Genomic DNA, 66,936 nt, shown 5'->3' on the forward strand with positions numbered 1-66,936 from the left:
GTGTGTGTGTCTGTGTGTGTGAGTGTGTGTCTGTGCATGTGTGAGTGTGTGTGTGTCTCTGTGTGTGTGTGAGTGTGTGTGTCTGTGTGTCTGTGCATGTGTGAGTGTGTGTCTGTGTGTGTGTCTGTGAATGTGTGAGTGTGTGTGTCTGTGTGTGTCTGTGCATGTGTGAGTGTGTCTGTCTGTGTGTGAGTGTGTGTGTGTGAGTGTGAGTGTGTGTGTCTGTGCATGTGTGAGTGTCTGTGTGTCTGTGCATATGTGAGTGTGTGTGTGTCTGTGTGTGTCTGTGTGAGTCTGTGTGTCTGTGCATGTGTGTGTGTGTCTGTGTGTGCATGTGTGAGTGTATGTGTCTGTGTCTGTGTGTGTATCTGTGTGTGTGTCTGTGTGTGTGTGTCTGTGTGTGTGTCTGTGTGTGTGTGTCTCTGTGTGTGTGTCTGTATCTGTGTGTGTGTGTCTGTGTGTGTCTGTGTCTGTGTGTGTCTGTGTTTGGGTGTGTGTCTGTGTCTGTGTGTGGGTCTGTGTATGGGTGTACCTGTATCTGTGTGTGGGTCTGTGGGGGGGGTGTCTGTGTCTGTGTGTGTCTGTGTCTGTATGGGTTTGTGTGTCTGTGTGTGTGTGTGTCTGTATCTGTGTGTGTGTGTCTGTGTTTGGGTGTGTGTCTGTATCTGTGTGTGTGTGTCTGTGTGTGTGTGTATCTGTGTGTGTGTGTGTGTCTGTGTCTGTATCTGTCTGTGTCTCTGTGTGTGTGTGTGTGTGTGTGTGTGTGTGTGTGGGTCTGTGTATGGGTGTGCCTGTATCTGTGTCTGTGTTTGTGTCTGTGTGGGGGGTGTCTGTGTCTGTGTGTGTGAGTGGGGGTCTGTGTATGGATGTGCCTGTATCTGTGTGTGTGTCTGCATGGGGGGGTGTCTGTGTGTGTCTGTGTGGGTGTGTATCTGTGTGTCTCTGTGTGTGTGTCTGTGTGCACAGTGTGTTGGGGCGGTGGCTGGTGTGGGGCAGTTGCAGTGGCAGGCCAGCTGGCCATGTGAGGGTGGACGGGGCAGGGCGGGGGTCTCAGCCTGTGTCTTGGGCCTTCTGTGAGATGGGTGCAACCACCATGCCCTCCAGGGAGGACCAGGGGGTGCAGGGTGGCTCTACCCAGAGGGTCCTCCCAGACCCTCCAGAAAGGCGGGGGGGGGGACACACAGCTCACAGGCAGAGCTTCCAACTCCAGGAAACCCTGGGCTTGGGCCCCCACTGGCCTTGGGAGTGTGGCTGTGGGGGGTTAGGGGGGTTAGGGGCCTGGGGGCTGTGTGTGGGGTTAGGGATACGGGGCCTGAGGGCTGTGTGGGTGTTAGGGGCCTGGGGGCTGTGTGTGGGTTAGGGATACAGGGCCTGGGGGCTGTGTGTGGGTGTTAGGGGCCTGGGGGCTGTGTGTGTGGGTTAGGGATACAGGGCCTGGGGGCTGTGTGTGGGGGTTAGGGATATGGGGTCTGGGGCTGTGTGTGGGTTAGGTATACGGGGCCTGGGGGCTGTGTGTGTGGGTTAGGGATATGGGGTCTGGGGGCTGTGTGTGGGTTAGGTATACGGGGCCTGGGGGCTGTGTGTGTGGGTTAGGGATATGGGGTCTGGGGGCTGTGTGTGGGGGTAAGGAGTACGGGGTCTGGGGGATGTGTGTGTGGGTTAGGGATATGGGGTCTGGGGGCTGTGTGTGGGGGTTAGGAGTACGGGGTCTGGGGATTGTGTGTGGGTTAGGGATATGGGGTCTGGGGGCTGTGTGTGGGGGTTAGGAGTACGGGGTCTGGGGCTGTGTGTGTGGGTTAGGGATACGGGGTCTGGGGGCTTGTGTGGGGGTTAGGCGTACGGGGTCTGGGGGCTGTGTGTTTGGGTTAGGGATACGGGGTCTGGGGGCTGTGTGTGTGGGTTAGGGGTACAGGGTCTGGGGGCTGTGTGTTTGTAGGGATTCAGGGCCTGGTGGCTGTGTGTGTGGGGTTTAGGGATACAGGGCCTGGGGTCTGTGTGTGGAGGGTTGTAGGGAAACTGGTGGGGTGGAGTCTGCATGGTGGTGGTTAGTAACTGGGGCTGGGGGTCCGTGTAGCAATTAGGGAAACAGGTACAGGGTTTCGTCAGAGCCTGGAACCCCATCTTCCACGGTATCCAAAGGTCCTGGCTGTTGGGAGAGGGGCTGAGGGAGAGGGTGAGGTACGTTGCGGATGAGTGAGAGAATCCGTGATGGGGGTGTGTGAGGGGTGGGGGATGAGTGTATGTGACTGGGTGTCCCTGCCCCCCTGCCCCCTGTTCTGCCTCCTCCCCCCTGAAGCCCCCTAGCCTGCTCTCGGGACCCTGGCCCCCGCCTGGCTCTGGGTCACAGAAGCCAGACAGCAGAGGTGGCCACTGACATAGGGGCTGCACAATGACAGCTGGGGCCTAGTGGCCACCTCCCCGCACCCTGCACCCTGCACCCTGCACTCTGCACTCTGCACCCTACACAGGCCCCTTGCTGAGCCCCACCCCTGCTGCCCTGTTCCTCCTTTTGCCAAATATGGGTGCTCCACACGGGGCCTGCCACTCCTGGGCCAGGAAGTGGCCCTTGCGGGCACTGGGGCCAGGACACTCCAGGGACAGCCTTGTGGGGACAGTGGGGACTACCTGTCTACTCGTGGTGGCTGCCCAGCACCCAGGCACCTCCACCTGGGGGGGGGGGGGCTTGGCTCAGGGAGACTCCCAGGAGGGGTGGGGGCAGGTCACGAAGAGGTCACACAGAGGCGCCCCACCCTGTCTCTGGGCCCGCAGGGTGCCGTCCTGTGCTGGGTAGGGCTGGGGTGCGTTCCCCTCTGGGGTGCGTTCCCCTCTGGGCCCACAGGGTGCCATCCTATGCTGGGTAGGGCTGGGGTGCATCCCCTCTGGGAGCCCTGCCTTGGTTTCCCCGCATGGATGTTGGGGTCTGTCTGGGTCCCGGGGTGACACTTCCCAGACTGGGGGCAGTGTGGGGAGAGGGTGCTTGGCGGGCCCTCTGGCCTGTGCCTCGAGCAGCGGAGAGCGTTGTCTCCCCCTCATCACCAGGCTTTGAGGGGTCCCAGCTGTAGGGGACCCAGGAGCAGGGCTGCGCCTGCCCCCACAGCATGAACGGGAACCCCCTCCCCTTGGCCTGGGGAGAGTTCTGCTTTTTGTGGGAACTGGGTTTTGACACCTCAGGTCTGGCTGTCATGGCAGGGCTGGGAACCCCAGGCTCTGGGGCAGAGGTCAGCTGGGGCCGGGAAAGCATGGGCCCTCCCGCTCTGGGTGCCGGTCCTGGGGGCTGCCACCGCACCGTCTGCCCTGGGAGCCTCCCAGGACACGGCAGCCCAAGTTGGGTCAGCGACCCAGGGACGGCCACTCAGCCGGGCCAACATGGGGGCAGCAGGTGTGGCTGGAGGAACAGGTCGTGGGGACACCACCCCAGTCAGGGCCCAGCCTACTCGGGAGTGAGTGAGCCTGTGAGCGAGTATGCATGAGAGAGAGAGAGAGAGTGTGTGTGTGTGTGTGTGTGTGTGTGTGTGTGTGTGTGTGCCTGTGAGTGTGTGTGTGCCTCTGAGTGTATGTGACTGTGTGTGTGTGTGAGTGTGTGTGACTGTGTGTGTGCCTGTGAGTGTGTGTGTGTGACTGTGTGTGTGAGAGTGTGTGTGTGTGACTGTGTGTGTGCCTGTGAGTATGTGACTGTGTGTGTGCCTGTGAGTGTGTGTGCCTCTGAGTGTGTGTGACTGTGTGTGTGTGAGTGTGTGTGTGCCTGTGAGTGTGTGTGACTGTGTGTGTGACTGTGTGTGTGACTGTGTGTGTGCCTGTGAGTGTGTGTGACTGTGTGTGTATGCCTGTGTGTGTGACTGTGTGTGAGTGACTGTGTGTGTGCCTGTGAGTGTGTGTGTGCCTCTGAGTGTATGTGACTGTGTGTGTGTGTGAGTGTGTGTGACTGTGTGTGTGTGCCTGTGAGTGTGTGTGTGAGTGTGTGTGTGTGACTGTGTGTGTGAGAGTGTGTGTGTGTGACTGTGTGTGTGCCTGTGAGTATGTGACTGTGTGTGTGCCTGTGAGTGTGTGTGCCTCTGAGTGTGTGTGTGACTGTGAGTGTGTGAGTGTGTGTGCCTGTGAGTGTGTGTGACTGTGTGTGTGACTGTGTGTGTGACTGTGTGTGTGCCTGTGAGTGTGTGACTGTGTGTGTATGCCTGTGTGTGTGACTGTGTGTGAGTGACTGTGTGTGTGCCTGTGAGTGTGTGTGAGAGAGTGTGTGTGTGACTGTGTGTGTAACTGTGTGTGTGTGAGTGTGTGTGACTGTGTGTGTGAGCCTGTGTGTGTGTGACTGTGTGTGAGTGACTGTGTGTGTGTGCCTGTGAGTGTGTGTGTGAGAGTGTGTGTGACTGTGTGTGTAACTGTGTGTGTGTGAGTGTGTGTGAGTGTGTGTGCCTGTGTGTGTGAGCCTGTGTGTGAGTGTGTGTGTAAGTGTGTGTGTATGCGTGTGAGTGTGTGTGTATGCGTGTGAGTGTGTGTGTGAGTGTATGTGAGCCTCTGTGTGAGTGTGTGAGCCTGTGAGTGTATGTGTGTGTGTGTGTGTGTGTGTGTGCCTGTGAGCCTGTGTGTGTGCCTGTGTGTGAACCTCTGTGTGTGTGAGTGTGTGTGCAGATGGTGTGTGTGTGAGCATGTGTGTACACCTGTGTGTGCACCTGTCTCTGGCCAGGCAGGCCCCCCTGAAGCCACAGCCTCATTTTCCACCAGCCCCTCCTTGGGGACAGTGTGAAACCCCCCCAGGGCACAGGCCTTGGGGTCACCCAGCCTGCTCCCTACAGGCCACCCTGCACCCCTACCTCCTGCTGCGCCTCCTACTGACTCTGCTCTCCCTGCGGCCCGGTAAGTCCCAGCAGCTCCCCACACCCATCCCCTCAGCAGCGCTGTGCCCCTCAGCCCCTCCACCCGGCCCCTCCCGTGCCCCCTCAGCCCCGTCCTCCCCTCCTCGCAGCCCCCCCCCCCGTCTTTCCTCACGCCCCCTCAGTCCTCCCCCAGGAGTGCACCAAGTACAAAGTGAGCACCTGCAGAGACTGTGTGGAGTCAGGGCCAGGCTGTGCCTGGTGTCAGCAGCTGGTGAGCCCCACACACCCGCAACGCCCCTAGCCTGCCCCACCCCACCCCTGCTCTGTCCGGGCTTTGGGGGGCGGCGGGGGACCCTCGAGGACCGGGCCCTCGGCCCTCGGCGGCCACCCACCCAGCTGCCTCATCTGCCCAGAACTTCACGGGGCGCGGGGAGCCCGACTCAGTGCGCTGCGACTCGCGGGTTCAGCTGCTGCTCAAAGGCTGCCCTGCTGACGACATCGTGGACCCCAGGAGCCAGGCTGACAGCCGCCGGGACCCAGGAGGCCGGGAACAGCTGTCCCCCCGGCATGTGACTCTGTCCCTGCGGCCGGGTAGGGACAGGACAGTGGTGGGGAACAGCTGGGGGGGGGGGCTCTCCTCAAGCCCGTCACCAGCATCCCGTCCCCACCATCCCCTGTCCCCACCGTCCAGTCCCCACTGTCCCCCCACCATCTCCCATCCTCACCATCCCCCGTCCCCACCATCCCTGTCCCACCATCCACCATCCATAATGTCTCTGTCCCCACCATCCCCCATCCGTAATGTCTCTGTCCCATCATCCCTCATCCATAATGTCTCTGTCCCCATCATCCCCCATCCATAATGTCTCTGTCCCCATCATCCCCCATCCATAATGTCTCTGTCCCCATCATCCCCCATCCATAATGTCTCTGTCCCCATCATCCCCCATCCATAATGTCTCTGTCCCCATCATCCCCCATCCATATTGTCTCTGTCCCCATCATCCCCCATCCATAATGTCTCTGTCCCACCATCCCCCATCCATAATGTCTCTGTCCCACCATCCCCCATCCATAATGTCTCTGTCCCACCATCCCCCATCCATAATGTCTCTGTCCCCACCATCCCCCATCCATAATGTCTCTGTCCCACCATCCCCCATCCATAATGTCTCTGTCCCACCATCCCCCATCCATAATGTCTCTGTCCCACCATCCCCCATCCATAATGTCTCTGTCCCCATCATCCCCCATCCATAATGTCTCTGTCCCACCATCCCCCATCCATAATGTCTCTGTCCCACCATCCCCCATCCATAATGTCTCTGTCCCCACCATCCCCCATCCATAATGTCTCTGTCCCATCATCCCCCATCCATAATGTCTCTGTCCCATCATCCCCCATCCATAATGTCTCTGTCCCCATCATCCCCCATCCATAATGTCTCTGTCCCCATCATCCCGCATCCATAATGTCTCTGTCCCCACCATCCCCCATCCATAATGTCTCTGTCCCCATCATCCCCCATCCATAATGTCTCTGTCCCCATTATCCCCCATCCATAATGTCTCTGTCCCCACCATCCCCATCCATAATGTCTCCGTCCCCATCATCCCCCATCCATAATGTCTCTGTCCCCATCATCCCCCATCCATAATGTCCCTGTCCCCATCATCCCCCATCCATAATGTCTCTGTCCCCATCATCCCCCATCCATAATGTCTCTGTCCCCATCATCCCCCATCCATAATGTCTCTGTCCCACCATCCCCCATCCATAATGTCTCTGTCCCACCATCCCCCATCCATAATGTCTCTGTCCCACCATCCCCCATCCATAATGTCTCTGTCCCCACCATCCCCCATCCATAATGTCTCTGTCCCCACCATCCCCCATCCATAATGTCTCTGTCCCATCATCCCCCATCCATAATGTCTCTGTCCCATCATCCCCCATCCATAATGTCTCTGTCCCCATCATCCCGCATCCATAATGTCTCTGTCCCCACCATCCCCCATCCATAATGTCTCTGTCCCCATCATCCCCCATCCATAATGTCTCTGTCCCCATCATCCCCCATCCATAATGTCTCTGTCCCCACCATCCCCATCCATAATGTCTCCGTCCCCATCATCCCCCATCCATAATGTCTCTGTCCCCATCATCCCCCATCCATAATGTCCCTGTCCCCATCATCCCCCATCCATAATGTCTCTGTCCCCACCATCCCCCATCCATAATGTCTCTGTCCCCATCATCCCCCATCCATAATGTCTCTGTCCCACCGTCCCCATCCCCAGGCCAGGCGGCCGTCTTCAACGTGACATTCCGGCGGGCCAAGGGCTACCCCATCGACCTGTACTATCTCATGGACCTGTCCTACTCCATGCTGGACGACCTCAGGAACGTGCAGAAGCTGGGCGGGGACCTGCTGCGGGCACTCAACGGCATCACAGAGTCGGGGCGCGTGGGTGAGCCCGCCCTGCCCAGGCCGCTGTGTCCCACGGGCCCATCTCCTTTCTCCACGTCCTCGTGTCCCTGTGCTCCGGAGCCCTGTGTCCCCTCTGCCGACCCTGTCCCTGTGTCCTGTGCCCGTGTCCCTATATCCAACACCTTTGCTCTCGTGTTCCTGTGTCCCCTTTGCCCTGTATTTTCAGGTTCGCGTACCCCCCGACCCTGTGTCCCCATCCCCCATGACCCCGTAACCCCCTCCCCTGACCCCGTGCCCCATCCCACATGACTCTGTAACCCCATCCCCTGACCCCGTGCCCCCATCCCCCATGACCCTGTAGCCCCTTCCCTGACCCCGTAACACCCTCCCCGGACTCTGTGCCCTGTCCCCCATGACCACGTAACCCCCTCCCGACCCCGTGTCCCCATCCCCCATTACCCTGTAACCCCCTCCCCTGACCCTTTGCCCATCCCACATGACCCCGTAACCCCCACCCCCCATGGCCCCGTAACCCCCACCCCCATGACCCCTTAACCCCCATCCCCCATGACCCCGTAACCCCCTCCCCTGACCCTGTAACCCCCTCCCCGGACCCCGTGTCCCAGGCTTTGGGTCCTTTGTGGACAAAACGGTGCTCCCGTTTGTGAACACACACCCCGAGAAGCTGCGGAACCCGTGCCCCAAGCGGGAGGAGCGCTGCCAGCCGCCCTTCTCCTTCCGCCACGTGCTCAGCCTCACCAGCAACTCGGAGCAGTTCCGCACAGAGGTGGGCAAGCAGAGCATCTCAGGCAACCTGGACGCACCCGAGGGCGGGCTGGACGCCATCATGCAGGTGGCCGCCTGCCCGGTGAGCCGTGGGCAGATGGACAGATGGACGGACTGAGGCTGGTGTTGGGGGTGCAGGCTGGGGCTGGAGTGGGGGGCAGGTGGGATGCAGGGCTGGGGCGGGGGGCAGGTGGGATGCAGGGCTGGAGCAGGGGGCAGGTGGGATGCAGGGCTGGGGCGGGGGGCAGGTGGAATGCAGGGCTGGGGTGGGGGGCAGGTGGGATGCAGAGCTGGGATGGGGGTGCAGGCTGGGGCTGGAGTGGGGGGCAGGTGGGATGCAGGGCTGGAGCGGATGGGCTCCTCTGAGGCGATGGTTTGGGGGGCTGGAGCGGGAGGGTCCCTCGCCCCCAGAATCAGGCAAGGTGGTGGGCAGCCGGCAGGCCTTGGCCCCAGAACCAGGGGATACGATGCCCACCCCCCACCCCCACCCCCAGGACGAGATTGGCTGGCGCAACGTCACGCGGCTGCTGGTCTTTGCCACGGACGATGGCTTCCACTTTGCGGGAGACGGGAAACTGGGCGCCATCCTCACGCCCAACGACGGGCACTGTCACCTGGAGGGCGGCGTGTACAAACGGAGCAATGAGTTTGTGAGTGGCCGCAGCCGGGCTCTGGGGGTCAGGGCATCAGCTCTGGGGGTCAGTCCCACCCGGGGACCCTCCTCAGCGTCAGCTCTGGGGGTCAGTCCCACCCGGGGACCCTCCTCAGCGTCAGCTCTGGGGGTCAGTCCCACCCGGGGACCCTCCTCAGCGTCAGCTCTGGGGGTCAGTCCCACCCGGGGACCCTCCTCAGCGTCAGCTCTGGGGGTCAGTCCCACCCGGGGACCCTCCTCAGCGTCAGCTCTGGGGGTCAGTCCCACCCGGGGACCCTCCTCAGCGTCAGCTCTGGGGGGTCAGTCCCACCCGGGGACCCTCCTCAGCGTCAGCTCTGGGGGTCAGTCCCACCCGGGGACCCTCCTCAGCGTCAGCTCTGGGGGTCAGTCCCACGCGGGGTCCCTCCTCAGCGTCAGCTCTGGGAGGTCAGTCCCACCCGGGGACCCCCCTCAGCGTCAGCTCTGGGGGGTCAGTCCCACCCGGGGACCCTCCTCAGCGTCAGCTCTGGGGGGGGGTCAGTCCCACCCGGGGACCCTCCTCAGCGTCAGCTCCGCAAGCCAGGGCCTGGGTCCCCCACAGGCAGCCTCAGAGCCACCCTCCCTGAAGGGGCAGCTGAGCCCCACCCTCCACAGGAAGCGTGTCCCCCACGCCCCGGAGCCCGCCCTGGGGTGCCCACCCCTGCCCTGCCTTCTCGGGCACCGACTCAGATGCCCTCGTCAGCCACCCACGGAGCTGCGGGCACAGAGGGCGCCGGGGTGCCCTCTACTCCGGGGTGCGTCCCAGGCCCCTTTGTCGGCGGAGGGTGGGGCCCCGGCCGGCCGCTCACTGCCCGCCTCGCAGGACTACCCCTCGGTGGGCCAGCTGGCGCACAAGCTGGCCGAAAGCAACATCCAGCCCATCTTCGCCGTGACCAAGAAGATGGTGAAGACCTACGAGGTGAGTGGCGCCGAGCCCGCGTCCTGGTGCCGTCCCGCCCCGTCCGGCGCCCGCGGTCCCCTAGAGCAGGCGAGGCCCGGAGACACAGGGACGACGGTTCCGGTGCCCCTGACGGGAGGGTGTGTGCGCCGGCGGGCGGGCTGCGGCCTGGGCTTCTCTTGGCCGCTCTCATCGGGTTTTATTCACTTTTGCCTCCAGGGTTCTCGCCGGGGCTCGGTGCCGGCGCTAGGAATCCACGGCTCCTGGTGGCCAGTGTGTCCATTTTAGTGGACGGGACAGAGATGGAGGGGGAGATAGAGAGAGAGAGAGAGAGAGAGAGACACCTGCAGCCCTGCTTCACCACTTGTGAAGCTTCTCCCCTGCAGGTGGGGATGGGGGTTCGAACCTGGGTCCTTGTGCTTTGTACTGTGTGCTTATCTCGGGCACCACTGAATGAAAAAATCAGACCAGGAATGGGGAAATTGCCCACACTGGAGTGTGAAGCCCCAGCTCTGCACACACACGCGCGCACACACACACACACACACACACACACATTCACACATACACTCACACACACTCGCTCACACACACGCTCACACACACGCTCACACACACACACACAGTCACACACACACTCACACAGTCACACACACGCTCACACACACTCACACACACACACTCACACAGTCACACACACGCTCACACACACTCACACACAGTCACACAACTCACACACTCACACACACTCACACAAAGACTCATACACACACACTCACACACACACTCACACACACACTCATACACAGACACACTCACACACACTCACACACAGACACACACACTCACTCACACACACACACTCATACACACACACACACAGACACACACACTCACACGCACTCACACACAGACACACACTCACACACGCACACACACGCACTCACACACACTCACACACACACTCACACACACACACACGCACACTCACACACACACTCACACACTCACACACACTCACACACACACGCACACACACGCACTCACACACACACGCACACACACGCACTCACACACACTCACACACACACTCACACACACACACTCACACACTCTCACACACTCACACACACACACACTCACACACTCACACACACACTCACACACACACACACTCACACACACACACTCACACACACTCACACACACACGCACACACACGCACTCACACACACTCACACACACACACTCACACACACTCACACACGTGCGCGCACACACGCACTCACACACACACTCACACACACTCACACTCATACACACTCACACACTCACACACACACACACACACTCACACACACACACACACTCACACACACTCACACACACTCACACTCATACACACTCACACACACTCACACACACTCACACACACACTCACACACACGCGCACACACACGCACTCACACACACTCATACACACACACACTCACACACACACGCACTCACACACACACACTCACACACACACGCACTCACACACACACACTCACACACACACGCACTCACACACACACTCACACACACACGCACTCACACACACTCATACACACACACACACACACACTCACACTCACACACACACACACACACACACACACACACCCAGATGCCAGCCCCCAGTGGCCTGCCCTCCCCTCTCCCCTGTGCCCTGGGGGCTCTGTGGTGCCGTGTGCACAGCTGGGATGTTCTCTGGTGATACCTGTCTGCGTGAAGGCGGCAGCTCGAGGTCCCCAGCTGAGGTGTGTCCCCCAGGCCCCTCCACATGCCGCCCCTGCGGGCTCCGACCTCACCGAGGGCCTGGGACCAGGTTCCCCGGGGGCCACAGGAGCAGGGAGACGCAGAGGTGTGGGGCCCCGGGGCGGGCGGCCCTGACGGGGCTCTTCCTGCCCACAGAAACTCACGGAGATCATCCCCAAGTCGGAGGTGGGCGAGCTGTCTGAGGACTCCAGCAACGTGGTCCAGCTCATCAAGAACGCCTACAACGTGCGTGCGGGGCCTCCTCCGCGGTGGGGCGGTCTCTCCCCTGGGGTCACGGCAGGGGCGTGTGGCGGCGGGGAGACATCTTGCCAGGGGCCTTGAGCGCGGGGAGGGAGCCCACGCCCCCAGCTGGGCTAGCGGGCAGCCGGGCTCCTGCTCAGACGTCACCCCCGCCCCAGGAGGGCAGTCGGGACACGGGTGGGAGTCGGGCCAGGGGAGGGGAGGCTCTGTCTGCCCACCCGTCCGCCCGGGAGTGGCCCCGGCTCACCCACCCCTGCGTGGGGCGCCCCCGTGGAGCCGCCGTGACTACCCAGGGGGCTGCGTCCCTCTCCGTCCTCCGGCAGCTGAGTCTCGTTCCCTGACGGGCACACACGGGGGTCGGCTGAGCCTGCCTCGGGGGCTGCCGTCTGCGCCCATGCGTCCTGTCCCGTCTCCCCGTCTCTCTCATCTCTCTCTCCACGCGCGCGGCGGGCTCGGGGCCATGTGGGGAGGGGCAGGCGAGCAGGGCCCGCAGCCTGCAGTCTCCCTCACCGTCTCCCTCACCGGCCCCTCTGCCTGCAGAAGCTCTCCTCCAGGGTCTTCCTGGACCACAGCGGTCTCCCCAGCACCCTGAAGGTCTCCTACGACTCCTTCTGCAGCAAGGGGGAGCCCAAGCTGGACCAGCCCCGCGGCGACTGTGACGGCGTCCAGATCAACGTCCCGGTGAGCCCGCCCGCCCGCCTCTGGCGCGTCCTGTGGCGGGGAGCTGGGGGGCAGACAGGCCCTGCGTGCAGAGGGTAGCGAAGGCCGTGGCCCTGCGTCCGTCCGGGTGAAGTCTGGCGGCAGGGGGAGGCTGAGGTCCGGGGGCCCGCGGGCTGCGCTGAGGCTCCGTTCCCCCTACCCCATAAGCAGAGCCTCTTAAAGCAGGCGGCCAACCTCTCCAGCGTGGGGGTGTCAGGGGCCAGTGTGAGCCCCCCTCCCCCGGCTGTGGGGACAGGCGAGGGCCGGCCCCAGCCCGAGGAGCCTGCCCGGCTGAGCCTGTGCCCGCAGGTCACGTTCCAGGTGAAGGTGACGGCCAGCGAGTGTGTCCAGGAGCAGTCCTTCACCATCCGGGCGCTGGGCTTCACGGACACGGTGACGGTGCGGGTGTCGCCTCTGTGCGAGTGCCAGTGTGGCCGGGAGCAGCGGGGCCAGGGCCTGTGCAGCGGCAAGGGCGCCATGGAGTGCGGTGTCTGCAGGTGGGGGGTGTCGGGGGCAGGTGTGTGTCGGGGGTGGTGTTCCCCTGCAGGTGTGGCAGTGGCAGGTGCGTGGGGACAGGTGTGTTGGGAACAGCTGTGCCCAGGGCAGATGCGTGGGAACAGGAGTGTGAGGACAGGGGGACTGGGACTGGCGTGTCCTGAGCAGGTATGTGGGAGGCAGGTGCACGGGGCCAGGTGTGTAGGGGCCGGGTGTGTAGGGGACAGGTGTGTAGGGGCCAGGTGTACTCGGGGCTGAAGCTGGGGACAGGTGTGTAGGGCCAGGTGTGCTCGGGGCTGAGGCTGGGGACAGGTGTGTAGGTGCCAGGTGTACTCGGGCTGAGGCTTGGTGCCAGGTGTGTAGGGCCAGGTGTGCTCCGGGCTGGGGCTGGGGCTGGGGCCAGGTGTGTAGGGCCAAGTGTGCTCGGGACTGGGGCTGGGGCCAGGTGTGTAGGGCCAGGTGTACTCGGGCTGAGGCTTGGTGCCAGATGTGTAGGGCCAGGTGTGCTCGGGGCTGGGGCTGGGGCCAGGTGTGTAGGGGCCAGGTGACTCGCTTGGTGCCAGGGGTGTAGGGCCAGGTGTGCTCGGGGCTGGGGCTGGGGCCAGGTGTGTAGGGGCCAGGTGTGCTCGGGGCTGGGGCTGGGGCCAGGTGTGTAGGGGCCAGGTGTGCTCGGGGCTGGGGCTGGGGCCAGGTGTGTAGGGGCCAGGTGTGCTCGGGGCTGGGGCTGGGGCCAGGTGTGTAGGGGCCAGGTGTGCTCGGGGCTGGGGCTGGGGCCAGGTGAGGGGCGTGACAGGTGTGGCAGGAGGCCGGGCCGCCCGCAGGTGCGACGCGGGCTACATCGGCAAGGCGTGCGAGTGCGGGACGCAGGGCCGCAGCAGCCAGGACCTGGAGGGCAGCTGCCGCCGCGACAACAACTCGGTGGTGTGCTCGGGGCTGGGCGACTGCGTGTGCGGACAGTGCGTGTGCCACGCCAGCGACGTGCCCAGCCGCCAGATCTACGGCCGCTACTGCGAGTGCGACAACTTCAACTGCGAGCGCTTCGACGGCCGCGTCTGCGGGGGCGAGGGTGAGGGGCGGGGCCTGCGGGGCGAGGGGCGGGGTCTGCGGGGCGGGGCGGGGCCTGCGGGGTGAGGGGCGGGGCGTGTTTGGCGGGGTGAGGGGGCGGGGCGTGTTTGGCGGGGTGAGGGGGCGGGGCGGAGTCTTCGGGGCGAGGTGCGGGGCCAGTGGGGTGAGGGCGAAGGGGCAGAAGGGGCGGGGCCTGAGGGGTTGGGGCGGGGCCTGGGGCGGGGCGGGGTTTGTGCCTGCGGGGGCGGGGTGAGGGGCGGAGTCCCGGGTGCGCGGCGTCTGGGGTCCAGGCGGCCTGGTCTCCGCGGCCGACCCGCCCCCGCCCCGCCCCGTCCCCGCCCCCGTCCCCGCAGAGCGCGGGCTGTGCTACTGCGGCCAGTGCAAGTGCCGGCCGGGGTTCGAGGGCTCGGCCTGCCAGTGCGCCACGTCCACGGCCGGCTGCCTGACGCGCCAGGGCTCCGAGTGCAGCGGGCGCGGCCGGTGTCGCTGCAGCGCCTGCCAGTGTGAGCGCGGCTACCAGCCGCCGCTGTGCGAGGACTGTCCGGGCTGCCCGTCGCCCTGCGGCCCCTACGCGTGAGTGCCCCGCCCGCCCGGACTCTGCCCCCAACACTCCGCCCTGGCTCCGCCCCACCTGTGCCCCCCCCCCCCCGCCCACATGACTCCTCCCCGGGCCCTCCCCGCCTCCTCCCGGTTCCGCCCCTACCCGACCTGGCCCCGCCCGACACCGGCCCCGCCTCCTCCAGGCCCCGCCCCCGGCCCAGGCCCCGCCCCTTCCCTCGGCACACTGGCACCCCACTCTGGTCCCCGGGACTCATCCCCCACCCTGGACCTCCGGACGCCCTACACCCCAGGAGCACCCTGGCCCTCAGGCCCCCACCCTGGCTCCCCGGACCCCCACCCTGGCCCCCTGGGACCCCACCCTGGCCCTCAGGACCCCACCCTGGCTCCCCAGACCCCCACCCTGGCCCCCCGGGACCACCACCCTGGCCCTCAGGACCCCCACCCTGGCCCTCAGGACCCCACCCTGGCTCCCCGGGACCCCACCCACCCTGGCCCTCAGGACCCCACCCTGGCTCCCCGGGACCCCACCCACCCTGGCCCTCAGGACCCCACCCTGGCTCCCCGGGACCCCACCCACCCTGGCCCTCAGGACCCCACCCTGGCTCCCCGGGACCCCACCATGGCCCTCAGGACCCCACCCTGGCTCCCCGGGACCCCACCCACCCTGGCCCTCAGGACCCCACCCTGGCTCCCCGGGACCCCACCCTGGCCCTCAGGACCCCACCCTGGCTCCCCGGGACCCCACCATGGCCCTCAGGACCCCACCCTGGCTCCCCGGGACCCCACCCACCCTGGCCCTCAGGACTCCCACCCTGGCTCCCCGGGACCCCACCCTGGCCCTCAGGACCCCACCCTGGCTCCCCGGGACCCCACCCTGGCCCTCAGGACCCCACCCTGGCTCCTCGGACCCCCACCCTGGCTCCCAGGATCCCCCCACTCTGCATCCCTGGACCCCCAATCTGGGATCCCCATTCTGGACTTCTGACCCGTCTCTGCACTCTTGATCCACTGCTGGACCCTGAGACCCCCACCCAGACCCCAGACACTTCCCTGATCACCTCCACGCCCCCCCTGGACCCTTCCCCTGCACCCCCCCAGCACCCCGGCCCCAAGCCCAGGTCACCCTCCGGAGCCCCCACCCCTGCACTCGCTAAGCGCTCTCCCCCACTCCCAGCCTCTGTGCCGAGTGCCTCCGCTTCCAGAAGGGTCCCTTCGCCCAGAACTGCTCTCAGGCGTGCGGGGGGCTGCAGCTGCAGCTCAGTGCTCGGACCCAGGGCCGCAGGTGCAAGGAGCAGGACTCAGAGGGATGCTGGATGACATACTGGCTACAACAGCGCAATGGCTGGGACCGCTACTCCCTGCACGTGGACGGAGACAGGGGTGAGGGCCCCCCCCCCCCGACAGGGGTGAGGGGGTGGGGCAGCTACTCCCTGCACTTGGACAGAGACAGGGGTGAGGGTGGCGGGGGCAGGAGGCAGGGATGAGGGTGGCGGGGGCAGGAGGCAGGGATGAGGGTGGCGGGGGCAGGAGGCAGGGGTGAGGGGCCACCCCGAGGCCTCTCCCCGCTCCTTTGGGGGTGGCGAGCGCCCAGGTCCCCCTGAGCCGGGCCTGGGGTCCGGTTGGTTCTGGGGTGGCACGTGCCCGGGAGGCCTGGTTGCGCCGGGAGGCTGACGGCTGCTGCTCCGCAGAGTGCGTGGAGGGCCCCAACGTGGGCGCCATCGTGGGGGGCACCGTGGCGGGCGTGGTCCTCATCGGGGTCCTGTTGCTGGCCACCTGGAAGGCGCTCACGCACCTGAGTGACCTGCGGGAGTACCGGCGGTTTGAGAAGGAGAAGCTGAGGTCTCAGTGGAACAACGTGAGTGTCGCTGGTTCATCTGGGGCCTCACCTGGGGCCTCACACCTGGGGGCTCACACCTGGAGGCTCACACCTGGGGCCTCACACCTGGGGGCTTCCCACCTGGGGCCTCACCTGGGGGCTTCCCACCTGGGGGCTCACCTGGGGGCTTCCCACCTGGGGGCTCACCTGGGAGCTTCCCACCTGGGGTCTCATCTGGGGGCTTCCCACCTGGGGTCTCACCTGGGGGCTTCCCACCTGGGGCCTCACACCTGGGGCCTCACAACTGGGGCCTCATCTGGAGGCTTCCCACCTGGGGTCCCACCTGGGGGCTTCACACCTGGGGTCTCACCTGGGGGCTTCCCACCTGGGGTCTCATCTGGGGCCTCACACCTGGGGTCTCACCTGGGGGCTTCCCACCTGGGGTCTCATCTGGGGCCTCACACCTGGGGTCTCACCTGGGGGCTTCCCATCTGGGGTCTCATCTGGGGGCCTCACACCTGGGGTCTTTCCTGGGGGGCTTCCCACCTGGAGTCTCACCTGGGGGCTTCCCACATGGGGTCTCACCTGGGTGCTTCACACCTGGGGTCTCACCTGTGTGCTTCCTACCTGGTGTCTCATGTGGGGGCTTCCCACCCGGGGCTTCATCTGGAGCCTCACACCTGGGGTCTCACCTGGGGGCTTCCCACCTGGGGTCTCACCTGGGGGCTTCCCACCTGGGGTCTCACCTGGGGGATTCCCACCTGGGGTCTCACCTGGGAGCTTCCCACCTGGGGTCTCACCTGGGTGCTCCCTACCTGGTGTCTCATGTGGGGGCTTCCCACCTGGGGCCTCATCTGGAGCCTCACACCTGGGGTCTCACCTGGGGGCTTCCCACCTGGGGTCTCACCTGGGGGCTTCCCACCTGGGGTCTCACCTGGGGGATTCCCACCTGGGGTCTTACCTGGGAGCTTCCCACCTGGGGTCTCACCTGGGGGCTTCCCACCTGGGGGCATCCCACCTGGGGTCCCACCTGGGGGCCTCACACCTGGGGCCTCATCTGGGGGCTTTCCACCTGGGGTCTCACCTGGGGCTTCCCACCTGGGGGCTTCCCACTTGGCATCTCATCTGGGGGCTTTCCACCTGGGGTCTCACCTGGGGGCTTCCCACCTGGGGGCTTCCCACTTGGCATCTCATCTGGGGGCTTCCCACCTGGGGGCTTCCCACCTGGGGTCTCACCTGGGGGCTTCACACCTGGGGGCTTCCCACTTGGCATCTCATCTGGGGGCTTCCCACCTGGGGTCTCATCTGGGGGCATCCCACCTGGGGCCTCATCTGGAGCCTCACACCTGGGGTCTCACCTGGGGGCTTCACACCTGGGGTCTCACCTGGGGGCTTCCCACCTGGGGTCTCACCTGGGTGGCTTCCCACCCGCTAGGACCTCATCTGTGTTCAAGCCACACACACCCCAGGCCTCACGTGAGGGTCAGATGAGCTCCTTAGAGGCGCCCCATCATTAGCCTCGTGTGGGGAGTGGGGGCCATGGGGGAAGGGTGCCCGACGCCACCTTCCTCTGGAAACACTGAGGTTCTCTCTTAACCTCACCTGGGGGCAGAGAGCCAGTGGGGGGGCGCTCACCCCACCCCCAGCCCACTGGGACCCCACTGAGGGCCTCGCTCCCTCCCTCGGTCCTGGTGGAGCGCATCCCGCATCCCAGCGCGGGACCCTGGCTGTCACGTGGGGATGTTCCCGGGGTGTCGGGGACTCCTCGGGGGCAGACCCCGCTCCTGCTGACGCCTCACGCCTCTCCGCCAGGACAATCCCCTCTTCAAGAGCGCCACCACGACCGTCATGAACCCCAAGTTTGCTGAGGGCTAGGCTGCGGGAGGCCCCGAGTCACAGCCCACGGGGAGCGCCCCAGACCCGGCTCCAGACACCCGCCCACTCCCCACAGCGACGGGCCACGGCGGACTGTGCCCCACCACGTGGCCGCTGTTCTGTTCCCAGGACCACGGTGCCCACTGCTGCGTCCCTCCCGATGGCCTAGAGCTGTGGCCGGTCCCCAAATGTCCACAAAGAGAATAAACGGCTCTGCGGGTCCACCCACTGTGCACGCGTGTCGCGGCTGGGCCACCCTCGTGCCCTCGAGGGCCCCCACTCTGGCGCCCGGACACACGGAGCCTCAGCCCTGGGCACGCTCCCCGCCTGGCCCCACGAACACGGGGGGAGGGGTCCTTGCACGCTGCAGGAGGAGAGAGACAGGGACTGGGAGACGGGGAGAGAGAGCCAGCAGGGTTCCACCATCAATGGAGCTCCCAGGTGTTGCCGGCCTCGGACCCAGGGCCGCAGCTGAAAGGCAGCTGCTCTGTCAGAACCGGTTCCTGCCCCCTCCTCCCTATCTAGGCTGGGAACCTGCTTGGGGGCCCACCATATGGGCGGGTGGGTGAGTGCAGGGATGAGGCCACGCGGAGGGAGGGGCCTGCCTGGGGGGAAGCCCACCAATCCTCCAGCCCAGTCCTGCACGGTGGCCTCGAGGAGACCCCTGGGGTGACCACTGGACTGGCCGGAGCCCTGGGGTGACCGCTCTTCCTGGCGGGTGGGAGGGGGGCTCAGGGACGGCGGTCCCAACAGCCGGCGGTCAGGCGCCAACTGCAGGGCAGCTCTGGGCGAGCGTCCTCCAGGCCCCACGGCCCTCTCAGGGCCCCGCAACACCCAGCCTCCCCAGCGTTCTCCAGCCTTGCTAGGCCCCCGGTCAGCCTAGGGTCCCCCAGTCCCACACACAGCCCCAAGGGACCCCCAGTCCCTCTACTAGGCCCCCTGATCCCCAGGGTCCACCACTCCCAGACACAATCCCAAGGGCATCCCAGGGCCCCCTAGCCGCAGCTAGCCCCCCCCCCCCCCGCTCCCTAGGTTCCCCAGTCCCAGATACAACCTCAGGGGCCCCTAGACCCCCCAGCCACCTGCAGGGCCCACAGGCCCCCCCCAGAATCCTCTAGCCCTGCTGGATATGCCCACTCACCCCTAGGGCCCACCAGTCTGAGACACAATTCCAAGGGCCCCCTAGCATCCCCAAAGGCCCCCAGCCTCCCAGCCCCTGCTAGACCCCCCAGCAACGGGTGTCAGGCTGTAGCGCAGCGGGTTAAGCGAAGGTGGCGCAAAGCACAAGGACCGGCGGAAGGATCCATGTTCGAGACCCCGGCTCCCCACCTGCAGGGGAGTCGCTTCACAGGCGGTGAAGCAGGTCTGCAGGTGTCTGTCTTTCTCTCCCCCTCTCTGTCTTCCCCTCCTCTCTCCATTTCTCTCTGTTCTATCCAACAAGGACATCAATAACTATAACAACAAAACAACAAAGGCAACTAAAGAGAATACATAAATATTTTTTAAAAGACCCCCTAGCACCTCTAGGGCCCCCAGTCCCCCTAGGGCCCCCCAACCCCCCAAGGGCTCCCCAGCCCCTGATAGGTCCTCCTAGGGCCCCCCAGTACCCTATAGGGCCTCCCAACCCCAGCTAGGGTCCTCTAGTCTCAAACACAGCCCTTAGGGCTCCCCAGCCCCCAAGGGCCCCTAGCCACTGCTAGGCCTCCTCCAGCCCCACCTCGGGTTCCCCAGTCCCAGACTCAGGCCCCAGGATCCCCTGTTCCCTCTAGGCCTCCCCCAGCCCCCCTAGGCCCCCAGTCCCAGACTCAGGCCCCAGGATCCCCTGTTCACTCTAGGCCTCCCCAGGGCCCCCCAGTCCCAGACTCAGGCCCCAGGATCCCCTGTTCCCTCTAGGGCCCCCAGCCCCTGCTAGGCCTCCCCCAGCCCCCTAGCCCCCCAGTCCCAGACTCATGCCCCAGGTCCCTCCCAGTCTCCCCCAGGTCCCCAGAGCTCCCTCCTCCTCAGGAGCTGACAGTGACCCCAGCATCGGGATGCCCACCATCCTGGAAGATTCCAGAACCTGGGCCATGGCCTCCTCCACTCTGGCCGCGGGGACATCTCTGTGGCCGGGTGGTCCCAACCCAGCCAGCTGGGGGGCTTCCCCTTAGCTTCCAGGGGTAAGAGCCCCAGAGCGCTGCCCCACCGCGCGCTCCCTCCCACATGCCAGGGCTCGGACCCAGGTCCTCAGCTTGCTGCCATGTGCTACCCGTCCCCGGAAAGACCCCCTCTTGCTGGAGACAGCACCCTGGGGACCGGGCCTGGGACCCCGTGGCTGAGGTCGCTGGGGTCTCAGGGGCTGGGGGCGCAGGGGCTGGGGGGCATCTGGGGTCTCAATGGATGGGGGTGTCAAAGACTGGGGGTCTCTGGCTGGTTGGTGTCTCAATGGCTGGGGGTCTCAGTGGCTGAGGTCGCTGGGGTCTCAGGGGCTGGGGGTGCAGGGGCTGGGGGGCATCTGGGGTCTCAATGGATGGGGGTGTCAAAGACTGGGGGTCTCTGGCTGGTTGGTGTCTCAATGGCTGGGGGTCTCAATGGTTGGGGGCATCTGGGGTCTCAATGGCTGGGAGCATCTGGGGTCTCAATGGTTGGGGGCATCTGGGGTCTCAATGGCTGGGGGCGTCTGGGGTCTCAGTGGCTGGGGGCATCTGGGGTCTCAGTGGCTGAGGGCATCTGGGGTCTCAAGGGCTGGGGGCATCTGGGGTCTCAGTGGCTGGGGGCATCTGGGGTCTCAGTGGCTGGGGGCATCTGGGGTCTCAGTGGCTGGGAGCATCTGGGGTCTCAGTGGCTGGGAGCATCTGGGGTCTCAATGGCTGGGGGCATCTGGGGTCTCCGTGGCTGGGGGGCATCTGGGGTCTCAATGGATGGGGGTGTCAAAGACTGGGGGTTTTGGCTGGTTGGTGTCTCAATGGCTGGGGGTCTCAATGGCTGGGGGCGTCTGGGGTCTCAGTGGCTGGGGGCATCTGGGGTCTCAATGGCTGGGAGCATCTGGGGTCTCAAGGGCTGGGGGCATCTGGGGTCTCAAGGGCTGGGGGCGTCTGGGGTCTCGAGGGCTGGGGGCGTCTGGGGTCTCGAGGGCTGGGGGCGTCTGGGGTCTCGAGGGCTGGGGGCGTCTGGGGTCTCGAGGGCTGGGGGCGTCTGGGGTCTCAGTGGCTGAGGGCATCTGGGGTCTCAGTGGCTGGGGGCATCTGGGGTCTCAGTGGCTGGGGGTATCTGGGGTCTCAGTGGCTGGGAGCATCTGGGGTCTCAGTGGCTGGGGACATCTGGGGTCTCAGTGGCTGGGGGCATCTGGGGTCTCAGTGGCTGGGGGCATCTGGGGTCTCAGTGGCTGAGGGCGTCTGGGGTCTCAGTGGCTGAGGGCGTCTGGGGTCTCAGTGGCTGGGGGCGTCTGGGGTCTCAGTGGCTGGGGGCGTCTGGGGTCTCAGTGGCTGGGGGCATCTGGGGTCTCCGTGGCTGGGGGGCATCTGGGGTCTCAATGGATGGGGGCATCTGGGGTCTCAGTGGCTGGGGGCATCTGGGGTCTCAATGGATGGGGGTGTCAAAGACTGGGGGTTTTGGCTGGTTGGTGTCTCAATGGCTGGGGGTCTCGAGGGCTGGGGGCGTCTGGGGTCTCGAGGGCTGGGCATGTCTGTGGCTGGGGGTGTCGGTCGCTGCGGGTCTCAGCGGCTGGGCATGTGGATGGCTGGGGGTCTCAATGGCCGGGCGCGCCGGGACTGGGGGCAGCGAGTGGGGCCGGGTCATGTGCTGGGGTGATGATGATGATGGGGCGCAAACATGGGGCCGGGGCCCCTCTCCATCCCGTCCGCCGGGCCGCCCCGGTGGAGGCCTCGCGGCTCTGAGATCGAGACCCGGGTCCCACCGGTGCCCTCCCCGAGACACCTGCCGCCCCCCGCCGCTGCTGGGCGCCATGGCCTCCTGCGCAGGCGCGCTCGGCCCTAAGCGCGCTGTCGGACTGCGCAGGCGCACTGGCTCTCGAGCCCCGGAACTGCGCGCGCAGGCGCTCTGGGTCAGAAGGCGCCGGGGGCGGGGCCCACGAGGGGGCGGGGCCTTGGGCCGGGGGCGGGGCCGCGCGAGCGCAGTCGGCGGCTGTTCGCTTCCGGCGCCCGGGGCGGAGGCTCGGCGTGGGTGTCGGCGGACGGACGGACGGACCGGCTGACCGCGGAGGCTGACCGGCGGGCCCTGGCCACCATGGCGTCCGGCGGCGCTCTGTGCCGGCCCCTCGGGGGCGTCGCGCTGCTCCTGCTGCTGCTCCCGATGGCCGCGGGGCAGGGTGAGCGGGGACAGAGGGAGAGGACAGACAGACGGGGAGGGGACAGAGGGACAGAGGGAGGGGATGACGGGGAAGGGACAGAGGGACAGAGGGAGGGGATGACGGGGAGGGACAGAGGGAGGGAACAGACAGACGGGGAGGGGACAGACGGACAGAGGGAGGGGACGACGGACAGCGACAGAGGGAGGGGACAGAGGGACAGAAAGAGGGGACAGACGAACAGAGGGAAGGGACAGACGAACAGAGGGAAGGGACAGAAGGACGGGACTGACGGGCAGAGGGAGGGGACAGACAGACGGGGAGGGGACAGAGCGACAGAGGGAGGGGATGACGGACAGAGCGACAGAGGGAGGGGACAGACGGACAGAGGGAGGGGATGATGGACAGAGGGACAGAGGGAGGGGACAGAGGGAAAGGAGGGGACAGATGGACAGAGGGACAAGGGGAGGAGTGGGGGGACGGGGTCCCCGGCGGGTCCAGCCGGGCGGTCGCCCTGGTTCCGGGTCCGAGGAAGGTGTCGTGGTGGGTGGGTTGCTCGGGACCAGGTGCCCGAGGGCAGGTGCAGCCCCCGACTGTCCCCATCCCCCGAGTGTCCCTGAGTTTCCCCATCCCCCGAGTGTCCCCGTCCCCTGAGTGTCCCCGTCCCCCGGGTGTCCCCATCCCCTGGGTGTCCCCGTCCCGAGTGTCCCCGTCCCGAGTGTCCCTATCCCTTGAGTGTCCCCGTCCCGAGTGTCCCCGTCCCCTGAGTGTCTCCGTCCCCCGAGTGTCCCCGTCCCTACAGTCATTCCCAAGGAGGGTCAACCCCCACCTGGCCATGTCCCGCTGTCCCTGAGCCTGGCGTCTGTCCTGCCTGCAGAGTGCGCCCAGTTCACCAACCGCACCTGCCAGGACTGCCTGAGGAACGTCTCGGTGAGCAGGGGCTGGGGGCTGGGGGATACTGGGGGCTGGGGGTACCGGGGGCTGGGGGTACTGTGGACTGGTGGCACGGGGCTGGTGGCACGGGGGCTGGGGTACTGGGGCTGAGGGTACTGGGGGCTGGGGTCACGGTGGCTGGGGGTACTGTAGGCTGGTGATACTGGGGGCTGGGGGCACGGGGGCTGGGGGTACTGGGGGCTGGGGTACTGGGGGTACTGGGAGCTGGGGGCACTCTGGGCTGGGGGCACTGGGGGCTGGCGGTACTGGCGGTTGGGTTACTGGGGTCTGGGTGTACTGGGGGCAGGCGGTACTGGGTGCTGGGGTACTGGGGGCACTTTGCTGGGGGTACTGGGGCCACTGGGGGCTGGGGGTATTGGGGCTGGTGATACTGGGGGTACTGGGGGCTGGGGTCACTCTGGGCTGGGGGCACTGGGGGCTGGGTCTCGGGGGCCGGGACCGGGTGCCCTCAGCATCAGCGCCGCCCTGTCTGCCAGTGTCTGTGGTGCAACACGGACAGCAGGTGCCTGGACTACCCCGTGTCCACGATTCTGCCGCCTGCCGGCCTGTGCCGCCTGAGCTCCGCGCGCTGGGGCGTGTGCTGGGGTGAGTGCTCGGCTCCACACCCTTCTGCTGGTGTGGCGGGGCGCGGGCTGCCCTTCTGCCGGTGTGGCGGGGCGCGGGCTGCCCTTCTGCCGGTGTGGCGGGGCGCGGGCTGCCCTTCTGCCGGTGTGGCCGGGTGTGTGCTGCCCTTCCGCTGGCTGGGCGCTGCCCCTGACCCTGCCTCCATGCTCCGTAGTGAACTTCGAGGCGCTGATCATCGCCATGTCGGTGGTGGGGGGCTCCCTTCTCCTGGCGGTCGCCCTGTGCTGCTGTTACTGCTGCTACTGCCGCAGGCGGGACCCGCGGGCGTCGGACCGCAGCGAGGAGAAGGCCGTGCGCGAGCGAGAGGAGCGGCGCCGGAGGCAGGAGGAGAGGTGGGCGCCCCGGGCTGTCGGGCAGGAGGAGCCAGGCGGGAGGGGTCAGTGGCCCCGGGGTGCTGGGCGGGTGCCGCCTGCCGGGGCTCCGCTTCCTGCCCCCAAGGAGGCTGGCGGGGAGGCTGGCAGCTCCTCCGCAGTCAGGCTGGTCCGGGAGCCGCCTGGGGACAACAGGGATCCTCCAGCAGCTGACCCCTGGCCTGTCCACTGGGGCCCAGGGCTGCACGTCCCCTTCTGTTCTGTTTCATTTTTTTTTAATTATCTAGAAATCCTTTTATTAGCGACTTAATATAGATTTACGGAATTATAAGATAATGCGTTAGTTCCATACTGTCCCCACCATCAGCTTTTATGTCCCCGTCCCTTCTTTGAAAGCTGCAGCGGTTCTCCCGGGATCACAGATACGGGCGGTTATTTTTCTGTAACTGTCGACCTGCCTTTATATATACCTGCCCATGTTTGCTCTGGCCCTGCCTTCTCTTCCTAAGTCACACCTACACCACTTCCCACTTCCAAATGTCCTTCCTTTTTTTCCTCTTCTCTCTCCGGGTCCTGATGGAGTTGGATTTCAGAGCCCTCTGGTCGTCTTCCCCTAACATTTACTCCTCCTCTGGGAGATGGGATCAGAATTCCTGTTGGGGAGCAGAAGGTGGGAGTTCTGCCTCTGTAATTGCTTCTCTGCTGGACACGGACACTTGCAGGCTGATCCACACCCCCGTCTGCTTCTGTCTGTGTCTAGCGGGGCGGGTCTCTGAGGTGAGATCCCGGGCACTTGGGTGAGGTCGTCTGCCCAGGCGGTTCAGGCCCGCATCATAGTAGCATCTGCGATCTGCGATTTGGTGGCAAGCCACCAAATTTGGTGTCATGGGAACACGGTCGCAGCATTGCAGCTCTCGAGAGTTCCGGCTGCTAGTGTTACAGCTCCAGACGCAGCAGATCCCGAGGCCGAGTCTGAGGCGTTATGCTGGCAGGCTGGACCTCTGCTGTTGGGACACAGAGAGGAGAGGAAAGACACACCCTAAGCCCTGCTCGGCCCTGGCCGTTGGTGGTGCTGGCGGTCGAACCTGGGCCCTCAGAGGCTCGCTCTAAAGTTGGTCGAGCCCGGGCCGCCGAAGGGCTCGTTCTACAGCGGCTGCCTGGATGTGTTTCCTTCCCGTTTGCTTTTGTCTGAAGTCACGGCTTTACCCCGACTGAGCCCAGTGCTCCCTGGACGCCTCTCTAGTTCCTGGAAGACGCGGAGACTTGGGGAGCTCCCTCGCGGCGTCTCTCCCTGCGGCCGGGGCCGGGGCCGCCACACTCACTTCTCCCCTGCCTTGCAGGCGAGCGGAGATGAAGTCGAGACATGACGAGATCAGGAAGAAGTACGGTGAGTCCACGCCAGGCCCCGTCCACGCTGACCTGCCTGGGCTTCTGGCCTCATGCCTTTGGCTCTGCTCCTGGGAAGGGACCCCTAGAGGGACCTCGCCCTGCCCGCTGCCCCAGGACCCGTCCCTGGCCACGGTGCGGTGTTCCCTCTGTCCGGACCCCTTCTGGCTTGGCTGTTGTGGCCGGCACCCCCTCCCCTTGCCTGCCGAGTCCCCTGCCCTCCGGCGACCCCCCCCTCCCTGGGGGAAAGCCCCACCTGGCTCCGGCTTCCCCGTCACGTTAGCAGGGGCTGCAGGGGGCGGGTCCAGGCCGGCCTGCCCACCTCCAGCAGGACGTGCTGCCCTGCCTGTAACTCGCTCCCCCCCCAGGTCTGTTCAAGGAGGAGAACCCCTATGCCAGATTCGAGAACAACTAGCCGCTCCGTGGCACCCACTGTGCAGCCCGCCTGCCACCCTGCCCAGCCGGCGCCAGCTCAGCCCCACCCACAGCCTGCCGTCCGCTCTGTCTGTAGCCGCTTGAACCCAGAGCCGTGGCTCTCTGTCTTCTGTGGGGCCTGGGCTGCGTGGCTGCTGTTCTCATGGGGGAGCCCTGGGTCCCCCTCTGCCGCCTGTCCCTTGGTCCTGGGGAGGTGACCGGTCCTCCCCAGTGTCTCCCAGACTCGTGAGAGGTCTGTGTCCCCAGCTGTCTGTTGGGGAGGGGTTGCTGGCCTGCCCCAAGGCCTTGTCCCGGGAAGCCCCCATGCTGCGTCTGCTGTCACTGTCCTGGCCTCCCCAGGCCCGCAGGCGATGGTCAGGGCTCTGCGGTCAGCGTGTGCACACGGCACGGTGTCCCCTGCAGTGGGGGTGGCGGCTGGGTGGTCCTGTCCAGTGGTCAGGCAGGACCAGGCCAGTGACAACACAAGGCTTAGAGTGCACGGGGTCAGGGGGTCAGGCCTCACACTGCACCCCAGAGCACCCACACAGCTCATGACAAAGTCTCACGTGCGGACCAGGGCACACGGGGACACCTACCCCACTCACGTGGAGATCAGCTCGCTCACTGCAGGTGGGGCTCACACTCAGAGCTGGGCAGAGCAGCCCACGGGGACCAGCCCACAGGGACCAGCCCCACACGGGGACCAGCCCCAAACGGGGACCAGCCCACAGGGAACAGCCCCACACAGGGACCAGCCCCACACAGGGACCAGCCCCACATGGGGACCAGCCCCACACGGGGACCAGCCCCACACGGGGACCAGCCCAGAGGGACCAGCCCCACACAGGGACCAGCCTACAGGGACCAGCCCCACACAGGGACCAGCCCACAGGGACCAGCCCCACACAGGGACTAGCCCACAAGGAACAGCCCACGGGGACCAGCCCATAGGGAACAGCCCCACACAGGGACCAGCCCCACACGGGGACCAGCCCCACACAGGGACCAGCCCCACAGGGACCAGCCCACAGGGAACAGCCCCACATGGGGACCAGCCCACAGGGAACAGCCCCACGTGAGGACCAGCCCCACACGGGGACCAGCCCACAGGGACCAGCCCCACACGGGGACCAGCCCACAGGAACCAGCCCCACACGGGGACCAGCCCACAGGGAACAGCCCCAAGGGACCAGCCCACGGGGACCAGCCCCACAGGGAACAGCCCCACACGGCGACCAGCCCCACACGGCGACCAGCCCCACACGGCGACCAGCCCCACACGGAGACCAGCACACTCACTACAGGAGGGGCTCACTTGAGGGCAGAGCAGCTCACTGGCCCAGCTCTTGGCCGAGTCCACTACACCCCCACCCCTCGCTGCACTAATCCTTGGCCCTGAGAATCCCTGTGTCACTTAGTTAACTGGATGGTCTCCTAGTGTTTTGGACGTCTGGCAGCAGGGTAGTCTTGCCAGAGCAGTTGGGACATTTCTGGCACCTACGTGGCCCGCACTGCCCCCCCATGGCTGGTGCCTGGGCCTGGCCGACTCTCAGGCTGCTGCCAGTCTTGGGGCACAGTCTCTGGTGTCAGTGCCACTTCGTGACCTGGGGACAAGAGTGCCAGCCTCACGTGCCTTCATCCTGGTGTCTTCTAATAAATGGTTGATGCTTACCTAGCCTGAGCCTGCCTTCTGGGCTGGGGGTGGGGGCTGTGGGCAGGGGCAGTAGGCTCTGGGCTGGGCTGGGGGTGGGGGCAGCAGGCTCTGGGCTGGGCTGGGGGCAGCAGGCAGGGGCAGTAGGCTCTGGGCTGGGGGTGGGGGCAGCAGGCTCTGGGCTGGGGCTGGGGGTAGCGGGCTCTGGGCTGGGCTGGGGGCAGCAGGCTCTGGGCTGGGGGTGGGGGCAGCGGGCTCTGGGCTGGGCTGGGGGCAGCGGGCTCTGGGCTGGGGGCAGCGGGCAGGGGCAGCAGGCTCTGGGCTGGGCTGGGGGCAGCGGGCTCTGGGCTGGGGGCAGCGGGCAGGGGCAGCAGGCTCTGGGCTGGCGGTGGGGGCAGCGGGCTCTGGGCTGGGGGCAGCGGGCAGGGGCAGCAGGCTCTGGGCTGGCGGTGGGGGCAGCAGGCTCTGGGCTGGGCTGGGGGCAGCGGGCAGGGGCAGCAGGCTCTGGGCTGGGCTGGGCCAGATAGCAGAGGAGGGCTTCGCCCATGCATGATGCCCCAGTGCCTAAGGGAGCCCACTGCCTCACTCCAGGGTGCCCCTTTCCTGTGGGAAATGGCAGTGGCCAGGAAGGACGCCACAGGCAGAGTGCAGGGCCCTTCCCGGACACAGGCTCTGCCTCTTGGAATCAAAGGGATAAGGGTTTTTTGTTTTGTTTTGTTTTACCAGAGCACTGCTCAGCTCTGGCTTATGGTGGTGTGGGGATTGAACCTGGGACTTTAGAGCCTCAGGCACGAGAGACTCTTTGCATCACCATGATGCTGTCTCCCCTGCCCAAGGGTGTCTTTCTATAAACTGTCTAGGTGCTCAGTGGGCAGAGCACAGGTGGGAGGCGGGTCTGGTCCCTGGCAGTGCTGTGCCCGGCTGGGATTCTGGTCTTGCGGACCCTTCTGGGGTCAGTGGGCTGCTGGGAGTGCAGATGTCATCTGCCCCTGGTCTGGAGACTGCTTCTAGGTTAGGGTAGCGCTGCTCTAAAGGTCTTTGAGGTGTCTCCCCGGGAGGGGCAGCAGAGCCGTGCACCCCTGGTTCCCATGGCCACTTCACGGACACACCTGGGCTGGTGGTACAGGTACCCCTGGCGCGTCTGTGCCAGCCCTCTCCTGTGCGGGGCAACCTGGGCTCCTGTGCTATCGTCCTCGCTGCCGCGTGCGCTGGGTGTGCGTGCCCCTCTGCGGCTACCTGGAGGCTCCTTGCCGCCTCCCCTACACCGCCTCTGCAGATGGGTGCGCCCGAGGGTGGCTGCGCTGTCCCTTCCCGCTGGGGTCCCGGCACCAGGTGCTGAGCGCACAACCCACGTCTCCAGGATGGAGTTGGGATGGAACCTGCACCTCAGCCCTGCCACCTGCCTCTCCAGGCACTGGTCCTGGGGGTGGGGGGCTCACAGGCCCACCGGCCCTGACGGAAATGTGGATGCGCCTGGGACCCAGAGGGGGCGGCCGGGACAAGGCCCTGGGGTCTTGGATGCCCGGCCCTGCTCGTCCCCGCGGAAGAGCCCCGGGCTTGGCCTCTTGCTGCCCGCAAAGCTGCGTGCCCCCCCCCCTCGCGTCCCCGTGCCCTGCGTGCCCGCTTTCCCCTCGAGTGGGCCTCCAGGACCCCAGTCCCCGGTCCTGCGTGCGGCCCGTGCACCCCAATCCCTGGCCCCGCGTGCACCCCAATCTCCGGCCCCGCGTGCACCCCCATCCCTGGTCCCGCGTGCGGCCCGTGCACCCCAATCCCCGGCCCGCGTGCACCCCAATCTCCGGCCCCGCGTGCACCCCCATCCCCGGTCCCGCGTGAGGCCCGTGCACCCCAATCCCCGGCCCCGCGTGCACCCCCATCCCCGGTCCCGCGTGAGGCCCGTGCACCCCAATCCCCGGCCCCGCGTGCACCCCAATCTCCGGCCCCGCGTGCATCCCCATCCCCGGTCCCGCGTGCGGCCCGTGCACCCCAATCCCCGGCCCTGCGTGCACCCCAATCCCCGGTCCCGCGTGCACCCCCATCCCGCGTGCGGCCCGTGCACCCCAATCTCCGGCCCCGCGTGCACCCCAATCTCCGGCCCCGCGTGCACCCCAATCTCCGGCCCCGCGTGCACCCCAATCTCCGGCCCCGCGTGCACCCCAATCCCCGGTCCCGCGTGCACCCCAACCCCCGGTCTCGCGTGCGGCCCGTGCACCCCAATCTCCGGCCCCGCGTGCACCCCAATCCCCGGCCCCGCGTGCACCCCAATCTCCGGCCCCGCGTGCACCCCAATCCCCGGCCCCGCGTGCACCCCAATCCCCGGCCCCGCGTGCACCCCAATCCCCGGTCTCGCGTGTGGCCCGTGCACCCCAATCTCCGGCCCCGCGTGCACCCCAATCCCCGGCCCCGCGTGCACCCCAAAGCCTCGGTCCCGCGTGCGGCCCGCGCACCTCAACCCCCAGTCCCGCGTGCGCCCCCCGGCGCCCGGGTGTTTGCGCGCAGATGTGGCCGCGGGGACGCGCAGGCTCCGCCCCGTGACGCGTTTCCAACCGCCAGAAAGCGCGAGCGGCCTTGCGCGCTCCCGACACCGGGGGCGCGCCTCGTGCACGCGCAGCGCCCCGCCCCGCCGACCAATCAGCGGTCCGCAATCGCGGCCCTGCGCGGCCCCGATCACTGGCGGCGGGAGAGCGGCGACGAGGCGGACCTGCCATCCCCACCATGGCCGAGGACAAGCCCAAGGTAGGCCCCGCCGCCCCGCCGGAACCCCCACCCCATCGCGACGCCGCCCCAGGCCCGCCGGCCCCCTCCCCTCCGCCTAGTGCCGCCGTCTGGGTCTCCACGCCCCGCCCCTCTCCCGCAGGCCCCGCCCAGCGGACCGCCTCGCCCCGCAGGGCCAACCTGTCTCCGTAGGCCCCGCCCCTCTCCCGCAGGCCCCGCCCCATAAGCTTCCTTCAGGCTCCAGCCCTCAGGCCCCGCCCCTCACCCGTAGGCCCCGCCCCATAAGCTTCCTTCAGGCTCCAGCCCTCAGGCCCCGCCCCTCACCAGTAGGCCCCGCCCACCAAGTCTCCCCTTCCAGCCCCCTGGGCCCCACCCCTCCCCGCCTCTTGGGACTCCCTTGGGGGCGCTGACGGGCAGGGCAAGGCCCGGGCGGGGCGGGGTTGGGGGGCTGGACCCTCGCTGGGACCCCCACTCCTGTTTCCAGGTCCCCGGGCTGGGTGTCCTGGGCCGCCCTTCCCTGCCAGGACCCACGACTGGGGCTCACACTGGAGGCCCGCCCCTCTGCCACCCTGCCTGCACCCCGCCCCTCCCTCACCTGATCCCCGCAGGCCCCCCCCCCCCCCCCCCCGCCACCTCGCCGCGACACCCCAACAGGGAGCCCCCCACCGGCAGCGGCCCCTCTCGAGAGCACGTGCTTCCTCTGAGCTGGGGCTTCGGGGCCGGGTCTGCGGCCGGACACCCGTGTTGCAGGAGGGGGTGAAGGCGGAGAGCGACCACGTCAACCTCAAGGTGGCGGGGCAGGACGGCTCGGTGGTGCAGTTCAAGATCAAGAGACTGACCCCACTCAGCAAGCTCATGAAGGCCTACTGTGAGCGCCAGGTGGGTGTGGGGTGCGGGTGAAGGGTGCTGGGCGCAGGGTGAGGGTGCTGGGTACTGTGTGCAAAGTGCAGGTGCTGGGTGCAGGGTGAGGGTGCAGGGTACTGTGTGCAAAGTGCAGGTGCTGGGTGCAGGGTGAGGGTGCAGGGTACTGTGTGCAAAGTGCAGGTGCTGGGTGCAGGGTGAGGGTGCTGGTACTGTGTGCAAAGTACAGGTGCTGGGTGCAGGGTGAGGGTGCTGGTACTGTGTGCAAAGTACAGGTGCAGGGTGAGGGTGCTGGGTACTGTGTGCAAAGTACAGGTGCTGGGTGCAGGGTGAGGGTGCAGGGTACTGTGTGCAAAGTACAGGTGCTGGGTGCAGGGTGAGGGTGCAGGGTACTGTGTGCAAAGTACAGGTGCTGGGTGCAGGGTGAGGGTGCTGGTACTGTGTGCAAAGTACAGGTGCTGGGTGCAGGGTGAGGGTGCTGGTACTGTGTGCAAAGTACAGGTGCAGGGTGAGGGTGCTGGGTACTGTGTGCAAAGTGCAGGTGCTGGGTGCAGGGTGAGGGTGCTGGGTACTGTGTGCAAAGTACAGGTGCTGGGTGCAGGGTGAGGGTGCTGGTACTGTGTGCAAAGTACAGGTGCAGGGTGAGGGTGCAGGGTACTGTGTGCAAAGTGCAGGTGCTGGGTGCAGGGTGAGGGTGCAGGGTACTGTGTGCAAAGTGCAGGTGCTGGGTGCAGGGTGAGGGTGCTGGTACTGTGTGCAAAGTGCAGGTGCTGGGTGCAGGGTGAGGGTGCTGGGTACTGTGTGCAAAGTGCAGGTGCTGGGTGCAGGGTGAGGGTGCTGGTACTGTGTGCAAAGTACAGGTGCAGGGTGAGGGTGCAGGGTATTGCTGCAGGGTGCCTGTGTGTCAGGAAGCCCAGACGGCTGTTGAGTGGGGTCTGCCGCGGCCCCTTGCAGGGCCTGTCCATGCAGCAGATCCGGTTCCAGTTCGACGGCCAGCCCATCAGAGAGACAGACACCCCCGCGCAGGTATGGCCCTGTGCCCAGGCGAGCCCCGGACACCCCCAGACCACAGATGCCCCCGAGGCCCCAGCCACTCACTCACCCTCATGGGCGCAGGGGTATACGCCCCACACACGCCTGCACACAGGAACACACGCCTCCCCCACATGGGAACACACACCCCACACACCTGCACACGCACATGGCTGCCACACGGCCCTGTGGTGAGGAGACTTGGATGCTGGGGAGGCCACCGGGTGAGTGGGGACCCAAGCCCTGACGGCAGCCCCCGCATCTCTGTCTCCCTGTGTCTCTTATCTCCCCGCATCTCTGCCTCCCCGCGTCTCTGTCTCCCCCGCGTCTGTGTCTCCCCCATGTCTCTGCCTCCCCGCGTCTCTGTCTCCCCCGTGTCTCTGTCTCCCCTGCGTCTCTGTCTCCCCCGCGTCTCTGTCTCCCCGCGTCTCTGTCTCCCCATGTCTCTGTCTCCCCGCATCTCTGTCTCCCCGCATCTGTCTCCCCGCATCTCTGTCTCCCCGCATCTCTGTCTCCCCGCGTCTCTGTCTCCCCGCGTCTCTGTCTCCCCGCGTCTCTGTCTCCCCGCATCTCTGTCTCCCCGCATCTCTGTCTCCCCGCGTCTCTGCCTCCCCGCGTCTCTGTCTCCCCGCATCTCTGTCTCCCCGCGTCTCTGTCTCCCCGCGTCTCTGTCTCCCCGCGTCTCTGTCTCCCCCGCATCTCTGCCTCCCCGTGTCTCTGTCTCCCCATGTCTCTGTCTCCCCGCGTCTCTGCCTCCCCGCGTCTCTGTCTCCCCGCGTCTCTGTCTCCCCGCATCTCTGTCTCCCCCGTGTCTCTGTCTCCCCGTGTCTCTGTCTCCTCCATGTCTCTGTCTCCCCCATGTCTCTGTCTCCCCGCATCTCTGTCTCCCCGCATCTGTCTCCCTGCATCTCTGTCTTCCCACGTCTCTGCCTCCCCACGTCTCTGTCTCCCCGCGTCTCTGTCTCCCCGCGTCTCTGCCTCCCCGCGTCTCTGCCTCCCCGCGTCTGTCTCCCCATGTCTCTGCCTCCCCGCGTCTCTGTCTCCCCGTGTCTCTGTCTCCCCTGCGTCTCTGTCTCCCCCGCGTCTCTGCCTCCCCGCATCTCTGTCTCCCCGCATCTCTGTCTCCCCGCATCTCTGTCTCCCCGCGTCTCTGCCTCCCCGCATCTCTGTCTCCCCGCGTCTCTGTCTCCCCGCGTCTCTGCCTCCCCGCGTCTCTGCCTCCCCGCGTCTGTCTCCCCATGTCTCTGTCTCCCCGCGTCTCTGTCTCCCCGCGTCTCTGTCTCCCCGCATCTCTGTCTCCCCCGTGTCTCTGTCTCCCCGTGTCTCTGCCTCCCCGCGTCTCTGTCTCCTCCATGTCTCTGTCTCCCCCATGTCTCTGTCTCCCCGCATCTGTCTCCCCGCATCTGTCTCCCTGCATCTCTGCCTCCCCACGTCTCTGCCTCCCCACGTCTCTGCCTCCCCGCACCTCTGTCTCCCCGCGTCTCTGCCTCCCCATGCCCGGCAGCTGGAGATGGAAAACGAGGACACCATCGGCGTCTTCCAGCAGCAGACGGGGGGCTCCGGAGGGGTGGGAGCCTGGGGTGTGGGACCCCGCCGCCCCCGCCGCCTAGCCTGAGCTGGTGGCCCTGCCCCTCCCAGGGCCTCGGGGGTCTGAACGGCCGCCCCCAGCAGCCCTCCCGCCCCCCAGCGCCCCTGCTCCCAGAGTCCCCGGTCGGAGGGGCCGCCGGGCTGCCCACTCGACCCCACCACGTGTCTGACCGGGCCGTGTCGGGCCGTGCCCCCCGGGCCGCCCCTGCCGGCGCTTGGGGTACTGTGCTCACCCCTTGCTCAGCACCCCCGGCGGGCCCGGCTCTGGGCGGGCAGCGGGCAGCCCTCCACCCCTCGGGTCTGCAGAGACGCCGAGGGCTCCTCCCTGCCTCCTCCCCAGCGGAGACAGAGATAACACAGCCCCGCCATCCCCAGAGCTGCCCCGGGTGCCGGGCTCGAACCCAGGACTTCGGGCGCCACAGCGTTGCTCTGGGTCACCCCACGCCTCCGCCAGGCAGGGACTGGGCACAGCCTCTCAGGCCTGGTGCCTTGCAGGGGGCAGGCTGAGGCGCCCGGCTCTGAAAAAGCCCCCTGCACCCGCCGTCCCTGTCGCCCACCTCGACCGCTGCCGCGGGGCGTGGGTCTGTCCGCGGGCCCGCCCGGCGGCCACTGGAAACAGTAAATGTGCTTTGGCATTCCGTGTCCGCGCCCAGCGCCGTGTCCTCTGGCTGGGGCGCCTGGGGCCCGGAGGCGGGGGCTGCCCTCTCTCGGGACCCTTCCCCGAGCCGCCGCCGGCAAGCGGAGCCCCCCCCCCCCCACTCGATCCCCGGAGCGCCCGCCGGCCAGAGCTCTGGCCTGCCGCGGGGCAGGGGGACGGGGTGGGCACGGGAGCCGTGCCCCCGGGGGAGACGCCGCGGCGATCTGGTGGTGACTTGGGTCTTCCCGGCACCGGGCAGGGCGGACGCGGCCTGAAGCCCAGCTGGCCAGTGGCTGCGAGCGGCTGCTCCTCCCTCTGGGACGTTCCCTGGTGCCTTGCGCCAGTCAGCACTGGGGAGTTGCTGCTGCCGGCCGGCTGCTCCGCAGAGACCCAGACCAGGGCACTGAGGTGAGCGCCCTCAGCAAAGCCCCGCGCTCGCTCACCACTAACTGTCTCTCGAGGCTGCACGGCTGATTGGTTTCCGTCTGCGGGGTCGTCGCGGGGCTCGGTGCCGGCACCAGGGATCCACTGCTCGGGGCGGCCGATGTCTTTTTTCTTTGTACTTTATCCCGTAAGCCAGAGAAGCGGGGGGGGGGGGGGGGGGGGGGGGGGGGTAGACGACCTGCTTCACCGTCGGGAAGCGTCCCCCGCAGGTGGGGAGTGGGGGCTCAAACCCGGGTCCTTGCACATGGTGCTGTGGGTGCCCAGTGGGCGTGTCCCCGCCGGGCCCCTAAGGGTTTATTCAGTGGCCCCTGCCCCTGCCCCACGCCCCTGCCCCGCGCCCCTGCCCCGCGCCCTTGCTCCTGCCCCACGCCCTTGCTCCTGCCCCACGCCCTTGCCCCTGCACCACGCCCTTGCTCCTGCCCCACGCCCTTGCCCCTGCACCACGCCCTTGCTCCTGCCCCACGCCCTTGCCCCTGCACCACGCCCTTGCTCCTGCCCCACGCCCTTGCCCCTGCACCACGCCCTTGCTCCTGCCCCTGCCCCACGCCCCTGCCCCTGCCCCGCGCCCCTGCCCCTGCCCCGCGCCCCTGCCCCGCGATCCTGCCCCGCGCCCCTGCCCCGCGATCCTGCCCCGCGCCCCTGCCCCTGCCCCGCGAACCTGCCCCGCGCCCCTGCCACACGCCCCTGCCCCACGCCCCTGCCCCACGCCCCTGCCACACGCCCCTGCCCCACGCCCTTGCCCCTGCCCCACGCCTTTGCCCCCTGCCCTCGCGCGGGGAGGGGAAAGGAGATGAGATGGAGCGGAGCCATCGCAGGGCCTGGACTCCGTGGGAAGGCTGCTCTGCCCCAGCCACGCCCCTGTTCTGTGGCACCAGCGTGCGGGTCCAGAACCTTCCAGAACCCGGGCCACGGGCACCTGGGGAGCAGAGACAGCCTCGGCCCCGCCCCGGCGCCTCGGCCCCGCCCCGAACCTAGGCCCCGCCCCGGCACCTAGGCCCCGCCCCGGCATCTAGGCCCCACCCGGCATCTAGGCCCCGCCCCGGCAACCCACCGCCCCTGCACTCTCTGTGCCCGACCCAGAGCCTCAGCCGCGCCCCTAACCTAGGCCCCGCCCCAGCAACTCAGCCACGCCCCTAACCTAGGCCCCGCCCCAGCAACTCAGCCACGCCCCTAACCTAGGCCCCGCCCCAGCGCTCCAGCCACGCCCCTAACCCAGGCCCCGCCCCAGCGCTCCAGCCACGCCCCTAACCCAGGCCCCGCCCCAGCGCTCCAGCCACGCCCCTAACCCAGGCCCCGCCCCAACGCTCCAGCCACGCCCCTAATCCAGGCCCCGCCCCAGCGCTCCAGCCGCGCCCCTAACCCAGGCCCCGCCCCAGCGCTCCAGCCACGCCCCTAACCCAGGCCCCGCCCCAGCGCTCCAGCCGCGCCCCTAACCTAGGCCCCGCCCCAGCGCTCCAGCCGCGCCCTCTAAGCACCGTGACGGCACATAGTCCCCGCCCCGGAAGTGCTCGCTAGCCGCTACCCGGAAGCAGAGGTGGCCTGGCGGCGGCGGCGGTCCCAGGATGGCGGGGACGGCGCTCAAACGACTGATGGCCGAGTATAAGCGTGAGTCCGGACTCGGACCCAGGACCCACAGCCCCGGGCCCAACGGGAGGGGCCGCAGCTCCGCTCTCGGGGCGGGGGAGGGGCGGAGACCCCGGGCGACGATGCGCCGCCACCGCGGAGGTGAAAGGTCAGCGACGACCCCGCGCCGCAGCGCTCGTGTCCGGTCGCTCGTGTCCGGTGCGGGGCTGGCTCCGCCGGGTGGCGGTGTGTCCTGCGGGCTGTGTGTCCTGCGGGCTGTGTGTCCTGCCCCGGCTGTGTGTCGGCTGTGTGTCCTGCCCCGGCTGTGTGTCCTGTGGGCTGTGTGTCCTGCGGGCTGTGTGTCCTGCCCGGCTGTGTGTCCTGCCCAGTCTGTGTGTCCTGCCCAGTCTGTGTGTCCTGCCCCGGCTGTGTGTCCGTCCCGGCTGTGTGTCCTGCCCCGGCTGTGTGTCCTGCCCCGGCTGTGTGTCCTGCCCAGTCTGTGTGTCCTGCCCCGGCTGTGTGTCTTGCCACCTGGCTGTGTGTCCCGCCCGGCTGTGTGTCCTGCCCCGGCTGTGTGTCCTGCGGGCTGTGTGTCCTGCACCAGCTGTGTGTCCTGCCCCGGCTGTGTGTCCTGCCCGGCTGTGTGTCCTGTCCCGGCTGTGTGTCCTGTGGGCTGTGTGTCCTGCCACCTGGCTGTGTGTCCTGCCCCGGCTGTGTGTCCTACCCAGTCTGTGTGTCCTGCCCAGTCTGTGTGTCCTTCCCCGGCTGTGTGTCCTGCCCCAGATGTGTGTCCTGCCCGGCTGTGTGTCCTGCCCCTTGCTATGTGTCCAGGGACACCCCTCCCCTGAACAGCCCTCCCCCAGGACACCCCTCCACCAGGACATTCCTCCCCCAGGGACAACCCTTCCCCAGGACACCCCTCCCCCAGGACACCACTCCCCTAGGACACCCCTTCCTCTGCCACACAGCCCGCAGGACACACAGCCGGGGTAGGACACACAGCCGGGGCAGGACACACAGCCCGCAGGACACACAGCCGGGGTAGGACACACAGCCGGGGCAGGACACACAGCCGGGCGGGACACACAGCCAGGTGGCAAGACACACAGCCGGGGCAGGACACACAGACTGGGCAGGACACACAGCCGGGGCAGGACACACAGCCGGGTACAGGACACACAGCCAGAGCAGGACACACAGCCGGGGCAGGACACACAACCTGCAGGACACATAGCCGGGACAGGACACACAGCCCGCAGGACACACAGCCGGGGCAGGACACACAGCCAGGTGGCAAGACACACAGCCGGGGCAGGAAACACAGACTGGGCAGGACACACAGCCGGGGCAGGACACACACCAGGTGGCAAGACACACAGCCGGGGCAGGACACACAGCCGGGCTGGACACACAGCCGGCTGGACACACAGCCGGGGCAGGACACACAGCCGGGCTGGACACACAGCCGGGGCAGGACACACAGCTGGTGCAGGACACACAGCCGGGGAGGACACACAGCCAGGTGGCAAGACACACAGCCGGGGCAGGACACACAGCTGGTGCAGGACACACAGCCCGCAGGACACACAGCCGGGGAGGACACACAGCCAGGTGGCAAGACACACAGCCGGGGCAGGACACACAGCCCGCAGGACACACAGCCGGGGCAGGACACACAGCCGGGCTGGACACACAGCCGGGCTGGACACACAGCCGGGGCAGGACACACAGCCGGGCTGGACACACAGCCGGGGCAGGACACACAGCTGGTGCAGGACACACAGCCCGCAGGACACACAGCCAGGTGGCAAGACACACAGCCGGGGCAGGACACACAGCCGGGGCAGGACACACAGCCGGGCAGGACACACAGCCGGGGCAGGACACACAGCCGGGCTGGACACACAGCCGGGGCAGGACACACAGCCGGGGCAGGACACACAGCTGGTGCAGGACACACAGCCCGCAGGACACACAGCCGGGGAGGACACACAGCCAGGTGGCAAGACACACAGCCGGGGCAGGACACACAGCCCGCAGGACACAGAGCCGGGGCCGGACACACAGCCAGGGCAGGACACACAGCCGGGGTAGGACACACAGCCGGGGCAGGACCTGCCCGCAGTGACCTCCACGGCCCCTCCCGGCTCTGCCCGCGGCCCCTCCCGCCGGCTGCCCCCACGCCTACCCCGTGGTGACGGCCTGCTTCTCCCCCGCAGAGCTCACCCTGAACCCACCGGAGGGAATCGTGGCAGGTAAGGGGGGCCCGGCGGGGTTCCTGGGTGCCGTCCACCCGCCCACCCCCACTGAGCCGGCCTGTCCCCGCAGGCCCTGTGAACGAGGAGAACTTCTTCGAGTGGGAGGCCCTGATCATGTGAGTCACGCCCAGGCCCAGGCAGGTGTGGTGCCCCCGGTGCCTGGTGGCCGTCCGCGGCCTGGGGTCTGGCCGGTGGGGATGCCCGTGCGCGGGTCTGGGGCGGGCGGCCGGTCCCCGGGCTGCCGTTTGAAGGGCGGGGGCACCCCAAGGCACCTCAGCCTCCCTCAGGGGGCACCGGGCCGCGTGTGTCACCACGGGGAAGTCGCCCGGGTCCCCGGCTGCCATCCGGGTGGTGCCGGGACTCGAACTCGGATCCGTGGGCCCAGAGGTGAGGCGGGACTCTGGGCCCAGCGGTGTCCCAGCCCCGGGCTGGCCTCCCGGTGCACCCGCGCTCTCGGGCCAGGTAGGGACCCTGCCGGGTGGCAGCATGGCCCCATCACGTCCCTGACCCCAGCCTCTCTCCTGTCCAGGGAGCTCCTGGGGGCTTTGTCACCCGAGGGGGCCGGGCTGGGAGTGGGGGCAAGGCGGGGGGGAGGGCCCGGGGGAGGGGCACGGGAGTGGCGCGAATCGCCTGGCCCTGTCCCCTACCGCGTGTGGTGGGGTGCTGAGTGACACGGGCCTCCCGCTGAGCTGGAAATCCCCCCGTCGCTTTGTGGGCTTTGGCTGGGGGCCAGGCCTTGCACAACACGCTCTCGGCCGAGCCCCGATTAAGGACTTAACTGTCCCTCATGCCTGCTCCCCCCCCCCCCCAGCTTCTGAGTGCCGGCTGTGCCCAGCACCTGGGGTGTCCCGACCGGGCGTGGCTCCGCCGAGGCAGGTGGGGGGCCTCTCTCCCGGGAACAGGCCTGGTCCCACCACGTGTGGCCGCCCGGGCTGCTCCTGACCCTCCCCGCCCCGCCACTCACGCCCAGGAGCCCGATCTCTGGCCAACATCTGCCCTCTGCCCGGGGCCCTGTGCCCGCCATCCTCAGCCCTCAGGCCCTGTGTCCCCCCGCCCAGCCACCCCCATGCCCCAGCACTGTCCCCCCCATCCAGCACCCTGCCCCCTCTGCCCCAGCACCCTGCCCCCCTCTGCCCCAGCACCCTGTCACCCTTGGCCCCAGCACCCTGCCCCACTCTGCCCCAGCACCCTGTCACCCTCTGCCCCAGCACCCTGTCACCCTCTGCCCCAGCACCCTGCCCCCCTCTGCCCCAGCACCCTGTCACCCTCTGCCCCAGCACCCTGCCCCCCTCTGCCCCAGCACCCTGCTCCTCTCCCCCAGCACCCTGTCACCCTCTGCCCCAGCACCCTGCTCCTCTCCCCCAGCACCCTGCCCCCCTCCGTTTCCCTGGCACAGGTCCCAGGCAGAGGTCCCTCAAGGGCTCGTGCCGGTCACTGCAGCCCTGCACCCCGTCCCTGCAGCAGGGCTGAGGGCGCCCCGCAGACTGTCCCTGCTGCCATCTTCGCGCCGGCTGCTGTGTGCCTGAGCTGGCGCCCAGCCCCTGCTCCCACGCAGGGACACCAGGTGGCCGGCACAGCTGGGCCACCCCCGCGCCCGGCCCTCCCCCGTGGTGTCCCCACGGCTGGTCCGGACTCGCTGGCATGGGAGGGGGCCGCTGGGGTTTCCATGGGGCCCCAGGAGGAGCCTGCATGGGTTGGGGGTCTGTTGCCGGGGCACCCTTAGGGGGCGGAGGCTCCTCCCTGCTGAGAGGTGACGCCACCCTGCACCTGTGGTATGGCCTGGAGCTGGGGACCTGGGTGACCCTGCACGTGCTGCTTCTGACAGCTGGGCCAGAGGAGCCCCAACTGGTCCCAGTGCCCCACTGGGGTCCTCTGTCCTGTGTCCCCTGGTGCCGTCCCTCTGTCCTGTGTCCCCTAGTGCCGTCCCTCTGTCCTGTGTCCCCTGGTGCCGTCCCTCTGTCCTGTGTCCCCTGGTGCCCTCCCTCTGTCCTGTGTCCCCTGGTGCCGTCCCTCTGTCCTGTGTCCCCTGGTGGCGTCCCTTGGCGGTGAGGAGCCAGTGGGCACTGCCCGGCAGCACGGGGTAGAAGGGGTTCCCCACGTGTGAGGCTGCGGGGCCGGGGATGGCTGCGGACTCAGCCCACGGTCGGTCTGCGTGTCTGTCTGTCCGTCCCATCTCCCAGGGGCCCAGAGGACACTTGCTTCGAGTTTGGCGTTTTCCCCGCCGTCCTGAGCTTCCCCCTGGACTACCCGCTGAGCCCCCCCCGGATGCGTTTCACCTGCGAGATGTTCCACCCCAATAGTGAGTCGGGCTCCCCGTGCCGGGCGGGGCGATGAGGGGTCTCCCACGGGCGAGGGGTGTGCCCCTTCCTGCATGGGCTCCGGGGTCAGCGAGGCCCCCACGTGTGCTCCCCATGTCCATCCTCCCCCCCCCCGTGCTCCCCGCCCCATCCCCCACCCCCTGCACCCCCCCCCCCCCCCCGTCACCCCCGCTCCCGCCTGCCCCGCCCCCAGTCTACCCCGACGGCCGCGTCTGCATCTCCATCCTGCACGCGCCGGGTGACGACCCCATGGGGTACGAGAGCAGCGCCGAGCGCTGGAGCCCCGTGCAGAGTGTGGAGAAGATCCTGCTGTCCGTGGTCAGCATGCTGGCAGGTGGGTCCCGCGCCGGGCGAGGCCCCGGGTGCCTGGGGGGGGCTTGCCCCGCTGACCCGCTGACCGGCCCCGTCGACCGGCCGCCGCAGAGCCCAATGACGAGAGCGGCGCCAACGTGGACGCCTCCAAGCTGTGGCGGGACGACCGGGAGCAGTTCTGCAGGGTGGCTCGGCGGCTGGCGCAGAAGTCGCTGGGGCTGTGACTCCTGCCCACCCGGATACCCTGCCTGCCCAGGGGGCCTGTCGCCAGGCCTGTCACCCCCCCCCCCACGCCGCCGGCGCTGGGCTTTGGAATAAACCCTTTGAGCACGAGGAGACGCCTTTTGCTCCTCTGCGCCCCTTCCTCCCGAGCCCCCGGCCCCTGCCCTGGACGGCGGCCTCCCCCCGACCTGTATAGCAGCCGGGCACCCGGCGGCATCTGGACAGACCAAAGGGCAGTGGGGGTTCAAGTCCGGGAGGGCGGACGTGAGTCTGAGAGCAGGGCCGTCAGCGTGTCTGCCCCTGACCGGGGGCCAGTTGCCGTGGAATAGGCCGAGCTTGCCGCCCGTCTGCTCGGCCCTCCGTCCAGAGGGACCCACCGGGCTCCCAGCACCCCCCACCCCCTCTCCCCATGCCGCCCTCCCCCATGTCCCCTTGTCCCCCAGGAGCACCCAGGTGGCCCCAGGCTCCCCACCACCAGGGGCTGGACCCTGGGGGAGGCGTCTCTGTGTGCACAGCCCCACCTCAGGGTGGCAGGAGCCTTGGCCGTGCTGTGCACCCGCTGGCCCTGTACCCCACCCCCTGGGGACCCCAGCGGCATGGGCCGCCCCCACGACAGGGTCCCAGGGCCTCAGGGCGTGTCTGCAGAAGCCATGGGGGCAGGGTGGGCGTCGGGGTCACAGTGATGACACCCCCTCCCCCACCCCACCCCCCCCGCCGGGGCTGTGAGGTCCACCCTCCAGGACACCCAGCAGCCGGGAGGACACTGGGGCATGTCGTCTGTAGTGGAGGGTGGGGTTCAGGGAACCCGACTGAGCCTGGGGTCTGGGTGGGGCCTCGGTCACTTAGCGCCCAGGAGCGTGGGCCTGACAGCCTCAGGCACCTTCACGTGCGCAGCGAGACCCGCAGGGGACCCTGAATTTAGCCACCATGCTGCCGGGCTCAGCACCCCACACCTGGACCTCTGCGCCCAGAGGGTGGGGCCCTCGGCCAGGTGGTCAGCCGGACCCCCATCTGGGGAGCCCAGGTCGTGAGGGCTGCGCCCCAGCTCCGCCACCACCCAGACAGGTAGGGCCGGTCGGCCTGGCCACCCTGGGGTCCTCAGTTCTGTCCGTGACTCTTGTCCATGTGCCACGGCACGTTGGGACCCCACAAGCTGAGGGCCGTTTGGCTGTGCCCCCAGCCTCAGGGCGGAGACTGGCCACAGGGGACGCCCCCCGCTGTCCCCACCCTGGGCGGACCTGGCTGAGCTGGGTCCCAGTCCCGCCCGCCTGCCCGTCCCAGGTCCCAGAGCACGTGCAGCCACCCCCTCCCCACACCTGCAGCCCCGGGCTGGTGGCCATGACCCCTGCGGCCGACGGCACAGACGGCTCTTGCCGCACGCAGTCGCACGCCAGGGCCCAGCTCCGCACCTGTGTGCACAGAGCGGGGACAGGAGCACAGGCGTGATGCAGGCGGCCCCGGGGCACAGGTGTGCAGGCCCCGCGCTCACTCGCTCGCTCATGCCCGTGCCTCCCGCCGGGTGTCCCTCCACACCCAGGGCGCCCGAGGCAGCATCCGGCTTCTGACGGGTTGCTGGCCCTCCCCCACGTGGGGACCTCACCCCTCACGCCCCTGTGGCCCCCCAGCGCCCTGGCCCTTTGTGGGGTGCGGCCCCCGCCTGGCAGGGGGTTGGGGCGCCTCAGGCTGGGACACTGACCCAGGCATCGCTTCCCCCCAATTCTGGGTGAGGGTTTGGCTGGACCCCAGCACAGAACCCCATCTGGGGCATGGCCCCACCCAGCACCCCGTGCGCGAGTCTGCAGGCCAGCGGGGAGTCCCCGCCCCACCCCTTCGTGACTCACATCAAACACTGGGGGCCTTTGTTGCTGCCGCCTGCCTCTGGGTGCTTGGGCTTCCCTGTTGCTTGGGCTCCCCACCCGGTACCCTAATTACAGCCCCCCTGGCCTTTGAAGTCAGCTCGTGGCCTCACAGGGTAATTGGCCTCTGGGGTTGCTGTGGAGACGGCTGGCTGAGGGGACCGAGGCAGGAACCCCTTGCTCACAGGAGATGACACACTCCGGAGCCACAGGAAGCCGGTGGCCGGGGCCAGGCTGGGGCACGCCCGGTGTAGGACACGGCCCCACTGCCCCCAGGCCGACTCCTACCGTGGTGTCCCTCCAGGACAGGTGGGGGGTCGGGCCGCCAGGAGCCCGTGACTGAGGGCAGGTGGGACGTGTGCTCACCCCCCCCCTCCCCCCCCGCGCCCCAGCGGTGGAGAGCAGCCCGAGTGCCTGGCTGTGCCCATCTGCTGAACTAGTTTCCGGCCCTTTCGCTGTTGGAAGTGGGTGACGCCCCCAAGCCTGAGCCCACAGAAGTGGGCCCCACGGCCTCCGGCCCTCCTCCAGGCCAGGCCGGCAGCACTGTGAGCAGGGGACCATCCCCACACAGTGCCTGGGACCCCAGCTCAGGAAGGGACAGAAGACCCTCTGAGGTTGGGGCGGTTCCCCGTCCACGTGGGGGTCAGGGCTCTGCGAGGGACGGCGCCGGGCACAGAGAGGCGTGAGGGGCCTGTCCCCACCGCTGCTCCCCAGCTGTCTGTCTGCTATCTGCCACACACCCACCCCCAACTCTACCCATCTGTCCTGTCTGTCTGTCTGCCAGTTTTCCGTTTACATCACCCATTTATCATATATTGCCCATCCATGCATCCATCCATCCATCATCTATCATCTGTCTATCCAACCACCCACACACCAACCCATTCATCTGTCCATCCATCTATTCATTACCCGTCTGTCCATCCATTCATCATCCGTCTGTCTGTCCACTCATCATCCGTCTGTCTGTCCATCCATTCATCATCCATCTGTCCATTCGTCCATCATCCGTCCGTCCATCCATCCATCCATCACCAGTCTGTCCATTCATCTACCCACCCACCAAACCAATCATCAGTCCATCCATCCGTCCGTCCCCTACAAGCTGTCTCGCCATCTCCCTGAGCCCCGGGGAGGCTGAGGGCTCTCCTGCGAGTGGCACGCTGTGGGGGCCCGTGTGGGGCACCGGCAAGGCTGGCCGGGGTCCGTACCTGCAGCTGAGGAGGGGAGGGGAGAGGCGGGCCAGCGTGGAGGTGGGGGGCTCAGGTCCGGAATCCAGCGTGGGGCGCACACCCACATCCAGGAAGACGGCCCGTGATGCCAGCAAGAAGCCAGACACGAGGCAGAGCCGCCAGGCGTGGGGGCTGCACTAGCTCACAGGAGGTTGCGGCCGGGTGGCGCGGGGCTGACGGGCACAAGGTGGGGGTGAGCCCGGCCCTGAGGATCCCGGCTGGCACTCTGCCGTGAGCAGACTCACTGCCCCATTTGAGGCCAAACCAAATGGGTGACGTTCCCATAAAGTCAGCAGCACGGAGCCACAAAGAAGCAGAAAAAACAACCGGCAGGGCGGGGTATTGGCACACCTGGTTGAGTCCACAGGCGCCGGGTTCGAGCCCCTGGTCCCCACTTACAGGAGGGAAGCTTCACAAGCGGTGGAGCAGGGCTGCAGGGGTCTCTCTGTCCCTCTCTCCCCTTTCTCTCAAGTTTCTGTCTAGCCAATAAATGAAGATAATGAAGAGACAGCACTGGGCGGAGGGTAGACAGCACACTGGTTCTGCAAAACAGACTCATGCCTGAGGCTCCAAAGTCCCAGGTTCAGTCCCCCGCACCACCATCAGCCAGAGCTGAGCAGTGCTCTGGTAAAACAACAACACACACACAGAGACCGAGAAGCTGGTGGGAGCCCGGGAAGGGTGGTGGCTGGGGCCTGGGTCTGTTCCCGTAATGTTCGTTTCCCAGGGGACGGGTTTTTTAACCCTGGTGGCCCTCGTCACAAAGACCAGAGGACTCGTGTCCTTGGAAGCCCGTGGGCACTGCCCTCGCCAGAAGCACCTGCGCTTGCAATGCAGCCTTACCACCCCAGTGATGTTCTGCAGTGACGTTGGACAACTTGTCAAAAAACTTGTGTGGGGCCAGAGAAAGCAAAAGCCACAAATGGCCAAATCACTCCTGGAAAGAGGAGGAGGTGTCACCCCCACCGCCTACACTGTGCGGGACAGTGACCGACCCAGCCCAGCCGGGGCACAGGTGGGCGTCAGCTCAGTGGCGCAGACGCGGGAGCCCGCACGTGCTGGGGGTGGGGGGGCACTCAGTTCCACACCTGCCACTGCCGCTTTGGTTCACTAGCCAGTCAGTCAGTCAGTGGGCGGGAGACGCCGCGTTTCCAGAGCCCCCTTTTCTGCAGAAGAGACTCTCCTGACCGGGCGTGAGCTCAGGGCCACGGCCACCAGAGGGGCGGCTCAGCACCCGGAGTTGGGTCTGGTCCCGGGTCCCCCCTGGGCCTGCAGGCGCTGTCACTCCAAGGCTGGAGGTGCCTGGAGGCGGGGGGCTCCCCAGGACGTCGGGGCTGGGCCCTGGGGGGAGGCACAGCTGGCGGGAAGGCGGGTGCTGGACCAGGCCGGCTGGCGGCAGAGGCACTGGGGGTCTCACTCCAGCCCCAGGGCTGCTCGGGGTGAGACGCGGCTCCCCCGGGACGGGACGGCACAGGACGGGACGGGAGTGCTCACCCCATGCTCCCCTGGAAGTCACCCAGGAATGTGCTCCAGCTGCTCGGTGCTGGATGGGGTCCCTGGGCGCCGGCTGTGAGGCTCAGTTGGTTTTGACACCAGGCTGTCGCTGGGGCTCGGTGCCGCACTGTGAACCCACGGCTCCTGGCGTCCAGCTTCCCTTTTCATTGGACAGGACAGAGATGTTGAGAGAGGAGGGGGAGAGAGGGAGAGAGACAGCGAGAGAGGCGCCTGCAGCCTGCTTTGCAGTACAGACACGTGTGTGTGTGTGTGTGTGTGTGTCCCACATGTGGGGAGCTGGGGCTCAAACCCGAGTCCTTGCGCTTAGTACTGTGTGTGCTTAACTGGGTGCACGACCACCCGGCCCCCTGTGGGCTCAGGCCTTTGGGGAGAGCGCAGTGGTCATCCCACTGCGTGGGGGGCGTCTGACCCTCTGCTGCTGGCAGGGCCAGGGACGGACTGACCGGCGTCCAGGGCTGCCTCCGCCCTCACTGCCGCTCTGCGGTCCCAGTTCCTGCTCAGGACACATGTTGAAACAGAACCAACCTATTTTTATTTGCAGCAATGTTGTTTTTCTCCCCCAGAGCCCTGCTCGGCTGTGGTTACGGTGGTGCAGGGGCTTGAACCTGCAGCCTCAGAGGCTCAGGCAGGAGTCCGTGCAGCCAGCCCAGCTTGGCAGCGGTGCTCCGGAGGAAGACTGGAGACGTCAAGCCACTCAGCACGTTGAGGTTGTGAGGTGCAAGGAGCTCACACACAAAAACAACCCAGTTCCCCCACACGACGGCAGCCCGTGACAAGTGCAAATGGGGGTCACACATGGGGAACAAGTCACCAGCGTGTGCAGGGGTCACGCCCCAGAGGCCCCCAAAGTGCATGGTCTCTAGCGGAAACAACCTTTTAAAGGGCGGGGAGACAGCACGGTGGTTCCGCAAACAGACTCTGCTGCCCGAGGCTCCGAGGCCCCAGGTTCAGTCCCCAGCGCCACCGTCAGCCAGAGCTCAGCAGGGCCCTGGGGAGAGAAAAGCAGCAGCGATGGGGCTGACGACAGGGCTAGGCACAGGGCCGCCAGAATCAGCTGCCCCCGATGCTGAGGCCAGCCGGCCCCCAGTGCCCTCCAGCAAGTCCATCTGCTCTGGGCGGCGGGGCTGAGATCCAGGGGAAGAGTGAGGACGGCTGACGATGAAAATCTTTCTCTCTACGAGTGAACACCTGCTCAGAAGAGGCTGCTGGGAGGGGAGCGGCACAGCCCGGTGGAGCGGGTCCAAGCCGACCCTCCACCGTTGGGGGGCCCCCCGAGGCGCCTACAGGCAGCTCCCCACCCTTCCAGATCCCGCGCCGGGAGGGGACGTGGGGAGGGGACGGGCACCCAACCGCCCAGGGACATTTCAAAATCAAGTGAGAGACTCACACGTCTGGAGGAAAAGTTTGCTGACTAAATCAGAATGTAAATGACCTGGCAGAGGACAAAAGCCACCAGACACCTCAGAAAAATCATCGCAGGGGGAGGGGAAGACGGGACCGGTGGGGGCCTGTCCCTGTGCTCCAGGGTCCTGGCCAGCCTGGGGCTCCCGCCCTCCCCCACCCAGGGTGCCCGACTCCTCCTCCATGTGGGAGCAGGCAGGCTGGGTGGGAGCAGACCCTCACACTCCCGGGCCTTCCTGCTGCCGGAGGCTTCACCTGTGGGGGCCACAGCTCCCCGCGCCCAGCGGGTGCGTCTGTCCCTTCCTCGTATCTGTCCATCCGTCCATGGGCCTATGTATCTTCTATCTTTTTAAAAAAGATTTTATTTATTCATGAAGGGAGGAGGAGGAGGAGGAGGGAGAAGGAACCAGACACCACTCTGGTCCATGTGTTGCCAAGGACTGAACTCAGGACCTCCTGCTAGAAGGTCTGATGCTTTCTCGACTCCCTGCACCATTCCCGGGCCACCCTGCCTACCTACCTGCCTACCCACCCACCATCCACCATCCACCATCCTCCATCCATCATCCATCCACCATCCACCATCCACCATCCACCATCCATCCATCCATCCATCCACCATCCATCCATTCATCCGTCCATTCATCCATTCACCCACCACCCACCCACCCACCATCCATCCATCCATCCATCCATCCATCCACCATCCACCATCCATCCACCATCCACCATCCTCCATCCATCATCCATCCATCCATCCACCATCCATCCACCATCCATCCACCATCCATCCACCATCCATCCATCCATCCACCATCCATCCATTCATCCATTCACCCACCACCCACCCACCCACCCACCATCCATCCATCCATCCACCATCCATCCATCCATCCATCTACCCATCCTTGAAACAAAATGAGACTCTCCAGTCTCAGAACTGTTCTGTGAAAGAAATGTCTGTGTTCTCTGCCTCTGTGTCTGTGTTTCTGTCTCTTCCCATGTCTCTGCCTCTCTGTCCTCTCCCAGAGCCTGATCATGGCACCTGGACCCTTGACACCCAGCTGTATCAGAGCCGGAGGTCCAGGAGTGTGGGGCAGTACACTGTCACTCTGAGGAGGACATGCCTTGGGGCTGTGGGGCTGTGGGCTGTGGGGACTGTGGGACTGTGGGGACTGTGGGACTGTGGGGCTGTGGGACTGTGGGGACTGTGGGGCTGTGGGACTGTGGGGACTGTGGGGACTTGGGCTGTGAGGCTGTGGGGACTTGGGCTGTGAGGCTGTGGGGCTGTGGGGACTGTGGGACTGTGGGACTGTGGGGACTGTGGGGCTCTGGGACTGTGGGTCTGTGGGGCTGTGGGGCTGTGGGACTGTGGGGCTGTGGGGCTGTGGGCTGTGGGGATTGTGGGGCTGTGGGACTGTGGGGCTGTGGGGACTGTGGGGCTGTGGGGCTGTGGGGACTGTGGGGCTGTGGGGCTGTGGGGACTGTGGGGACTTGGGCTGTGAGGCTGTGGGGACTGTGGGGACTTGGGCTGTGAGGCTGTGGGGCTGTGGGTACTGTGGGACTGTGGGACTGTGTGGACTGTGGGGCTCTGGGTCTGTGGGGCTGTGGGACTGTGTGGCTGTGGGGCTGTGGGCTGTGGGCTGTGGGGATTGTGGGGCTGTGGGACTGTGGGGCTGTGGGGCTGTGGGACTGTGGGGCTGTGGGCTGTGGGGATTGTGGGGCTGTGGGACTGTGGGGCTGTGGGACTGTGGGGCTGTGGGGCTGTGGGTTTGTGGGGCTGTGGGGCTGTGGGGCTGTGGGACTGTGGGGCTGTGGGGCTGTGGGGCTGTGGGGCTGTGGGCTGTGGGGACTGTGGGACTGTGGGGCTGTGGTGCTGTGGGACTGTGGGGCTGTGGGGCTGTGGGGCTGTGGGGGCTGTGGGGCTGTGGGGCTGTGGGGACTGTGGGGCTGTGGGCTGTGGGGATTGTGGGGCTGTGGTGCTGTGGGACTGTGGGGCTGTGGGGCTGTGGGGACTGTGGGGCTGTGGGGCTGTGGGACTGTGGGGCTGTGGGGCTGTGGGGCTGTGGGGGCCTGTCCGGGGTGGGGGCCTGTCCGGGGTGGGGGTCTGTCCGGGGTGTACCCGCTGGCTCTCCCTGTCCCGGAGGGAGTGAGGGAGGGAGGGAGGCGGGCGGGAGAGGTTCCCCACAGCCGCAGCTGCTGCGCCCGGGGCCCTGACGTCGTCGTCACCTGCGGTTGGAGAGGTGGGACCCAGAGTGACCTGGCCGCCGCCCCTCCCTCGCACCGGGCGCCTCATTAGCCGCTCCCGCGAGGCCCACTTCCCTCCGGAGGGAAATTCCTGATCCAGCTCTTGGCAGCCGCCTCCCGGGAAGGCTGGCACCGGATAAAAGCGGGCGGCCCTGCTGGGACTGAGCGCGGGGACCTGCCGGCACCGTCCCCGCCCCGGGGTCCGCAGAGCCCCCGAGCCCCCGGCCTCCTGCCGCCCGTGTCGGCGTGTGAGGGGCCCGGCTCGCGGCGGCCGCTGTGGGGGTGACCTGCATGGCGCCGCCCTGAGCCCCTCATGTCCGCGCTGCTGCTGCTCCTCCTGGGCGCCCTGCCCGGCCCTGCGCACCCCCGGCCCGGAGCCCGCTGGGAGCCCTGCACAGGTAGGGGCTGCGCTGGGCACAGGGAGGGGCGGCCCCCGGACGGACGGACGGATGGACGGACGGACGGCAGCCTCGCACCTGCCGCGGTGTCCCTGCCGCCGAGATCCCTCCGTGCTCGGGGTGCGGGGAGCCTCCCGGGAGCGAGGGGCTGCTGTGGGTGGCGGGGTCCTCGGAGGGCGGCCGAGGGCCGAGGCCCCCTGTCTGCCCCCCAGTGTGTCTGCTGGTTCGGGGGCTCCGCTGGCCGCCGGCTGCAAGAGTGAGAGGCAGCACCCGGGGAGCCTCCCCCGCTGCCTGGGGGCTCCGACTGTGGTGTGGGGGCTCCGTCCGTCCTCCTGCAGGGCTTGCCGCCGAGGTCCGGACCGAGAGCAGGAACTGTGGGGGTGACGGCGCCGGGACCTCGGGGCTGGCTCTGCTGTCCCCAGGTGCCCCTCTGGCAGCAGGGTGCCGTGTGGGGCCCGAGGTGCGGGGCGGCGCTGCCCGGGGGTGTGGGGTGCGGCGCCCCTGCACCTGCCCCGCCTGCCCTCGCCTGCAGGGCGCCCGGCCCAGCGGCTGCCCCCTTCACAGCTGCGGTGGGGTGCGGTGGGGGCGCCCCCAGGGACCCTGAGGGAGGGCGGCACCTGGTCTGCACACAGCTGAGTCACAGGCCTGTGTGTTCACGTCCCGGGCAGCCCCCCTCAGGTTCACCAGCCCCCTCAGGGACCACCAGTCCCCTCAGGGACCACCCAGCCCCCCTCAGGGACCACCCAGCCCCCCTCAGAGACCACCAGCCTCCCTCAGGGACCACCAGTCCCCCTCAGGGACCACCCAGCCCCCCTCAGGGACCACCAGTCCCCCTCAGGGACCACCCAGCCCCCTCAGGGACCACCCAGCCCCCTCAGGGACCACCAGTCCCCCTCAGGGACCACCCAGCCCCCTCAGGGACCACCAGCCCCCCTCAGGGACCACCCAGCCCCCCTCAGGGACCACCCAGCCCCCTCAGGGACCACCAGCCTCCCTCAGGGACCACCCAGCCCCCTCAGGGACCACCAGCCCCCCTCAGGGACCACCCAGCCTCCCTCAGGGACCACCCAGCCCCCTCAGGGACCACCAGCCTCCCTCAGGGACCACCAGTCCCCCTCAGGGACCACCCAGCCCCCCTCAGGGACCACCCAGCCCCCTCAGGGACCACCCAGCCCCCTCAGGGACCACACAGCCCCCTCAGGGACCACCAGTCCCCCTCCGGGACCACCCAGCCCCCCTCAGGGACCACCCAGCCCCCTCAGGGACCACCAGCCCCCCTCAGGGACCACCCAGCCCCCTCAGAGACCACCAGCCCCCCTCAGGGACCACCAGCCTCCTCAGGGACCACCCAACCTCCTCAGGGACCACCCAGCCCCCTCAGGGACCACACAGCCCCCTCAGGGACCACGCAGCCCCCCTCAGGGACCACCAGTCCCCCTCCGGGACCACCCAGCCCCCCTCAGGGACCACCCAGCCCCCTCAGGGACCACCAGCCCCCCTCAGGGACCACCCAGCCTCCCTCAGGGACCACCCAGCCCCCTCAGAGACCACCAGCCCCCCTCAGGGACCACCAGCCTCCTCAGGGACCACCAGCCCCCCTCAGGGACCACCCAGCCCCCTCAGGGACCACACAGCCCCCTCAGGGACCACGCAGCCCCCCTCAGGGACCACCAGTCCCCCTCAGGGACCACCCAGCCCCCTCAGGGACCACCAGTCCCCCTCAGGGACCACCCAGCCTCCCTCAGGGACCACCAGTCCCCTCAGGGACCACCCAGCCCCCCTCAGGGACCACCCAGCCCCCTCAGGGACCACCAGCCCCCCTCAGGGACCACCAGTCCCCTCAGGGACCACCCAGCCCCCTCAGGGACCACCAGCCCCCCTCAGGGACCACCAGTCCCCCTCAGGGACCACCCAGCCCCCCTCAGGGACCACCCAGCCCCCCTCAGGGACCACCCAGCCCCCCTCAGGGACCACCCAGCCCCCTCAGGGACCACCAGCCTCCCTCAGGGACCACCCAGCCCCCTCAGGGACCACCCAACCCCCTCAGGGACCACCCAGCCTCCCTCAGGGACCACACAGCCCCCTCAGGGACCACCCAACCCCCTCAGGGACCACCCAGCCTCCCTCAGGGACCACCCAACCCCCTCAGGGACCACCCAGCCCCCTCAGGGACCACCCAGCCCCCCTCAGGGACCACCAGCCTCCCTCAGGGACCACACAGCCCCCTCAGGGACCACCCAACCCCCTCAGGGACCACCCAGCCTCCCTCAGGGACCACGCAGCCCCCTCAGGGACCACCCAGCCTCCCTCAGGGACCACCCAGCCCCCTCAGGGACCACCCAGCCCCCTCAGGGACCACCCAGCCCCCTCAGGGACCACCCAGCCCCCTCAGGGACCACGCAGCCCCCTCAGGGACCACCAGCCCCCCTCAGGGACCACCCAGCCCCCTCAGGGACCACCCAGCCTCCCTCAGGGACCACCAGTCCCCTCAGGGACCACCCAGCCCCCCTCAGGGACCACCCAGCCCCCTCAGGGACCACCAGCCCCCCTCAGGGACCACCAGTCCCCTCAGGGACCACCCAGCCCCCTCAGAGACCACCAGCCTCCCTCAGGGACCACCCAGCCCCCCTCAGGGACCACCCAGCCCCCTCAGGGACCACCAGCCTCCCTCAGGGACCACCAGCCTCCCTCAGGGACCACCCAGCCCCCTCAGGGACCACCAGCCTCCCTCAGGGACCACCAGCCTCCCTCAGGGACCACACAGCCCCCTCAGGGACCACGCAGCCCCCTCAGGGACCACCCAGCCTCCCTCAGGGACCACCCAGCCCCCTCAGGGACCACCAGCCTCCCTCAGGGACCACCAGCCTCCCTCAGGGACCACCCAGCCCCCTCAGGGACCACCCAGCCTCCCTCAGGGACCACCCAGCCTCCCTCAGGGACCACCCAGCCCCCTCAGGGACCACCCAGCCCCCCTCAGGGACCACCCAGCCCTCCTCAGGGACCACGCAGCCCCCTCAGGGACCACCCAGCCCCCTCAGGGACCACCCAGCCCCCTCAGGGACCACCCAGCCCCCTCAGGGACCACCCAGCCCCCTCAGGGACCACCAGCCCCCCTCAGAGACCACCAGCCTCCCTCAGGGACCACCAGTCCCCTCAGGGACCACCCAGCCCCCTCAGGGACCACCCAGCCCCCCTCAGGGACCACCAGCCTCCCTCAGGGACCACCCAGCCCCCTCAGGGACCACCAGCCTCCCTCAGGGACCACCCAGCCCCCTCAGGGACCACCAGCCTCCCTCAGGGACCACCAGTCCCCCTCAGGGACCACCCAGCCCCCCTCAGGGACCACCCAGCCCCCCTCAGGGACCACCAGCCCCCCTCAGAGACCACCAGCCCCCCTCAGGGACCACCCAGCCTCCCTCAGGGACCACCCAGCCCCCCTCAGGGACCACCCAGCCCCCTCAGGGACCACCCAGCCCCCTCAGGGACCACCCAGCCCCCTCAGGGACCACCCAGCCCCCTCAGGGACCACCCAGCCCCCTCAGGGACCACGCAGCCCCTCTCTGTCTCAGGCTTCCCCCAGACCCTCCTCAGATGTCCCTCCAGCTGCCCCTTCTCCTGGCTTGATCAAGCAGCCTGACCAGGCTCTGAGGGGCGTTGTGGTCAGGAGCCCCAAACCAGACGTGTCTGCTGCTGCCACCTCGACCCTGTGCCCTCTGAGGCGGAGGCCGGGGAGGAGAGGGCGCCACCGCCAGGCAGGCTCTGGGGCCCCTGTGGTGGGGGGCTCAGCCCAGGGGCCTTACAGCTGGAGAGGGGCTGGGGCTTCGGGGGCCATGGGGTCTCACAGGGAGGGAGGGAGCTCGCTCGCAGGGGCCTCAGGGGGCTCCCAGGGGTCACCCGAGACCTCACAGGGGGAGAGGGGCTCACGGGACCGGCGTGGGGGTGTCACGGGCTCACGGCGGACTCACGTGTGTGTGTGGGGTGTCCCGCCGCGGGGTCTGCCTCATACGTGTCTCGGTGGCCACCTCCCCACAGCCCCAGCTTCCCGCGGCGGGTAGCAGGCGCTCGCTGTCTCTCTGTCTCTCTCTTCCTTTCTTCCTTTTAGTATGATTTATTTATTTAGTTATTAGAGACGGAAATTAGGGGAGGGAGACAGAGACACCTGAAGCCCCGATTCACCACTTGGGAAGCTTCCGCCCCGCAGGTGGGAGCCAGGGGCTTGAACCCGGGTCCTTGTGCACTGTGCTGTGTGCACTCCACCAGCTGGGCCACCTCCTGGCCCAGGAGACGGCGTCTTCTGTGTGTGCAGAGAGGACACCCTGTCTGGCTGGTCAGCAGGCTCTGGGGCGGAAGGGCAGATCCTCCACCACGTGTGCTGGGGGGGACGGCCGCCACCTGCCCCGTGTGCTGGGGGAGGGAGGGAGGGATGGCCGCCACCTGCCCCGTGTGCTGGGGGAGGGAGGGATGGCCGCCACCTGCCCCGTGTGCTGGGGGAGGGAGGGATGGCCGCCACCTGCCCCGTGTGCTGGGGGAGGGAGGGATGGCCGCCACTTGCCCCGTGTGCTGGGGGAGGGAGGGAGGGATGGCCGCCACCTGCCCCGTGTGCTGGGGGAGGGAGGGATGGCCGCCACCTGCCCCGTGTGCTGGGGGAGGGAGGGATGGCCGCCACCTGCCCCGTGTGCTGGGGGGGAGGGAGGGATGGCCGCCACCTGCCCTGTGTGCTGGGGGGGAGGAAGGGATGGCCGCCACATGCCCCGTGTGCTGGGGGAGGGATGGCCGCCACCTGCCCCGTGTGCTGGGGGAGGGAGGGATGGCCGCCACCTGCCCCGTGTGCTGGGGGGGAGGAAGGGATGGCCGCCACATGCCCCGTGTGCTGGGGGAGGGATGGCCGCCACCTGCCCCGTGTGCTGGGGGGGAGGAAGGGATGGCCGTCACATGCCCCGTGTGCTGGGGGAGGGATGGCCGCCACCTGCCCCGTGTGCTGGGGGAGGGAGGGCCGCCACCTGCCCCGTGTGCTGGGGGGGAGGGAGGGATGGCCGCCACCTGCCCCGTGTGCTGGGGGAGGGATGGCCGCCACCTGCCCCGTGTGCTGGGGGAGGGAGGGATGGCCGCCACCTGCCCCGTGTGCTGGGGGAGGGATGGCCGCCACCTGCCCCGTGTGCTGGGGGAAAGAGGGATGGCCGCCACCTGCCCCGTGTGCTGGGGGGGAGGAAGGGATGGCCGCCACATGCCCCGTGTGCTGGGGGAGGGATGGCCGCCACCTGCCCCGTGTGCTGGGGGGGAGGGAGGGATGGCCGCCACCTGCCCCGTGTGCTGGGGGGGAGGGAGGGATGGCCGCCACCTGCCCCGTGTGCTGGGGGGGAGGAAGGGATGGCCGTCACCTGCCCCGTGTGCTGGGGGAGGGATGGCCGCCACCTGCCCCGTGTGCTGGGGGAGGGAGGGATGGCCGCCACCTGCCCTGTGTGCTGGGGGACGGATGGCCGCCACCTGCCCCGTGTGCTGGGGGGGAGGGAGGGATGGCCGCCACCTGCCCCGTGTGCTGGGGGGGATGGCCGCCACCTGCCCCGTGGGGGCACTCAGCAGGGTCCGAGGAGCTGGGTTTGAACCCAGCACCCCGCCCACCCATAGAAGAAACCAATGTTCAATTTCCAATTTGGAGCAGCGGAAATGTTTGCTTTGCACATCCCAGGCCCCAAATGTGAGCGAAGCCGATTCCTGTCTCTCCTTGAACAATAAATAATCTTTGAAATCAGATTCCTCAGGACACTGTGCTTCAAGACCACTTCTCCTGCTGGCTGGCGCCACGCGGGGCACGGTTCTTGGCCAGGTCTTGGGGGCTGTGGACTGTCCTCCCCCCAGATCAGCCTCCCATCCCTCCCCTGGGGTCAGGCCCCCGGACTGTCCCTCCCCTGGGGTCAGGCCCCCGGACTGTCCCTCCCCTGGGGTCAGGCCCCTGGACTGTCCCTCCCCTGGGGTCTGGCCCCCGGACTGTCCCTCCCCTGGGGTCAGGCCCCCGGACTGTCCCTCCCCTGGGGTCAGGCCCCCGGACTGTCCCTCCCCTGGGGTCAGGCCCCCGGACTGTCCCTCCCCTGGGGTCAGGCCCCCGGACTGTCCCTCCCCTGGGATCAGGCCCCCGCACTGTCCCTCCCCTGGGATCAGGCCCCCGCACTGTCCCTCCCCTGCGGTCAGGCCCCCACACTGTCCCTCCCCTGGGGTCAGGCCCCATGAAATGTCCCTGCACCAGGTCTCCACACTGGGGTGGGGGCAGGTTCAGGACCAGTGGCCTGGTGGTCTGCTCACCCCTGGCTCTATCAACAGGTGCGTCCTGGGTAGTGTGTGAAGGCATCCACAAGCCAGGGAGGGTCAGGGTTAGGCCACTGTCCCCTGCCCCATGTCCCCTGAGTACTTGTCCACCACGGGCAGGAGGGGTAGCTCAGAGCTGGACAGCCGGGCATCTCCTATAGGACACAGCCAGCTACCTGACCACAGGGGCAGCTGCAGAGAAGGGACAACATGGGGAGCAGGCTGGGAGGACTTCCTGGGGGAGTTGGCACCAAGGCATCAGGGAAACAGCCTGAAGGAAGTAAACAGGTGCTTCCGTGCTGCCTGACGCCCACAGCCAGGTATAAAGGCTGAGGGAGGGAGGGATCCCAGCACACCACCTCCACCCTCACCCTCCACAGCACCCAGCACCCAGCACCCAGCACCCAGCATGTGTCACACCAGCTGCTCCTCAGGCTGCCAGCCCTCCTGCTGTGTGTCCAGCCCCTGCCAGGCGTCCTGCTGTGTCCCCGTGAGCTGCAGGCCCCTCCAGTGTGTGGTGCCCTCCTGCCAGTCCTGCTGCCAGTCCTCTGGGTGCTGCCAGTCCTCTGGGTGCTGCCAGCCCTGCTCCCAGTCCTCTGGGTGCTGCCAGCCCTCCATGCTCTGCAGCCCCGTGCCCTGTGCCCCCTCTTCCTGCTGTGTGTCCAGCCCCTGCCAGGCGTCCTGCTGCGTCCCCGTGAGCGGCAGGCCGGTGCTGTGTGTGGTGCCCTCCTGCCAGTCCTCTGGGTGCTGCCAGCCCTCCCTGCTCTGCAGCCCTGCACCCTGTGCCTCCTCCTCCTGCTGTGTGTCCAGCCCCTGCCAGTCCTCCTGCCAGTCCTCCGGGTGCTGCCAGCCATCCCGCTCTGCCCTGCTCTGCAAGCCCGTGTCCTGCGTGACCCCCTCCTGCTGCTGAGCCTGGGGTCCCCTCGGTGGGGTGAGGAGCTGAGGCTCTGAGCCGCGACCAGGCAGCTGACCCTCGTCCTCCCGGCCCCCTGATCTGCTGGACCACAGGGTCTCCCCCAGCCTGTAGTGAGACTCGGCCCCCAGAGCCCCTTGTCCTGACCCTGGGCATCCCCAGGGCCCCTTGCCTGCGGGTGGGGACGGTCAGCCCAGCGTCCCCCAGCTCAGGATGCAATAAACATGGGTCCAGCTCAGCCTGTGTGCATGGCTCTCCTTGTGGGGCGGGTGGGGCTGGGGAATGCGTGTCCGGCTCTGGGGGCGTGGGCATCACTGCCAGCAGGTGGACGCGAGTCCATGGGAGGCGACCTCAGAGGGACTGAAGTCACATCAGGACCTGAGTGGGGGACATACACAGGGACATGGGACGCCTTCCACCACAGATTGGGGGTGTCCTCACCCCTGCTGACCAGGGGCCGCTGAACACACGAGCTTCACATGTCCCCAGCAGCTACCCCATCTGAGCGCAGACATGTAGGAGCAGGCCTGCTGGACAGATGGGGACTGTGTCCCTGACCCTGTGTCCTCATGTCCTTGTGTCCCTATGTCCTTGTGTCCCCATGTACCTGTGTCCTTGTGTCCTCATGACCTGTGTCCTCATGTCCCCTGTCCCCATGTCCTTGTGTCCCCTTGTCCCTGTGTCCCCATGTCCTTGTGTCCCCATGACCCCCTGTCCCTGTGTCCCCACATCCTTGAGTCCCCATATCCCTGTGTCCCCATGTCTGGCTGGGCTGGGCTAGGGCACACATGCCTTCTGGGGCTCAGCTCTCAGGCGCTGTTGCCTGGTCGGGTGCAGGTCAGAGACAGCTGGAGACCTTTGGGTCCTGGAAGGCTCAGGCATATATATATATTTATTAATTATTGGATAGAGACGGAGAGAAATTGAGAGGGGAGAGAGAGGTAGAGAGGGGGAGAGAGTGGTCTGGGAGGTGGTGTAGTGGATAAGGCACTGGACTCTGAAGCATGAGGTCCTGAGTTCAATCCCCAGCAACACATGTACCACAGTGATGTCTAGTTCTCTCTCCTCCTTTCTTTCTCATGAATAAAAAGGAGAGAGAGGGAGAGACAGAGAGACACCTGCAGCCCTATCTCAGCACTCGTGAAGCTTCCCCCCTGCAGGTGGGGACCGGGGGCTTGAACCCGGATCCATGTGCACTGTAGTGTGTGTTCAACCAGGTGCGCTGCTGTCTGGCCCTGTGTTTTCCAGATCCTCTTCCCTCTCAGTGATGGTATAAAAACAAGACTCCTGGTGAAAAACGCTTTGGGTGCTGGTGGAATTGGGGTTCAGAGCCCTCTGAGCATCTCCCTCTGACATTTCTCCCCCTCTGGGAGCAGGGACCAGAATTATTATTTTTTTTAATTTCTTTATTGGGGAATTAATGTTTTACATTCGACAGTAAATACAATAGTTTGTACATGCACAACATTTCTCAGTTTTCCACATAACAATACAACCCCCACTAGGTCCTCTGTCATCCTTCATGGACCTGTATTCTCCCCACCACCCACCCCAGAGTCTTTCACTTGGGGGCAATACGCCAACTCCAGTTCAGGTTCGACTTGTGTTTTCTTTTCTGATCTTGTTTTTCAACTTCTGCCTGAGAGTGAGACCATCCCATATTCATCCTTCTGTTTCTGGCTTATTTCACTCAACATGATTTTTTCAAGGTCCATCCAAGATCGGCTGAAAACGGTGAAGTCACCCTTTTTTACAGCTGAGTAGTATTCCATTGTGTATATAGACCACAACTTGCTCAGCCGCTCATCTGTTGTTGGACACCTGGGTTGCGTCCAGATTTTGGCTATTACACATTGTGCTGCCAAGAACATATGTGCACACAGATCTTTTTGGATGGATGTGTTGGGTTTCTTAGGATCTATCCCCAGGAGAGGAATTGCAGGGTCATAGGGTAGGTCCATTTCTAGCCTTCTGAGAGTCTCCAGACTGTTCTCCACAGAGGTTGGACCCATTGACATTCCCACCAGCAGTGCAGGAGGGTTCCTTTGACCCCACACCCTCTCCAGCATTTGCTGCTGTGACCTTTTCTGATGTCTGACATTCTCACAGGAGTGAAGTGGTATCTCATTGTTGTCTTGATTTGCATTTCTCTGACAATCAGAGACTTGGAGCATTTTTTCATGTGTTTCTCGGCCTTTTGGATCTCTTCTGTGGTGAATATTCTGTCCAAGTCCTCCCCCCATTTTTGGATGGGGTTATTTGTTGTCTTGTTGTTGAGTCTGACAAGCTCTTTATATATGTTGGTTATTAAACTCTTATCTGATGTATGGCATGTAAAGGTCTTCTCCCATTCTGTGAGGGGTCTCTTGGTTTGGGTAGTGGTTTCTTTTGCTGTGCAGAAGCTTTTTAATTTGATGCAGTCCCATAGGTTTATACTTGCCTTAGTCTTCTTTGTAATTAGACTCGTTTCATTGAAGATGTCTTTGAAATTTATGCGGAAAAGAGTTCTGCCAATATTTTCCTCTAAGTATCTGATAGTTTGTGGTCTAACATCCAAGTCCTTGGTCCACTTGGAATTTACTTTTGTATTTGGTGAAATTTCAGTTTCATTTTTCTGCAGGTTTCAGCCCATTTTTTCCAACACCATTTGTTGAAGAGACTCTGGTTTCCCCATTTAATAGTCTGGGCATGTTTGTCAAAGATTAGATGTTCATAGGTGTGGGGCCTCATTTCTGGGCTCTCAATTCTATTCCACTGGTCAGTGTGTCTATTCATGTTCCAGTACCAAGCAGTTTTTATTACAACGTCCCTGTAATACAATTTGAGATCTGGGAGTGTGATGCCTCTGGTTCTGTTCTTTCTTCTCAGTATTGTTTTGGCAATTCTAGGTCTTTTCTGTTTCCAGATAACATTTGTAGCAATTTTTCTATTCTCCTAAAAAATGTGCTTGGGATCTTGATGGGGATAGCATTAAATTTGTAGATGGCTCTGGGTAATATATTCATTTTGATGATGTTAATTCTTCCAACCCATGAACATGGAATATCTTTCCACTTCTTTGTGTCTTTTTCAATTTCCTTGAGTAGTGACTCATAATTTTCAGTGTACAAGTCTTTCACTTCTTTGGTTAGGTTTACTCCTAGATATTTTATTGTTTGTGTTGCTATAGTAAAAAGGAATTGATTTCTGGATTTCAACTTCTTCTGACTTAGTGTTTGCATAGAGGAATGTCACTGACTTTTGAATGTTAATTTTGTAGCCTGACACCTTACTGTATTGCCTGATGATTTCCAAAAGCTTCTTGCTGTTGTCCTTAGGTTTTTCCATGTATACTATCATGCCATCTGCAAATAGGGAGAGTTTGACTTCTTCTCTTCCAATCTGTATGCCTTTAATTCCTTGCTCCTGCCTGATTGCTATGGCAAGAACTTCCAACACTATGTTGAATAGTAATGGTGATAGTGGGCAGCCCTGTCTAGTACCTGATCTGAGTGGAAGTGCTTCCAGTTTTTCACCATTGGGTATGATGTTGGCTGTAGGTTTGCTATATATAGACTCCACTATCTTCAGGAATTTTCCATCTATTCCCATTTTTTGTAGTGTTTTGATCATAAAGGGATGTTGTATTTTGTCAAAGGCTTTCTCTGCATCTATTGATATGACCATGTGGTTTTTGGTCTTGCTTTTGTTGATGTGGTGGATCACGTTGATTGATTTACGTATATTAAACCAACCTTGCAGGCCTGGGATAAACCCCACTTGGTCATGATGAACAATCTTTTTGATATACTGCTGTATCCGGTTGGCTAGAATTTTGTTCAATATTTTCGCATCTATGTTCATCAGAGATATTGGTCTGTAGTTTTCTTTTTTGGTTGTGTCCCTGTCTGCTTTTGGTATCAGGGTGATGTTGGCTTCATAGAAGCTGGCAGGGAGTATTCCAGTGTCTTCAATCTTCTGGAAGACTTTTAAAAGTAGAGGTATTAGTTCTTCTCTGAAGGTTTTGTAGAATTCATTTGTAAAACCATCCGGTCCAGGACTTTTATTTTTGGGAAGGTTTTTGATATCTGTTTCAGTTTCTTTAGCTGTGATGGGCCTGTTCATGTTATCCACTTCCTCTTTACTTAATTTTGGAAGTTGGTAGGTATCTAGGAAATCGTCCATTTCTTCCAGGTTCTCTAGCTTGGTGGCATATAGTTGTTCATAGAAGCCTCGCATGACATGTGAAATTTCTGCAGTGTCTGTTGTGGTATCTCCTTTTTTATTTACCATCTGATTTATTTGGGTCTTATCCATTTTGTCTTGTGAGTCTGGCTAAAGGTTTGTCGATTTTGTTCACTCTTTCGAAGAACCAACATTTACTTTCGTTGATCTTTTGTATGGTTTTCCTATTCTCAATGTTATTTATTTCTGCCCTAACTTTAGTGATTTCTGTCCTTCTGGTTGCTTTAGGGTTCCTTTGTTGTTCTTCTTCTAGGTCTTTAAGATGTGCAATCAGGCTGTTTATTTGTGCTTTGTCTTGTTTCCTAATGTGTGCTTGTATAGCTATGAACTTCCCTCTTAGGACTGCTTTAGCTGTGTCCCAAATATTTTGATAGCTTGTGTCTTCATTTTCACTGAACTCTCAAAACATTTTGATTTCTTCCTTTATTTCCTCTTTGACCCAGAAGTTGTTAAGGAGTGTACTGTTGAGCTTCCACATTTTGGGACTATTACTTATCTTTTGTTGATTGTTAGGTGTTAGTTTAATTCCACTGTGGTCTGAGAAGATGCCTGGGATGATTTCAGTGCTCTTGAGTTTGCTGATGCTGTCTTTGTGGCCTAACATATGGTCTGTCCTTGAGAATGACCCATGTGGACTTGAGTAGAATGTGTATTCCAGTTTCTTGGGGTGAATGACTCTGAAAATGTCTAATAGTTCTAGTTTATCTATCTCTTCATTTAGCTCCCTCATGTCTTCACTGATTCTCTGCCTGGATGGTCTGTCAAGTTGAGAGAGTGGGGTGTTGAAGTCCCCTACTATGACTGTGTTGCTGTCAATATATTGCTGTAGCTCTTTCAGTAGACGCTTGATGTATTTAGATGGCTTCTCATTGGGTGCATAGACGTTAATAATTGTGAAGTCCTCTTGATTGACTGATCCACTGAGCATTAAGTAGTGTCCATCCCTATCTTTTTAAATTTTATCTATTTTAAAGTCTATCATGTCAGATATGAGAATAGCTGATCCTGCCCTTTTTTGTGGACCATTGGCTTGTACGATAGTTTTCCATCCTTTCACTTTGAGTCTGTGTTTTTCTTGTTGAGTTAGGTGGGTTTCCTGTAGACAACATATTGTTGGGTTGTGTTTTCTGATCCATCTTCCTACTCTGTGCCTTTTAATAGGTGAATTCAGGCCACTGAAATTTATTGATATCAAAGATTGAAGATTTTTAAAAAATTTCTTTATTGGGGAATTAATGTTTTACATTCAACAGTAAATACAATAGTTTGTACATGCAAAACATTCCCTAGTTTCCCATATAACAATACAACCCCCACTAGGTCCTCTGTTGTTGGTCTGCTTCTAAATTCTGCTTCTAAGACCCCTTCTGTTGCATTGCTTGTGGTCTGTTTACATCATCATTATTTTGTTCGCACTGGTTTAATCCCCACTGGTTTGCACCCTTTTTCCTTCTCCCCACCCCCTATCCTACATACTTCCTCTTCCTGACACTTCCACCTCAGGAGATATAAAGGACAGTATTTACTTTTTTTTTAATTTTTTATTTTATTTTATTTTATTTTATTTATTCCCTTTTGTTGCCCTTGTTGTTTTATTGTTGTAGTTATTATTATTGTTGTTGTCGTCATTGTTGGATAGGACAGAGAGAAATGGAGAGAGATGGGGAAGGCAGAGAGGAGGAGAGAAAGACAGACACCTGCAGACCTGCTTCACCGCCTGTGAAGTGACTCCCCTGCAGGTGGGGAGCCGGGGCTCGAACTGGGATCCTTATGCCGGTCCTTGTGCTTTGCGCCACCTGCGCTTAACCCGCTGCGCTACAGCCCGACTCCCAGGACAGTATATTCTAATGAACAGAGATTAGATTGTTGAACTGTATCCCCGCTCATCAGTAAAGATTGAACTGCGTTCTCAGCTCATCCACGAGTCCCTGGTCATCTCTCTCACACCTGAGAAGCTAGCCCAGTATCTGGCGCCTGGAACAGTGACACACAGACCTAAGAAGACCAGATAAGTGAAGCCGCTTGGCTACCCATCCGCCATGGCCTGCCTTTCTACTTATGAAGAGGTTTCCCAAAGCCTCTACTCTTTCTTCATGAGACAGTTTCTCTGTCTCTGGAACATTTTGCTCCGGCCCACACTTTGGTTCCTTATGACCGTGATGGTAGAGCTTGGGAGATACGTGGAGATTTCCCCTGGGACTTTCTGGACCCCCTCTTCCATGTTTCCTGTGGAGAAGGATTACTCTAGCTTGAAGAGCATTCTCCAGTACCCTAGCAGTTCCCAAAAATGGAGACACGTGGTTAGTTCTACCCTCCTGGTTCGATTCTTTCTTTGATGGGAAGACTTTTTTTTTTAAAAATGGGTGCCTGCAGCAATCCAGCAGGAACCGTCAGAAGCACCCTAAATGGAATTTCGAGGAGCTTTTTGGACTAGGACGTCCTCCGGGGACTCATGATGCTACATGGTGAGATCTGGATAATCTGGTTCAAGGTGAAAGAAGCAAAAACTGCCTACCGCTTTTCTCTCGATTCCCCCCTCATTGTTCTCTCTGAATAGCTTAAGTTTACTGTCTGCTTTCAGTTGCGTTTCCTAAGAGAGTGATTTGAATGACTGAATTTTTGTATGACATTGACTTTAAAAAAATGCTGGATGCAGCCATGATTTCTAGAGACATCCAGAAACAGTCCAAAAAAAAATTTTTTTTTCATCTTTTGATTTTTTACGTCTTTGAAACGTTTAATCCTGAAAACTGTCTGAGTATGGGCAGGGTAGATAGCACAATGGTTATGTTAATTATTGTCATGCTTGAGGCTTCTAACCATGGTTCTTTTATTGAGTTTAAACTGTTTAAACAACCTTAAAATCATACTAGAAAGGACTTCCAATTATAATGGAGTTATCAATTATAGTAAACTTCTAATCTGCTACAAGTTTTGTTTGACAAGTAAGTGAATTTCAGCTGTCAAGTCTTCACATGAAAAAGCATCTGCTCAAATGGAATCCCTGGAAATCATTTGGACCCCTGTTCTCTAACATTGCCCACAAGATGGCATGACTACAGCAGCCCCCCCTCCAGAAACCAATGATGTGACCTGGCACGACCGGAAGAAACAGATTCACAGACTCCAAAGCTCACTCTCTACAGAAAAGTGGAATGACAGTGGTTGACCTTCCCCATAGAGACAGATGTGCAGCGTTTCATCCCCTGGCATTTCTTCCGTGGTCATCTGCTTTGGGCTGACACTTCTATTGGACTTACTGGTACACCTCTTGGACACTTTACACAACTTTACAGCAGCTTCCCTTTATGCTGCTGGGTTTATCAAAGACTGACTGCTGCAGTCCATGGACTTTGCAACCATCTGCCTTGGGACTCTATAGGCCATGTCCCCTCACCTGCAGGACCTGTCCCCAGAGTCAGGAAACCCCCCCTCCTTACTAGGTCCTGCCCACAGAGGCAGGAAGTGCCCTTTGAGGCATGAAACGCCCCCAGAGGCAAGAGATGCCCCCAGAGGCAAGAAACGCCCTTTCGTATACTTTCCTTTGAGGCAGGAAATGCCCCTTCAGGCCTCCCCTTGGCATCACACTGGTTCCTGATGCTCTCCTATTTGTTCCTCCATGTCTTATGCCAGTTCTTTTGAAAATGCCTGTACGATATAGGTTTCTGTTCACCCCACACTCCTGATACTATGGCCATTAGTTAAAAAGAAAGGGGGAAATGTTGGTCTGCTTCTAAATTCTGCTTCTAAGACCCCTTCTGTTGCATTGCTTGTGGTCTGTTTACATCATCAGTGTTTTGTTTGCACTGGCTTAATCCCCACTGGCTCGCACCCTTTTTCCTTCTCCCCACCCCCTATCTTACGTACTTCCTCTTCCTGACACTTCCGCCTCAGGAGATATAAAAGGACAGTATTTTCTAATGAACAGAGATTAGATTGTTGAACTGCATCCCTGCTCATCAATAAAGATTGAACTGCGTTCCCAGCTCAGCCATGAATCCCTGGTCGTCTCTCTCCAGCCAGCAAAGCTAGCCCAGCATCTGGCCGAAGCCAGCCTGGCACTCTGTCATCCTTCTTGGACCTGTGTTCTCCCCACCCACCCACCCCAGAGTCTTTTATTTTGGTGCGATATGCCAATTCCATTTCAGGTTCTACTTGTGTTTTCTTTTTGAAAAAAAGATTGAAGATATTTTAACGCCATTCTTGTAGATGTTTAGAGTGTTCTGATATATGGCCTATTTATGGTGGTCTGACCTTTCCGAACTTCTTTCTGGGCAGGCTTGGTGATAGCTGATTCCTTCAACTGTTGCTTGTCTGAGAAGGTTTTGATGCCTCCATCTAGTCTGAATGACAGTCTAGCAGGATACAGTAGTCTTGGTTGAAAGCCTTTCTCACTGAGCACTCAATATATATATATATATATATATATATTTTTTAAGGTAGGCAGATAATATTCTCATTTTATTGAATGATTACTGTCACCAGAGGCCACTATGTCACTATGTACAAAGAAAAGGGAGATTTATTTCTTGGTCTCTTCCTCTTTAAATAAAGTCTTAATGATTTCTTCCTTCTTGGCCTAGAGCCACTCTTCATGGTGCTTTTGTGTTTCCTTGGTCTTAGACTGGCGGGCTTCAGCCTGGTCAGCCAGGAGCTTTTGTGAGAGTGTTGTCTACCTTCAGTTTGTGACTGTGTCCCATGAGAATCCTCTTGTTTTTGAACACGTTTCCCTTCACTTTCAAGTACAGGCTGTGGTACATGTGGCGGTCAATCTTCTTAGACTCACGTTATCTTCTGAGCTGGCAGTGCAGAATTCTCATTTTCCTCATCCAGGTCACCTTCTCGGGCATTCGAGCACTGGCAGTACCTGTTCACTTACTGATACCCACATGACTCCCCTTCCTGCGAGCCAAGGTGTTCTTCCTGCATCGAGCTCGGGAATGCACAGTAACAGGTTTCCTGATGATCAGCCCATCTTTGATCAGTTTCCAATCTGCTGACAGGAATTAGCATTGGTGATTTTATGGGTCATATTGGGATCCAACCAGACCTTCTTTTTGCCACAGTGGAGGAAGCTGGAGGCGAGCCTCTTCTGAAGCCTGAGCATACTCAT

At 64.3% G+C, this 66,936-nt stretch overlaps 4 protein-coding genes, 1 long non-coding RNA gene and 1 pseudogene across 9 annotated transcripts; 5 read left to right on the forward strand and 1 right to left on the reverse strand.

Annotated features, from left to right (window-relative positions):
* Positions 1-4,628: 4,628 nt before the first annotated feature.
* Positions 4,629-18,402, forward strand: ITGB2 (integrin subunit beta 2). Its single transcript, XM_060184359.1, has 15 exons — positions 4,629-4,851; positions 4,994-5,082; positions 5,225-5,402; positions 7,113-7,283; positions 7,870-8,111; positions 8,524-8,679; positions 9,523-9,618; positions 11,554-11,643; positions 12,199-12,339; positions 12,667-12,854; positions 13,674-13,918; positions 14,271-14,490; positions 15,653-15,858; positions 16,167-16,333; positions 18,107-18,402. The coding sequence occupies exons 1-15, from the start codon at positions 4,644-4,646 to the stop codon at positions 18,167-18,169; spliced, it is 2,460 nt and encodes an 819-aa protein (XP_060040342.1). The 5' UTR covers positions 4,629-4,643; the 3' UTR covers positions 18,170-18,402.
* Positions 13,078-13,626, forward strand: LOC107523382 (uncharacterized). 4 transcript variants are annotated; one of them, XR_009548026.1, is made up of 3 exons: positions 13,078-13,221; positions 13,256-13,353; positions 13,416-13,626. It is a non-coding gene; the product is annotated as an uncharacterized LOC107523382 (long non-coding RNA). The 4 variants fall into 4 exon arrangements; XR_009548027.1 differs by having other exon boundaries at positions 13,458-13,626; XR_009548028.1 differs by having other exon boundaries at positions 13,256-13,269; positions 13,430-13,626.
* A 3,865-nt stretch (positions 18,403-22,267) lies between the features above and the next one.
* Positions 22,268-27,811, forward strand: PTTG1IP (PTTG1 interacting protein). Its single transcript, XM_007536875.3, has 6 exons — positions 22,268-22,472; positions 23,329-23,381; positions 23,882-23,990; positions 24,184-24,361; positions 25,681-25,727; positions 26,095-27,811. The coding sequence occupies exons 1-6, from the start codon at positions 22,391-22,393 to the stop codon at positions 26,139-26,141; spliced, it is 516 nt and encodes a 171-aa protein (XP_007536937.1). The 5' UTR covers positions 22,268-22,390; the 3' UTR covers positions 26,142-27,811.
* Positions 27,812-30,424: 2,613 nt separating this feature from the next.
* LOC132536458 (small ubiquitin-related modifier 3-like) lies at positions 30,425-34,481 on the forward strand. 2 transcript variants are annotated; one of them, XM_060184362.1, is made up of 4 exons: positions 30,425-30,524; positions 31,254-31,388; positions 32,220-32,390; positions 33,901-34,481. In XM_060184362.1, exons 1-4 carry the CDS (start codon positions 30,504-30,506, stop codon positions 34,009-34,011), a joined length of 438 nt encoding a protein of 145 aa, XP_060040345.1. In that variant the 5' UTR covers positions 30,425-30,503; the 3' UTR covers positions 34,012-34,481. The 2 variants fall into 2 exon arrangements, with proteins under 2 accessions (XP_060040345.1, XP_060040346.1); XM_060184363.1 differs by having other exon boundaries at positions 30,477-30,524; positions 31,254-31,382; positions 32,319-32,390; positions 33,901-34,319.
* A 2,067-nt stretch (positions 34,482-36,548) lies between these two features.
* Positions 36,549-41,848, forward strand: UBE2G2 (ubiquitin conjugating enzyme E2 G2). Its single transcript, XM_007536850.3, has 6 exons — positions 36,549-36,669; positions 38,847-38,882; positions 38,956-39,001; positions 41,066-41,184; positions 41,397-41,537; positions 41,627-41,848. The coding sequence occupies exons 1-6, from the start codon at positions 36,627-36,629 to the stop codon at positions 41,737-41,739; spliced, it is 498 nt and encodes a 165-aa protein (XP_007536912.1). The 5' UTR covers positions 36,549-36,626; the 3' UTR covers positions 41,740-41,848.
* Positions 41,849-66,263: 24,415 nt separating this feature from the next.
* Positions 66,264-66,936, reverse strand: part of LOC103126000 (large ribosomal subunit protein eL19-like) — a 695-nt pseudogene continuing 22 nt past the window's right edge.

This window comes from Erinaceus europaeus, unplaced genomic scaffold (genome assembly GCF_950295315.1).
Source record: "Erinaceus europaeus unplaced genomic scaffold, mEriEur2.1 scaffold_707, whole genome shotgun sequence".
NCBI lineage: Eukaryota > Metazoa > Chordata > Mammalia > Eulipotyphla > Erinaceidae > Erinaceus > Erinaceus europaeus.

Coding starts and splice junctions, on each gene's coding strand:
- PTTG1IP (XM_007536875.3), top strand. CDS start 22,391: ATGGCGTCCGGCGGCGCTCTGTGCCGGCCCCTCGGGGGCGTCGCGCTG. Junction 22,473..23,328: donor CCCGATGGCCGCGGGGCAGG/GTGAGCGGGGAC, acceptor TCCTGCCTGCAG/AGTGCGCCCAGTTCACCAAC. Junction 24,362..25,680: donor CGCCGGAGGCAGGAGGAGAG/GTGGGCGCCCCG, acceptor CCTGCCTTGCAG/GCGAGCGGAGATGAAGTCGA.
- UBE2G2 (XM_007536850.3), top strand. CDS start 36,627: ATGGCGGGGACGGCGCTCAAACGACTGATGGCCGAGTATAAGC. Junction 36,670..38,846: donor ACTGATGGCCGAGTATAAGC/GTGAGTCCGGAC, acceptor TCTCCCCCGCAG/AGCTCACCCTGAACCCACCG. Junction 38,883..38,955: donor ACCGGAGGGAATCGTGGCAG/GTAAGGGGGGCC, acceptor CTGTCCCCGCAG/GCCCTGTGAACGAGGAGAAC.
- ITGB2 (XM_060184359.1), top strand. CDS start 4,644: ATGTGTGTACACCTGTGTGTGCACCTGTCTCTGGCCAGGCAGGCCCCC. Junction 12,340..12,666: donor GCGTCCAGATCAACGTCCCG/GTGAGCCCGCCC, acceptor CTGTGCCCGCAG/GTCACGTTCCAGGTGAAGGT. Junction 14,491..15,652: donor TCGCCCTGCGGCCCCTACGC/GTGAGTGCCCCG, acceptor CCCCACTCCCAG/CCTCTGTGCCGAGTGCCTCC.
- LOC132536458 (XM_060184362.1), top strand. CDS start 30,504: ATGGCCGAGGACAAGCCCAAG. Junction 30,525..31,253: donor TGGCCGAGGACAAGCCCAAG/GTAGGCCCCGCC, acceptor CCCGTGTTGCAG/GAGGGGGTGAAGGCGGAGAG. Junction 31,389..32,219: donor ACTGTGAGCGCCAGGTGGGT/GTGGGGTGCGGG, acceptor CTGTGTGCAAAG/TACAGGTGCAGGGTGAGGGT.